Below are 72,089 nucleotides of genomic sequence, written 5' to 3'. Positions count from 1 at the left end.
CATAAATTGTCCATTACAGCTGCCCTATTTGTAGACTGCAGAGAGTAGCAAAGTACCGGACACGCTAGCATGCTTCCATTATTTGTTGCACAACATGAATACTGTTAATTGTGATGCATAGTGCATAATGCCTTACTCATTAATGAGAGGTAATTTATTTTTGCTTTTACACACAAAGTGTTTGTTTAATTTTTTTTTTTTACAATTGTCTTTTTTTTCTTTTCTTTCTTGATATAACTACTGCTGGTCCACTATCTTAGCAGGAGAAAGCAGCATGACTGTGACGCCACCAGATGGAGGCCATCTAGGGCCAAATATCACATTTGCTCTGGAAGAGGAAGAGGCAGCTGGGATCTGGAACTGCCACTGCTGACCCTCCTCTTCATCATACTCAGACTGCTTGCAACGCCACATACTTGGTGAATTAGTGCTGCTTCACTGAGAGATGGTATGCCGTCACACCCGTATTGATGATGCCCTCCAATGCCCATTTCTTATTATTTACTTTAGTGGGAGGGACATTTATTGTGGGTGGAGAGGGTGGGAATTGGGAAGGGGACTGGAAGTTGATCTTTGAACTTTAAATTCTTCTTTTGGACATTGGTTGGGGTGATTGGTTTGGGGAGAGGGGTGGGCCTTTTGTGGGTGGAAAGGGTTAAAACATTTATGCCTGAAATCTTTTTCTTTTATATTTAACTTTGCACTGCTGCCTTTTTGCTCAGACTGTTGTTTTTTTTTAATCCACTTATAAAAGTGTATACCAGTTAGTTATACGCTTGTCCTACTACCCTCTTTAACTATATTGGCCACTTCCTTTGCCTATATTGCCGACAACAACCTATACACATCTTAATCTTCAGCAGAAGCTAGATACTAACTAAACTAGTTCACTTCACATTAACAAATGAAACAATGCCTGTTTCCTCTCGCAATCTTCAAAAACCTTACTGCAGGGTTTCTCAAGGAGCCTTCCTAATGGTGGTGGTAGCAGTAGTAGGCTAACACGCTAACAGGGAAGACATCACAAAGGAGGTCCCAATACCACCGAAGTGAACTCCAACTGTAGGATTAATCAGAAGGATTATCCATTACAGACAACTAGACCGAAAGAAAACACATAGTGAGTGGATTATTTATTTATATCACAACTTTACAAAGAAAGAGACCAGGAAACCACCATGACACAAAGACTTGATATTATAATAAAAGCTAGCAAAAGTAATTTCTTCTGAGCAATGGGGAGCTAGTGTTTAACTTTTTTAAACAAATACAATTAAACATACAAAAAGGCCTGAATGATGATGTTGACAAATGATGTTATATATGTAAATTAAGGATACCTTTTATGCGTTGGTGGGTAAGTGGTCTTTTGCTCAGATAATAGAAGATCCTGTAGTGAGGAGATGGCGTTTTCACCACAATCCCCCCGACCCAAGTGTGTGATCCATTTATGGTGTAAATTCATTAATCACACCTCAATATATATCACACAGTTTGGGGGAAAAGGTCTAGGGGTTTGAGGAATGTAGGGAAATGGGTAGTTGGGGAAAGTTGTGATAAAGACAAACACTAGACAACAACAATACTCATCAGGTAGATGAGCAGAACATCTTCATTATCAAATCTAGAAAATGGCTTTGAAATCTGGCAAAAAAAGATTTACACATGGGCTGGCAGAACAAAATGGCCACTGGCCACATGGTCAACAATCAACAAAAAGCAAAAAGGGGCATGGACACAAAGAATAATGCATGTAGGCTTATGCCACAAGCAATTTGGCTGACTACACAAAATCGCCACTAGCCAAATGGTCAAACAACAAACAAGGATGCATGGACAACAAAGAACACATGCAGGACCAAGGCAAAAGCACACAGACTGGCTAGACAAACTGGTCAGCAGACACCTGGTCAAACAACAAGCAAAGAGGCATGGACAACAAAGAACACATGTATGACTAAGGAATCTGACTACACAAAATGCCACCCAGACACATGCCATGTAGAACAAAAATAAATGGTGGCATATGGCAAACACACACACACAATGACCTAACAAAGGAGGCATGATAACACTGAAGAAAACACTACCATTAATTCAGCAATAGCAAAAACTAAAATTAAGTGAGTTATACAATTTTTACAGCAACACGCATCCTCCCAAGGCATCAAATATTGACCAACCACAATACACATTTTGCAGAACAAAACATGAAATGCAAAAAAACACACATTTTCAATTTAATCCAATGCCAGCCCTGTCCTAAACGGTGTTTTAAAACAATATATACCACAGAAACAGTTGTTTCATGTACCCATGACTAGGACTGGGCCTACTGACTGGATTTCCCATGGGCAGATTTGAACATATAGTAAAATAAATGAATAGTGCCAATTTAACAAACATGTACAGAAATGTGCAACCTTTCTCCTTGAAAATATAAAAATATTTAATGCAAAAATAGCTACGCCCCTACTGAAACTCCAGGCCACCAACCACAACATGGAAATATAATTCTGCCACATGCCAGATGATGGAATTTTGCGGGAATGCAGCGTTACACGCAGAGGTCCCAAATTCCATTAAATCTGTGAGCTGAATTATATTTCCGTTCAGGCAGGTGAATTATATTTCTGTTCAGGCCAACAAAAAATCCAAAGAGCACACTTCCTTGATGGTGCTTAGAAAATCACACGTCTACACCCTAGCGAAGAGCTTGGATACTATTTATTTTTGCCTCAGAAAAAAAAAATCTGAATTGTGCCTGCTACTTGCTGGGATGCAGGCACACATATATGTGCGGCCAGACCTATGCTGTGCCAGGTTACTCGCTGGAGCATTGATACATGCAAATATGTACCCCACGATGATGTCTGGATTTGTTTCTTTCCTCATCAAAAAGCTGATTTCTGTGGCTCAGACATGCGCATGTCTGTGCCCCGTTGAGGAGTTCTGATGCGGATTTGGTTTTTCTTAGCCTCAGAAAAACATCCAAAGTGTTTCTTGCTACTTGCCAGATGACAGACGCACGCAGGTTTGCATGTCTGCAAGTAACCTGGATATTATTTGTTTTTTTTTCTTAGCCTAATAAATAAATCCAAACAGCACTAGGCTCCAAACTGGGGTGCAAACACGCACACGACTACAACTCAGTTAAGCTTAGATGTTGTTGGGACTTGTTCTTAGCCTCTGAAAAAACCTGAAGAGCTCCCTGATTCTAGATGGGTACAGACACACACACATCTGTGTCCCTGTGAGGAGTTAAGTGCTACTTTAAAAAAAATGATTAGTCAAAAGCTATATGGAGTTTTTTGAGCCTAAGAAAAAAATCTAAACAGCTCCCAGTGCGTCACTGGGGCCAAAGAACACACAATTCATCACCAACCTGTGGACCAGAGATACTGTTTGAAATTTTTCTTACTCTAACAAAAAAATGAACTGAACCCACTTCTGAGGCGGAAGCCGGAAGTTGGCGGTACTCGATGTTATTCTTTTAAAAATTTGGTGTCACTGTAATTCTGTGTGCTTTTTAAAAACTTTGACTACTGCCTGTGCTCTCACTCGGGGCAGATGCTCACTCCTACCTTCCCCGCACTGCTGATTGAATGCTGTTACAGTCTCTGCTAATCCAGCGCCTGCCATTGCCGGCTTCTACACAGGCCACGCCCCCTCAAGGCCACGCCCCCCACCACAGCTTATATAACGCTGACAACATGCGTCTCCGCTCATAACTGAATCCACTTCTGAGGCGGAAGCCGGAAGTTGGCGGTACTCGATGTTATTCTTTTAAAAATTTGGTGTCACTGTAATTCTGTGTGCTTTTTAAAAACTTTGACTACTGCCTGTGCTCTCACTCGGGGCAGATGCTCACTCCTACCTTCCCCGCACTGCTGATTGAATGCTGTTACAGTCTCTGCTAATCCAGCGCCTGCCATTGCCGGCTTCTACACAGGCCACGCCCCCTCAAGGCCACGCCCCCCACCACAGCTTATATAACGCTGACAACTTGCGTCTCCGCTCATAACTGAATCCACTTCTGAGGCGGAAGCCGGAAGTTGGCGGTACTCGATGTTATTCTTTTAAAAATTTGGTGTCACTGTAATTCTGTGTGCTTTTTAAAAACTTTGACTACTGCCTGTGCTCTCACTCGGGGCAGACGCTCACTCTTACCTTCCCCGCACAGCCGATTGAACGCTGTTGCGGTCTCTGCTAATCCAGCGCCCGCCATTGCCGGTGTCTACACAGGCCACGCCCCCTCGAGGCCACGCTCCCCGCCACAGCTTATATAACGCTGACAACTAGCGTCTCCGCTCATAACTGAACCCACTTCTGAGGCGGAAGCCGGAAGTTGGCGGTACTCGATGTTATTCTTTTAAAAATTTGGTGTCACTGTAATTCAGTGTGCTTTTTAAAAACTTTGACTACTGCCTGTGCTCTCACTCGGGGCAGACGCTCAATCTTACCTTCCCCACACAGCCGATTGAACGCTGTTGCATTCTCTGCTAATCCAGCGCCCACCATTGCCGGCGTCTACACAGGCCATGCCCCCTCGAGGCCACGCCCCCCTGGCTGACGCCAGATATGTGCATCAGGAGGAAGCGCAGCGGACGAGCGCAGCGGGAGCGCTGTTTGCACGCCGAAGGCGCGCCTAAGGCAAGCCCGTCTGCGCCCGTCCGCGACCGACCGGGGCCAGGGGCCTGTTACCCTGCCTCCCACACACAATACTCCTCCGCACAACTACTCAACCTACATGACGCTTGGCCGCTGGACGACGCTGTCACAGCTCGTATTGACAGACTAGGACTATCCTCTACATCCACTCCTCCCCCCCTTTGCCCTCACCTATACCCACCGACATCCCCTGCTCAGCGCCCCCAGCCCGTCCTCACTTGACCTCTGTATCGGCCTTCTACCTTAACACCAGGTCGGCAGTAAAACATTACCACGAACTCTTCACTTTACTGGACTCGCATAAACCTGACCTTCTGTTTCTTACAGAAACATGGTTCTGCGAGAACTCACTTCCTTCTTTACTAGCCACCCTCCCGGCTTCCTACTACGCACTTCGCGCCGACCGCCCCCCTGGCAAAGCAGGCGGTGGCGTTGCCCTTATTGCTCGCAAAGACATTGTCTTTCAATCCCTAACTTACGCCCCAATTGGATCCTCAGATTACTTGGTCGCCCGCTCACTTTCCTTCAGCACCCCACTCACTTGTGTGCTGCTGTATCGTCCTCCCTCCTCTCCCCAACTCTTTCTTCCGTCCTTCCTCGACCTGGTAGCCACCTTAGCAGTCAACAACTCAGCTATCCTCATATTAGGAGATTTCAACTTCTGGCCCTCTGATCCGGCCGAATGTTCAACATCAAAGGAATTTACTGAGTCCCTTCTCTCTCTCGACTTCTTGCCAGCTGTGCACCACCCTACCCATTGTAAAGGCCATATCCTGGACCAAATCTGGTCTCTCAACTGCCCAGTTTCGTCCTTGACTATTTCCCCTTGCACCTGGTCTGACCATTTCCTTATCTCCTTTTTACTACCCACGCACTCATCCAGTAAGCCCCCCCTCCCCAAAAACATCTGGGCTCGCTCCTGGAACCATGTAGACGTGACCTCCCTGGCCACCTCTGCTTTCTAACTCCTGCCCTGATCTTCATGGGCTCTCCTCCCTTGAGCAAGCAGTCTCCATCAACTCCTGGCTCGGCTCGGGCTGCGACCTAGTAGCCGCCCTTAGACGTGTTTCCTCAAAACGCACCAACGAAGCCAATCGCTGGTTCAATCAGGAGCTAAAAGACCTAAAACTCAATCTCCGGCGAGCAGAGCGCTCATGGAGGCAAGCCTACTGCCCAGTCCTAAGGAAACAGTATATTTCGCTTCTGACCCTGTACAAAAAATCCATCCTAGTAACCAAGAAAGCTTATTTTTCTTCAAAAATCCTAGCCGCAGAGAATCAGTCCAAGGAAATTTTTACCATCGTTCACGATCTTGCTTACTCCGATAGGGCTTCCTTGAAACCTTCCCCATCCCAGCACCTCTGTAACTCTCTCAACACTTTTTTTCTCGACAAAATCTCCATCATCAAAGCCAATATTCCTCCACCCTCCCCCTCCTTTGTAATTCCCTTATGTCCCCCCAACTCAGCTCGTCTTGACTCATTTCCACCTCTTTCAGAAAACTCTTTCCTTTCCATTCTACCAATGATCAAGTCCGGTTTTCCCCTCGATCCTTGTCCTGCACCCATCCTGAAACAGATCTACTCAGTCTGCACTTCACCCCCCCTTACCCTCCTGAACAGTTCACTATCTCAAGGCACCGTAATCCCCTCCCTCAAAACAGCTGTCATCCTACCCATCCTAAAAAACCCGGAGCCGACCCCACCTCACTTGTCAACTATCGTCCCATCTCCCTCCTTCCATTTTTGGCGAAAGTCCTAGAGCGCCACGTAACCATGACGCTCAGCTCTTTTGTGGAGGAAAACAAGATATTGGCCCCTAGACAGGCAGGGTTCCGTCCATCTCACTCAACCGAGTCCGTGGCCCTCTCGGTTTTGGACACCCTCAGAGAGGGCATGGACAACAATCACCCCCAGGCCCTGGTCCTCCTCGATCTCTCCGCCGCCTTTGACACGGTTGACCACTCCATCTTACTATCCCGTATCAGGGCGGCGGGCATCGGAGGCGTTGCCCTGGTCTGGCTGTCCTCCTTTCTGTGCGGCCGATCACAAGCGGTACACCTGGGAGACTTTGCAGCAGACTTCCAGGCGGTCAAATGCGGGGTCCCCCAGGGATCCTCGCTATCCCCGCTACTTTTCAACCTGTACATCGCCCCCCTCATCTTTGCTCTCCAACAGCTGGAGGTCTCTGTCTTTAATTACGCGGATGACCTCCAGCTGATCTTTTCCCTATCTCCTTCCCCACAGTCTACAGCCAATTTTCAATCTACTATGACTTTATCCGGGACTGGATGAACCACAACCACCTGAAGCTCAACCCCAATAAAAGGGAGTTGGTGCTGACTGGTGGTTGCTCCAGCCCCTGGACCCCCCTCTTCTGGCCTCCCTCTTTGGGCTCCCCACCGACCCCATCTCCCTCTGTAAAAACCCTCGGATTTAAACTAGACTCCCAACTCTCACTTCACTCCCAGGTCAGTTCGGTGGTGTCCTCATCTTTCCACTCCCTCCGCACCATCCGCAAAGTCTCCCGTTTTTTTTCCTATTCTGCCCTCAAACTTATAGTTCTCGCCATGGTTATTTCCCGCCTGGATTACGGCAATGCCCTTTATTGTGGGAGCCTGCGTACAGGTTACGTCGCCTTCAATTAGTACAAAATCAGGCGGCCAGGCTGGTTTTCAACCTACCCAAGTCCCACCATGTCACCCCCCTTCTCAAGACCCTGCACTGGCTCCCCATCCGCGAACGCGCCCAGTTCAAACTAGGATGCATCACTTTCAATGCTCTGGCTGGATCAGCCCCGGCCTTCATCACCTCCGAAATTCATCACTACGCTCCCCCAAGGGAGCTGCGCTCCTCCTCCCAACATCTCCTCCGTATCCCCCGTTTCAAGCGAAAAAAGTGGGGTGGATCCAAATTCTCCACCCTCGCCCCCACTTTCTGGAACTCCCTCCCGGATCACCTGAGATCCTGTCCTCAATACTCACCTTTTCGTAAAGCTTTAAAGACTTTTCTCTTCACTCAGGCTTTTCCCTCCTAAACTCCCCCCTTTTCTTTCCTCCCGGTCCTGAAGCTTCAGGGGCTCAGTTCAATCAGCGCCATGAAACCGCTCGGTGTACGCGCGCTTAGCAAATATTTTAAACTCAACTCAAACAACATCTACCTTAATAACAACACCTTTAATTTTGTATTCACATGGGAATACAGAACAAAAGAGATTAAGGGCCAGATGTAGGTAAATCTTATTTACCGACTCTAAAATACCGAATTTTACCGATTCGGTATTTTAGATTAGGTAAATAAGATGTAGGTAATTATTCTGTAATTTTTACCGAATCGGAATGATTCGGTAATTACCGAATCGGTATTTACCAATTCGTTAATTTCCATTGATTCCTATGGTCCTTGAGGCCCATAGGAACCTATGGCAATTACCGAATCGGTAAATACCGATTCGGTAAAATTACCGAATTGACAAGGGGGACAGGTTGTCACTTTGACACCCTGTTGCACTCTTGATTCTGGCTTGTGTGCCATGTGACACACAAACATGCCCTTAGGGCATGTCTGTGTGCCACATGGCACAGGTGTACATGCATAGATGTTATTTACCATGCAATAGTATTGCATGGTAAATAACGAATTTTAGGGGCCTGTGGCACTGTTTGCAGTGCCACCTACATATCGACTTACCGATTCGGGATTTTACAGAATCGGTAAATTTACCAATTCAGTAAATTTACCGATTCTGTAAGATTTAGGCCCCCTACATCTCAATCACCAAATACCGGTCGGTAACTTGGTGACCTACATCTGGCCCTAAGTTGTTTAAGATGAGCATTCATACAGATGGTCAGAAACTACAGGCTCACCTATACAGAAAACCCATGTCTTATAATTCAGTGCTTCACGCCACCAGTGTACACACTGCATCACAAATACAAGCTATTTCCCTTGGTGAAATGATCAGGACCAAGAGGAATTGCAGTAAAATAGATGCCTTGGAGGCAGAAATTTACAACATTGAAAGAAGGTTTGATAAAGGGGCTACAAGAGGGATCTATTGGATAACCTATGACAAAAATTGTCCCGTATCAAACATGAAAAACTGTTGCGTGGTTCCCAAAAATACATATGAACTGTGTGTTGGTGGATAACATAAATGGAGGGATTGGTGTCTAGAATGATTCTGGACACCCCCATATGTCAGCCTATAGAGTAGCTAGTTCATAGTGCCACCATATGCCCTCGAACCTTACCAAGGAGCAAATAGCTTCTGGCAACCATTGAACAGGACAGCCCTTGAACCTTCAGGGATCACAAAAACAGTAGAGAACTTTTCACTCCATCAATTACGCGTACTTAGTCTCAGACAGATACACAGAATAAACATTGGGGACATTTTCAATAAACATTTATGAACCAGCATCATTCTAGTATAAAACATGTTTGCTGTGACAATCAATAGACAGAAGCAAATGTAAAAGATTATAAGCACAAACAGAGTAAAGAGTAGATACATTTCTACCATGGTGCTAAGCAACAAATACATGCAGGCATAAATAAAAACAGTAATCTTAGCATACTACTATGTGTACCCTTCCTAAGTGTACCCGAATGTAGCAGCAAGTATGTGGGTGGAAAGCCAAGAATCTCCAAGGAAAGAGACAAACCCATTACCTGATGAGAGAAAATTAAGGACCCCATCTTGGTCATGAGTTGGACACCCCACAAGGGATGTCAGACCACTGTGCGTTGAAGCCTCAGCATGCAGGGACCTCATGTCAGTGTCAGCGTAAAAGCGTCTCCTCAAGTTCCCTAGTGAATGGGCAGTTCTTTTATACCAAAAAGGTAGCCTTAGGGGCTCTACCACAATCGATATGCCGTGAGTACGATTATGTAGATTAGCCTAAATCAATATTTGTAAATATTCAAAGCAGCCATGTTGCCCGAGGAAGAAGATAGCCATGACTTTTGTACAGCGTATGTTAATCCTGTTATTTACGTCATTTGTAGAGATTAGGATATGATGCTAAGAATCCTCTTGTATAATGAATGAGGCTAGCTTCAAGTAAACCAATTGAATTCAAGGGAAAAATCTACATTGTGCCTGCTACTTGCTGGGATGCAGGCACACATATATGTGCGGCCACAACTATGCTGTGCCAGGTTCCTCGCTGGAGCACTGATACATGCAAATCTGTACCCGACGATGATGTCTGGATTTGTTTCTTTCCTCATCAAAAAGCTGATTTCTGTGACTCAGACATGCACATGTCTGTGCCCTGTTGAGGAGTTCTGATGCGGATTTGGTTTTTCTTAGCCTCAGAAAAACATCCAAAGTGTTTCTTGCTACTTGCCAGATGACAGACGCACACAAGTTTGCATGTCTGAAAGTAACCCGGACATTATTTTTTTTTTTTCTTAGCCTAATAAATAAATCCAAACAGCACTAGGCTCCAAAGTGGGGTGCAAACACGCACACGACTACAACTCAGTTAAGCTTAGATGTTGTTGGGACTTTTTCTTAGCCTCTGAAAAAACCTGAAGCGCTCACAGATTCTAGATGGGCACAGACACACACACATCTGTGCCCCTGTGAGGAGTTAGGTGCTATTTTAAAAAAATGTATTAGTCAAAAGCTATATGGATTTTTTTTTAACCTAAGAAAAAAATCGAAACAGCTCCCAATGCGTCACTGGGGCAAAAGAACACATAATTCATCACCAACCTGAGGACCACAGATACTGTTTGAAATTGTTCTTACTCTGAGAAAAAAATGAACAACATCTACCTTAATAACAACACCTTCAAATTTGTTTTCACATGGGAATACAGAAGAAAAGAGATTAAGGGCCAGATGTAGGTAAATCCAATTTACCGATTCTTAAATACCGAATTTTACCGATTCGGTATTCATGAATTGGTAAATGATATGTAGATAAAAAATCGGTATTTTTTACCGAATCTGTAAAATTCGGAATCTGATTTGGTATTTCCCATTCATTCCTATGGGCCAAAGGGCCCATAGGAATGAATGGGAAATACCGAATCGGTAAATACCGATTCGGTAAATTCCAAAACGGAAAGCAAGCAAAACTGAAACTTAATAAAACAGCCAATCAGGTGCTCCCACCCTCCCCCTCCCTACCAGGAAGTGGCTACCCAGGCAGCTGCAACTAATTAGAAGGTTCTGGGGAGGCAGTCAGAGCTGAGCAGAGTCACAGAGCAGCAGGGAGGGTTTTTGAAACCTTATCAACTTAAAAATGGCAAGCAGCAGTGAAAGCCAGAAGGCAGAAAGAAAGAGGAAAATAAAGTTCAGCAGCATGGAGCTGCAGGTACTTGTAGAGGAGGTTGTGAGGGTGCACAACAAACTTTTTGACAGACACTCCCTCACTGTTCCAGAGTCTGCAAAAAGAAAAATCTGGCTGGCAATTGCAGAAAAAGTGAATGCAGTGGGAGTCACTAACAGGAATACAGAGGATCTTAAAAAAAGATTCTATGACATCAGGAGCCTCACCAAGAAAAAAATGGCAGATATCCACAAGCAGGCAGGCCTAACCGGTGGAGGCAGGAACACAGCACCCCCCTGACTGACCTGGAGGAGTTGGTGGCCTCAACCATTGAGGCAGACAGCGTCTGCGGACTGGGAGATGTGGACAGTTCAGCCAGAGCTGCAGCAAAAAAAGGTAAGACGCATGCGCTGCATAACACCCCATACCAACCTGCTTCCCTATACCCTTTTATGGACAAGCAAACCCCACTCCAGTACTGCTATCACTATACAGGAACAATGCATGATGGGAAATGTAGTCAGCAAATGTAAGACCATGTGCAACAGCTTAGACATCAGCAAGTTAGTGAACTGAATGCAGACAAAAGAAAGTGAAATGTGTAAAGCATTTATTGTAGTGATTGTGACACAGTAGCACTCAGTTGATATACGCTTATTTATACCTAGGGGCCAAATCAGGCAGTCGACCCCCTGAGACAGAAGGGACTGCACCAGCGAGGGAGGAGAGTGAGGATACAGGTCCAAGCCAAGTGCAAGCCTCGCAGGAGGAAGGTGACACGACTGGCATCTCCCATGAAGATGAGACTGTACAGACCCCAGAGTTGCTGCACTCCCCACAGCTTTCCCAATCCCCTCCCTTGGTATTTTCACCAGAAACTTCACCATCACATCTCCAGTCCACTCCTGCAAGCCCACCAGCCAGGAGGCGTGTCGTGGCCCCACTACCATTAATGGGGGCAGCAGAGGGTGAGGGTGAGCCTCAAGTCACCGTAGATGTGAGATCAGCAGCACTGCAGTCCACAAGTGAGACAGTCACTGGTCGCAGAAGACAACGCAGACCCCGCAGTGCAGGTGGACGTGGTGAGGGTACTGTGTTCTGTGGGCTGGAGTGTAGCATGGTGCGCATTCAAAGGATGCAGGGCAAATCCATCCAAGCCTGCCAACGTCAACTCCTAGCCCTGAATGTGCAAATAGGAGACATGGGGAAGGGCATGAGAGACATTGTGGACACAAATAAAGAGATTGCAAAAACAAATACGGACATAGCAGCAGGGATGCAGCAGATGAGCAACTCAATTACGCAGCTATGCACCAAAATGGAAAGTCTGTCACACACACGGCGCAGGGATGCCCGTGCCCACAATACGGCCATCAATCGCTTGGCCACTGCCACATCCCTGCTATGTAGGAGGGGCATAAATATGCAGGAAGCTCTGACACAGAATACAGCTGAGGTCACCAGGGGCATGGCCAGAATGACGAGTGCACTAGAGGCAATGATGATTACCCAAACAGCACAGAATCCTGCCCTGGACGTGGCAGAGGCTGAAGACACTAGTAGCCGGAGCAGCATGGCTAGCACTATTGTGGAGGCACGGAGGAGTACCAGGCGCCAAGCTGAGGCTGCAGGGCACGCTGAACCAGGCGAACAACACCCTAGTGGCTCTGGGAAGCTCGGGCGCAAGTGACATTACCGGTCATGGGTGAAGTAACCCGGGACATACAGTCCCCACGTGTATGATGTTTATTTTGTTGCACTGAAGTGCTTGGACGTTGTGGCAACTTTAAAATACGTTGGTCCCATACACAACCTGTCTGTGTCTCATTACCTACTCAGAAATAGTTGCATGTAATCTCCTCACGTCTGTATCTGCCATCACTTGGTGTTGACACTCCAGCAGGTTGTGTTTCAGGCACAGCAGTCTCGTCGTCATGATCCTCATAGTCTGACAACTCCACCTATGTGCCCTTCTTCACAGCAAGGTTGTGCAACTGAGCACAGGCAGCAATGACTTTGCAGCAGGTCAGAGGGGTTTACTGCGGGCACCTCCACTCTTGTGCAGGCACCTGAACCTGCTCTTCCAAATGCCAAAGGTACGCTCCACAACAGTTCTTGTGCTCTTGTGGGCCCTGTTATTTCTCCTTTGGCTGGGTGTTGAGGGGTTGAGGTAGGGGGTGAGGATGAAGGAGCATAGGGCATATGCACTGTCCCCTAAAAGGAAATGGGAATACATTACTCTCATGTATACATGTACTTCTTACTGCAATGGGTGTTAATGGGGTCGCACAATGTGTCTTACCTAGGAGGTATCCTTCGCCAAATTCCCCTGCTGTCAGCCGTGCATAGATGCCGCTGTTTTGGAATATGAAGGAGTCATGGGTACTCCCAGGAAATTTGGCCACCAGGTCAGTGATGACGCACTTGGCATTGCAGATCACCTGCACATTGATGGTGTGGGTGGGCTTACGATTCCGATATATGTATTCGGTGGCAGCAGGGGGACAAATGGGAATGTGGGTGCCAGCAATGCAGCCAATGATATTGGGGAAATGCGCCATCTGGTAAAAGTCAATTTTAATTTGGAGCAGTTTGCCATGGGTTGCAGGGAAAGATATATAATGGTCCATCCTCTGTAACATGGCGTCAAGGAATTTGTGGAAACAGCGGGACAGGCTGCTCTGGGTCACCCCACCCACCGCAGCAACCACACTCTGGTAGCTCCCTGACGCAAGCAGGTGTAGGCTGCACAGCACCTGCACGTGGGGTGGAATGGCATGTGCCCTTGGGGTAGTGTGCTCCAACAGTGGTTGGAGGTCCCTGATGAGGTCCAAGATGGTGTCTGGCTCCAACCTGTACCACTGGAGAATCTCTGCCTCTGTGAGCATGAACACGGTGATCCTCTGCCTGTAGACCTGCTCCTTTCTCTGCCATTCCCTCTCTCCTTCCTCCTGTAGCCGTAGCCGTCTCGCAATGACATAGAATGCCGCCATTGTGCAAACAGTATTGCATTTTGGGTCCTTTTTTATAGTCTGCACCTGGTTACCACCTGATTTCAATCCATGGTAAATACCGACTCCTAAATACCGAATTTCAAGCAAATTCGGTATTTAAGAGCTTACCTACATCTCAATTTTCATTTTTGCCACTTCTTATCTACCGATTCGGTATTTTACAGATTCTGTAAATTTACCGATTCGGTAAATTTACTGATTCGGTAATTATACCAATTCGGAAAGTTTACCGATTCAGTAACTTTACCGATTCGGTATATTTACCGATTCGGACGATTTTCTGTCCCCTACATCTTGAATACCAAATACCGATCGGTAATGGCCCGAAAATACCGATTTTCGGCCGTTACCGACCGGTATTTGGTTACCTACATCTGGCCCATAGTTCGTTAAGATGAACATTTAGATAGATGGTCAGAAACTACAGGCTCACCTATACAGAAAACCCATGTCTTATAATTCAGTGCTTCACACCACCAGTGCACACACTGCATCACAAATACAAGCTATTTCCCTTGGTGAAGTGATCATGACCAGAGGCATTGCAGTAAAATAGATGCCTTGGAGGCAGAAATTGACTACATTAAAGGAAGGTTTGATAAGAGGGGCTACAAGAGGGATCTATCGGATAAACTATGACAAAAATTGTCCCGTATCAAACATGAAAAACTGGTGCGTGGTTCCTAAAAATACATATGAACTGTGTGTTGGTGGACAACATAAATGGAGGGATTGGTGTCTAGAATGATTCTGGACACCCCCACAGGATTTGTCAGCATATATAGTAGCTAGTTCATACTGCCACCATAAGTCCTCGAACCTTACCAAGGAGCAAATAGTTTCTGGCAACCATTGAACATGACAACCCTTGAACCTTCAGGGATCACAGAAACAGTACAGAACTTTTCACTCCATCAATTATGCTTACTTAGTCTCAGACAGATACACAGAATAAACATTGGGGACATTTTCAATAAACATTTATGAACCAGCATCATTCTAGTATAAAACATGTTTGCTGTGACAATCAATAGACAGAAGCAAATGTAAAAGATTATAAGCACAAACAGAGTAAAGAGTAGATACATTACTACCATGGTGCTAAGCAACGAATACATGCAGGCATATATAAAAACAGTAATCTTAGCGTACTCCTATGTGTACCCTACCTAAGTGTACCCGAATTTACCAGCAAGTATGTGGGTGTAAAGCCAAGAATCTCCAAGGGAAGAGCCAACCCCATTACCTGATGGGAGAAAATTAAGGACCCCGTCTTGGTCATGGGTTGGACTCCCCACAAGGGATGTCAGACCACTGTGCGTTGAAGCCTCAGCATGCAGGGACCTCATGTCAGTGTCAGCGTAGAAGCGTCTCCTCTAGTTCCCTAGTGAATGGGCAGTTCTTTTATACCAAAAAGGTAGCCTTAGGGGCTCTACCACAATCGATATGTTGTGAGTATGATTATGTAGATGAGCCTAAATCAATAATTGTAAATATTCAAAGCAGCCATGTTACCCGAGGATGAAGATAGCCATGACTTTTGTACAGAGTATGTTAATGCTGGTATTTACATCATGTGTAGAGATTAAGATATGATGCTAAGAATCCTCTTGCATAATGAATGAGGCTAGCTTCAAGGAAACCAATTGACATTTATTCAGCACATAACTGGGTAGAATATAATTGCTAGAACCGTTATGCAGAGCGAGGTAGGACAAATGTAGGTAAAGTGTCGCTTTGCTACTTAGACCTAGGTTAGGAAACGTAACAAATCTCTTGCTCTCTTCAGGGAAGAAAAACTAAAAGAATGACACATCCAAACACCTTGCCTTTATCACAGCATATTCTGCTCTCAGCTTGGAAGTCTATAAAATCCTAAATAGGAATTGCCACCTACTAACCCAATATTTTACGCTGAAAAGGTTTATCAAGAGCAGACCTACCATGGTCCATGGTCAAGGATCACACTGATACAGACACTATGCCACAGTTACATCCCTGCAGACATACAGAAGTCTTGGTTGCCTCCCCCGCCTAAAGGTTTTCACAAATGTGAAACATGTAGTATTTTCAGTTTTGCATTGAGCAAAACCATGTCTGTTCAATGTAACACAGGGAGAACACACAGAATTGACAAGTTCCTAAACTGTAACACCAAGTAGGCCCTATATTGCATAATCTGTAAATGTATGTTGGTAGTATTTCAGGCCACTTACAGAATGTATACAGGAACACTTCAGGGCAATACGTACCAACGTGGCACATTACCCGGTAGCAACACATGTTAATGCAATACACAGAGTGGAGGGTTTAATGAATATTAGGTACCATGCCATTGACATGGATAAGCATTTGCACAGAGGAGGTGACAGAACCAGTTGTCACACAGACAACTGGAGAAGTAATGGATCATCAAGCTCAGGGCGGTGGAAATGTGTTTAAACACGGAAAAGGAATTACGTGTTTTTCTTTAAACACCATATTCTCTCTCTTAGGTTTTACATTTACTGCCATGTTTATATGCATGAATAATTGTTGACTGAAATGCCATCTTCACAAAAATGTATGTATTTAAAAGTAAGTGTGCAAATTGAGTTTACTCTTCGCAATATATTGTCTTTTTTGTTTTAGAATACCCTCTTGATGAGATGATATATCGGCCTGGAATTAAATGGGCTCCTGTTTTAGATTTGCATTAATTTATCGTGTTTTACGTACCAAAGCCAACATGTATGACATGGAAAAATATTGATTTGGATGAAATGATTCATGTCATATATTTAATGGACAACAGATGCATGTATTCTACACTTTCCTTACTTCCCCTACATGAATGCTCAGTATACCACTTTCCACATTTGGAAATCCTCGTCTTTTCACTCTTACAAATGGCAACTTCCCTTTCTTCCTCTAGATGCATGCTAAGTATAACATTTTCCACATTTGGAAACCTTTGTCTTTTTACTTTTACTAAGGGCAATCACTGGGTGATGATACTCAGAGTCCGTTTTAGGTTTTGACTAGCGATGCATGCGTACGAAGTCGGGTCTACGCCCCCTCCTCCCATTGGCTAGCTCCATAAATGGAGGCTAACCATTGGGAGTTGGCTCTGTCCGTCAATGCCGGACCAGATTCGGGGGCGTTCCCGAGAATTTATGGCTTTTGGCGACGTCACGCTACGTCAGCCAAAAGCCGAGAACGCCCCCGAATCTGGTCCGCCATTGACGGCACTCGGCGCCCCCTCCACGAGTCCTGGGACCAGGTCCGCCTCTCCTCGTTTTATTTTTATAATGTTGGCATGTGATGTGAAAATCCTTCGCTCATTATGATCTTAACAATACTCGATTTACCAGAGCGCCTGGGAGGATTGTTCACAGGAGGGACATGGCTAACTCCCGGCGCATCGCGCTTGTTTTGGTTGCTTGTTTTCGTTCCTTCCGATAAATTCGTGGTATGCCCCCCCACCCTTTATCTCTCTCACGCCTTCCTGTAGCCTATGTCCCCTCTCTGCTCTCCTTGAAGTCACTCCCCGCGGGCTGCAGTGGCACCGGCGTCCTCTGGGGGAAGCCTCTTGTGCACGTCAGCCAGAAGTGAGCTCCGCTCCGAGGCGGCCCGGGGTGTTTGGGACGCCGCAGTCCGAGTCTGAATGTAGGCTGGCGAGGGAGGAGTCTGTCCGGGAGGGAGGGACCCACGGAGGGTGCCCTGCCAGCAGGTGAGAGCCGAGGGAGGGGCACCGAGCCGCAGCCAGCGTCGTCCCAAGCAGGAGCCACAGAAACCACATGAGCTAACCGGAGGAACAAACACCCGCCCACCTGTGCCAGCAGCACCCGCCCTGTGCCCACCGGTGCCAGCAGCACCCAGGAGCAACAGCCGCGCTGTGCCCACCGGTGCCAGCCCCAGGAGCGGCAGCCCTCTCTGCCCTACCTGGACGCCCTGGGCTGCCCGATGCCCCCTCTTGCCCCTGACAGGTGAGGCTGTGCGCAGCCCCTGGAGCGGATGCCCGGCTCCAGCCATGCTCCAGGGGGGCTGACCTCTGACCCTGCCCATGGGGCGAGCCCTCGGCGCCCTCCTGACCCTGCTCTGCCTCAGTCTCGGAGGAGCCCATGCCTTGGAGTACATCACCGACGCCCCCGACTGACGGCCAACTTCGTAAGAACCCTTTGCACTTTTACGAGCGTGTGTGTCCTGGTGAGCGGGTGTCTGTCACTGCACCGAGAGTGTGTGTCCTGGTGAGTGGGTGTCTGTCACTGCACCGAGAGTGTGTGTCCTGGTGAGCGGGTGTGTGTCACTGCACTGAGAGTGTGTGCCCTGGTGAGTGGGTGTGTGTCACTGCACCGAGGGCATGTGTGTCCTGCTGAGAGGGGGTGTATGTCACTGCACCCAGAGTGTGTGTGTGTCCTGGTGAGCGGGTGTGTGTGTCACTGCACCGAGAGTGTGTCCTGGTGAGCGGGTGTGTGTCACTGCACCGACAGTGTGTGTGTGTGTTCTGGTGAGCGGGTGTGTGTCACTGCACCCAGAGTGTGTGTGTGTCCTGGTGAGCGGGTGAGTGCGTGCCTATCTTGCAGTGAATGTGTGTCTATTCTGCAGTGAGGGTGTGTATATCCTGCAGTGAGTGTGTGCCTATCCTGCAGTGAGTGTGTGCCTGTCCTGCAGTGAGTGTGTGTCTGTCCTGCAGTGAGTGTGTGTCTGTCCTGCAGTGAGTGTGTGTCTATCCTGCAGTGAGTGTGCATCTATCCTGCAGTGAGTGTGCATCTATCCTGCAGTGAGTGTGTGTCTATCCTGTAGTGAGTGTGCGTCCCTGTGGTGAGCCTGTGTCTCAGTGAGGTGTCTCACGGGGTCTGTGCACAAGACCACCTCTGCTATCTTTTAATGTCCGTGACGTTGTCCCCTTCGTATGGTGCCTGTACATTTACAGTTTCAGGATTGTTACAGTGCCTGTGGCAGTGTTACTGTGCACAATTGGTATTGTGTCAGTAACTGTCACTGTGAAGCATTGTTAGATAATTTTATATAACTACGGTTCTACAGTTGTTACTGAGTAAGTGTGTCTGGGTTAAATGTTAGAGTCAGTGACTGTGTTACTAAGATTGTTTTAGTATCTGAGGACGTTTTACCATAAACAATTGATATTGCTTCAGTGACTGTCACAGTGTAACATTGCTAGACATTGTACATAACTACGGTTGTTACTGAGTCAGTGTGTCTGGGTTAAATGTTAATCAGTGACTGTGTTACTAAGATTGTTTGACTGTCTGTGGCAGTGTTACTATGTTCAATTGATACTGTGTCAGTGACTGTGTCTACAGTAGATAGTTACAGAGACAGTGATTGTGTTACTAAGAATACTACAGTGGCTGTGTGTGTCACTGCACCGAGGGCATGCGTGTCCTGCTGAGAGCGGGTGTATGTCACTGCACCCAGAGTGTGTGTGTGTACTGGTGAGCGGGTGTGTGTCACTGCACCGAGAGTGTGTCCTGGTGAGCGGGTGTGTGTCACTGCACCGACAGTGTGTGTGTGTGTTCTGGTGAGCGGGTGTGTGTCACTGCACCCAGAGTGTGTGTGTGTCCTGGTGAGCGGGTGAGTGCGTGCCTATCCTGCAGTGAATGTGTGTCTATTCTACAGTGAGGGTGTGTATATCTTGCAGTGAGTGTGTGCCTATCCTGCAGTGAGTGTGTGCCTGTCCTGCAGTGAGTGTGTGTCTGTCCTGCAGTGAGTGTGCGTCTATCCTGCAGTGAGTGTGCATCTATCCTGCAGTGAGTGTGCATCTATCCTGCAGTAAGTGTGCATCTATCCTGCAGTGAGTGTGCGTCTATCCTGTAGTGAGTGTGCGTCCCTGTGGTGAGCCTGTGTCTCAGTGATTTGTCTCACGGGGTCTGTGCACAAGACCAACTCTGCTATCTTTTAATGTCCGTGACGTTGTCCCCTTCGTATGGTGCCTGTACATTTACAGTTTCAAGATTGTTACAGTGCCTGTGGCAGTGTTACTGTGCACAATTGGTATTGTGTCAGTAACTGTCACTGTGAAGCATTGTTAGATAATTTTATATAACTACGGTTCTACGGTTGTTACTGAGTAAGTGTGTCTGGGTTAAATGTTAGTCAGTGACTGTGTTACTAAGATTGTTTCAGTATCTTGGGAACTTTTTCCAAAAACAATTGATATTGCTTCAGTGACTGTCACAGTGTAACATTGCTAGACATTGTACATAACTACGGTTGTTACTGAGTCAGTGTGTCTGGGTTAAATGTTAATCAGTGACTGTGGTACTAAGATTGTTTTACTGTCTGTGGCAGTGTTACTATGTTCAATTGATACTGTGTCAGTGACTGTGTCTACAGTAGATAGTTACAGAGACAGTGATTGTGTTACTAAGAATGCTACAGTGGCTGTGTGTGTGGGGGGCTTTGTGTGGCTGTGTGTGTGGGGGGCTTTGTGTGGCTGTGTGTGTGGGGGGCTCTGTGTGGCTGTGTGTGTGGGGGGCTCTGTGTGGGGGGGCTCTGTGTGTGTTTGTGTGTGTCATTTGCGAGAGATAAAGCTAGTGGCATTGTAAATGACAATGCCATTTATTTATGTTAAAAAAAAACATAAATAAAAATAATGTCAAGAGCAATGCCAATAGCTCTAACTTTAACAAAGGCAAAACCATTGCATTGTAAATGCTTGTTTGATTTCCTTTGCTTGACTTGGGCATGGTCATGTGACCGACCACAAGACTTTATTTCACTTCCAGATGTTGCTCGCTAGCTTTGGACACTCACGCGGATATGAGACTTCATGTTTACGGTAAGCAGCTTGTGGTGCTTCTGCAACATGGTTGTGCAATGTTTTGTTTCTCAGGTTACCATTGTACTTCTTTCTCATTGGAACACCTTATTACGCTCACAGCGTGAACTTATCATGGTCCGGCTTCACTTTTGAACGCATTGGGGCTTTAGGATTTTGTCACTGTCTTTCGCCACTCATGGTAAGTGCTCGGTTTTCGTTCTCTATTCTGTTGCTTATTTTGGTGCAATAGGTTTTATGTGACTTCTTGGTGCCCAGTACTTTTTTATTTTTTGGTTGTTTTACATACTCTAAGCTGAATTGCTAGTCCCAGTGTTACCCTCCTTGCTCATGACAATTGGTGGTAATTATAATTTTATTCTATTAGTTTTCACAAGCATACTCCAGTATACAACCTAGCCGCATTTGTTTTTGACAATACTGGTCATGGTTATTTATGTATCAGTGAGTTTGAAACTTTACACTCTGTAATTAATGGCAGCACCAATGCTTTACTTGCATTGGCACCATGTTATTTGTCATTTATTCTTTCTCCACAGCATCAATGGGTCTCTACAGCGACGCCCCCAGACAGTTAAGCCCTATTGGCATTTTTTTCCGTGGAATATTCTTCCCTACGCATTTTCCTGCTACTATACTTTCTAAGGCACGCCATTCCTTTTAGCATGCCACTGGATTGGGTGATTTCCCTTACAAATATTTTCCCTGTTGCAATATTTTATTGCAAGCTTAACCTTTGCAGTGGTCGTACTTTTATCCACTTGCCCCTCATTAATTGTCCTTCACTCTTCATGATGTGGTATCACATTTTATTGGTCTCATAATCACTGCATCTAGACAACTTCCAACTGAAGATGTTCATGTATCTCCTGGACACAGCGCAGCATGTCCATTACAATTACTGGGACTGTTACAATATTGACCATGCTGAGCTCCTGTAAAATTCTGTACATTTTCGCAGCCTTGAGGAATTCTGTACGAAAAACGTGTCCACTGTTTATAAAATCCAACTGTCTTACATCCCAATGTCTATGGAAAAATAAATGGAAGGAACCCACATGGGACGGAAGATGTATATGAGCCATTGATAGGAGAGGCCTCCCAGGGCTGAATTTTGAACTACAGTGAGCCGAGTTACTATAAAAAGGTCCGATTTAAGACTCTCCAGGTCGCATTTAAGATCTGGGTTGATCTTAAAAGAAACACTGGGCTTGGCAGGCTGTATTATTATACACAGCTTTTTAACAACCCAACAATATCAGAGATTTTTAGGGATAATGTCATGTCAAGATGGGAGGGCGCATCTGTTAGATGGTACGGAGATATGCTCATTTAGAGAAATTCAAGACAGATATGGGATACACACCAGGGATCTTTTGAAATATCTACAAAGTAGAAGCTGCTTAAGGCAAAAAAAGGGAGGTACAAGAGGCTTCAACAAAAGTAGTGTTGTGGATATGGTTCAGTGTGAATAGGGGTGCACTATTACATTTATTTCAAACTGACTCTGTTTACCCAAGATGATCTCGAGAGGTATGGGTCTACATGGGAACAGAAGTTGGGAATTAAATACGATTTATTTTTAGATTAATTGGAACTCGGAAGGAATGTGCTCCTCTCTGCAGCCCTCCAGGCTCAACACTATAACACGCTATTTTAACTATACTATCATCATGCTAGAATTGCACATTGGAGTGGGCAGGATGGGACTACATGCCCCCGCTGCAATAGCACCAATGCCGATATAGTGCACATGTTACGTGTCTGGCTCAGTGAAATTTTAAAGTTTCTGAGGGTTTCCCTAATATAAAGACAAACCTTTTCGCACAGCTTATAATGATGGGATTAACTAATGATGAGGCTTCTGAAACTACGGCTATTTTCTTTTTATAACCATGGCAGTGGTTAGAATATGCATCACAGCAGCCAGGCTGGATCCTCTCTCAGCCGGGGTTCAGCAGTGGTTAGGGAGGCTACTAGCCACTTATAATTTAGAAAAGGGAGTTTGTGGAAAAAAGGATGTGAGAGCAAGGAGGTTGGGGAAAAATATTTGGGCCCCCATCATAAGATGGAAAGAAGGAAACTAAATTTATATAGTACTAGCAGCCCGCCCCAGCGTTGCCTGGGGCAGAAAGGGGCTGGGGGCAGTACACCCGCTCCCGCCCTGACCCCCTCCCGTCCCGACCTGACTCCCTCCCGTCCCGACTCCCTCCCGCCCCCACTCCTCCTGCCTGCCCCTCTGTGCACACCCACTCCCCTCCCGTCCCGACTTCCTCCGGTCCCGACTTCCTCCCGCTCCTACTCCCTCCCGCCCGGACTCCCTCCCGCCCTGACTCCCTCCCGCCCTGATTTCAATGTTTGTTTATATTACCTGAGCTGCCGCTCTGCTCTTCTCCGCCATGACGCGCCAAGGTGCAAGTTCTCTCTCAATGTTTACATTACCTGAGCTGCCGCTCCGCTCCTCTTTGCCATGACGCGCCCACGCTCCTCAGCTCCATGTCCACCGCGATTTCAATGTTTACATTACGCTCCTCAGCTCCATGTCCGCCGCTCCAACACGTCGTCATCACGCACGTCGTCGCGTTGCGTCACGGCCGGCGCTACTTTTAGGGGACTACTTTGTTGACAAATTTAATTTTTTTTATTTACTTTTTTTTTAAATTTATATAGCCTATGTCCATCTACACACCCTGACATTTTCATAGATGTATCGGGTGTGTAGATTGGCGCTGTGGTTCCCGAGTTTACCTTGCCAAAAGGTGCAAGTTCTCTCTTTATAATAGTAGTATAGATATCATTGTCATTTCCACAGAAGACAGATGTTCAATACATTAGGTTACCTATATGTGCATTCTATAATCAAAATGTTAATCCTGCAAACAGTTCAATTTGTCAAAACATTTTTTTTCACTTGTCTGTGTTTCTCTTCCTTGCTGCGGCTTTCTGCTGCTTTATTTTGCATATGGTTAGTTCCAAAATTTTAATTGGTCTGTTTCTCGATCCTCATGTAATTTGTATGTGTTTAATTTGCTGGTACTGAAATAAAAAATAACTAAAGAAAATAAAATAATAAAATGAAAAATAAATGGAGACATTACATTGAATCAACAAAGGACTACTCAAACTGTATTCTTATCAAGGAATTCTTTTGAATCAGAAGTGTGTGCTGTTTCTAAAGTTTGTCCCCGACTTTTCACACAGTACCGAATATTAGCACCCTGGGTGGCTGGGCGCTGTCACCACGTGAGCACCACAATTGGACTACCTATGTTTTTACTGACCATCAGCTGTTGTATATATTACAGTACCAAACTGATTCTTATTCTTTAAACAATTGTACACTATTGCCTGATGTGCAGACAATTGGCATAGCCATCCCTTTATGTATTAAATAAAAAAAATGAACAACATCTGGATCCTTGAAGGGTCACAGAAAGATATGTCTGGGCCTGGAATTCCACTATCCCAGAGAGTTCTGAACAAAAGACATCCTGCATGGTGTTCCTGGCAAGAATGCTGCCAATTTTACTTACTCTGAAGTCTATGCATAGTTAAAATCTGATGTCACCCCATCTCTGTGATGGAAAGTTCTGTAATGTATGTGGAATTGCAAAGCTGGGTTTGAGGACTTGCTTGAAGGTCCGAAGTTTTCTGTAACAGCAAAGTGAAGAATTTTGACTTGTTTACAGGTACTTTGGTATTTTCATTGTATTCTGTTAAATGGAACGTTTTTGGATTAAACCCCTCCATATCTCAGTGGATTCTCCTGTGTCATTAATTTTCAGAAATGTCTGAAGTAGGTGGGTACCCCTGTGTGCCAGCTGCTCCTGTTCCAAAATGCTGCAGACAAGCCCTGTGGAAACTCCTGCATCATAGAGTATTAATTTGTGTCTAGTTTCTGGATCCCAGCTCAAACCCAAACAAACTCCACTGTTACATTTCCCTCATCCCCTCCCCTCTCCTCATCCTCTCCCATCCCCTCGTGCACTGTCCCATGCTTGGAACATGGAACCATGTACCTGAGTTGCACAACTTTGGTTTCATGTTCCAGAGCTGCTGTACTGCAGTTATCACCACTGCTTTGCGGTGTACAGATGTACTGTGCCACACTTCTAATAAACTTGAATTTTACTCACCGCACCAGAACCTCTCGTCTTTACAAGTGGAGACGACTCAAAGAAGACTTCGCTAGCTACATACTCTCTGCGGCACAGGTGCAGCAACGTCTTCCAGACACATCTCCATGTTCCTGATGTCTCCTGCCTACCGGAACATCTCTGTTTGCTTCATGTGATATTTACAGGTACTTTTGCAAAAACCGAATATCTTTCACCCCCTCCCCTATGCTCTTTCGGTGAATTTTGCGTTCTTTGACATTTTTCTCCTACAAGCCATCAGCCCTCTCCTCTCAAGCTCCATTGTGACATCCTTGTACTTCTTCAACAACGTTTTCCCAAATACCCTTATTGCGGCACTCCTCTGTCTGTGCGTCATTCCTTAACAATGGTTGCCTGTATAGCCTTGTTGATGCTATTCTCAGCAGGCGCATCACTTACCTTGCTCTACTCCTCATGTTGGTCACGCTATGCGTTATTATGCCGGTGGCCATTTTGCCCCAGGATCAACTCTACGGCAGCGTGGTTTCGCCACGCTCAGCGGCCGTGTTCTCAAGGAAGCAACTATCGACGGCAACCTCCTCCTTTGCTCAGCAGCCGTATAATTAAGAAAGCAACAAGCGAGGACTACATTCTTTGTTTGCCGCTCCTTAAGGACCGGTTATTATCGGCTCCACCCACATTGATGAACACATCTTCTCAGAGACTCTCCTGTGTTTTACATGCACAGTGATGAGCACACCTTTGTTTTAAAAGCAGGTAGGAAATTCTGTTCACTCTCGGTGACAGGCTCAATCAGTCAATCAATTTATCAATCAATCAATCAGTCACAGCACTTGTAAAGCCCGCTATTCACCTGTAAGGGTCTCAAGTCGCTGGGGTGGGGGGGGGGGCGTGGTGCTACTGCTCGAAGAGCCAGGTCTTGAGTAGTCTCCTGAAGGTTAGTAGTTCTTCCGTCTGCCGTAGGAGGATGGGAAGGGTGTTCCAGGACTTGGCGGCGAGGTAGGAGAAAGATCTGCAGCTGGTGGTCACTCTTCGGATGCGGGCGACGGTGGCGAGGTCGGAAAAGCAGAGTTGGCGGTTCGGGGTGTGGAAGGTGAGTCGTCTATTGAGGTATGCTGGTTTGGTGTTGTGGAGTGCCTTGTGTGCATGGGTGAGAAGCTTGGCTTTTGTATAACATACCATACAGCCTGCTCATCTGCAGTGACAGGCACACCTTGAGTCTTTATATTCTGTATTACACAGCCTGTCTCTCTATGGTGATAGGCACACCTTTTCCTACCCTCATTACGTTTCAAGTAGCTTAATTACTGCTGCTGAATCTTGTTTTAAAGCTACTTTACGTATTCTCTACCACTTCTATAAGCATACTTGTCGCCATTTTTATTATATTTGTTGCTATTGCATATTTTCTTATTATTACTACTAAACCATTACAATGCGGTTTGACCCACCTTGTAAATTTCTACAAAGGAAAGGGGAACCACCCATCCCATGGACAAGATGGAAAGAGGGAGGAGCTTATTACTTATTTGAAGGCGATCGATGGTGACCACATGTCTGCTGAAAGAAAGAAGAACATTTTCCTCCATTGCTTAGGTTCTAAGGGACAGGTAGTTTACAGAACCCTTCCACCTGTCATATCTGGAGGTGATCATAATGTATATGACGAAGCCATTTTGTGCATCGAGAACAAATTAAAACCTACTACTAATGTTGCCCTCAATAGGTTTGAGTTTTACACCAGAACCCAAGAAGAGGGAGAGAGTTTTGATGAGTTCCTTACTGCCCTCCGTGCTTTATCCTTGCATTGCAACTTTGGTTTGATCACTGACGAGATGATCAGAGACCAAATCATCATTCACGTCAGAAGTAAAAAAGTACAAAGCAGCTCCGACTAATGGGCGACCTTAACTTCGATGCTGCCATCAGCACGACCAAAGCATTAGAACAGTCTGAGAAGTGGATGAAGTCCCTCAACAGGGAAGTTAAGTCTCCCACTGGAAGTGAAGTTAGTAGTGTTACTCCTAGTACCATTAAAAGCTCTTATAATCCCAACTACAAGAATAACCCCAACCCCAAAAGTTTTTATTGCTACAGATGTGGAAATCCTGGTCTCATAGCCTCTTTCCCACGTTGTCCTGCCATTGGGAAGGAATGTAGTAAGTGTGAATGTTTGGACAGTTTCTTTAAGATGTGCAAGGATATGAAGAAGAATACCCCTTCTCCTTCTAATTACTCCAAAGGAAAAGTTTCTTGTGTCTCTCACAATCCATCCTTTTGTGAAGATACCCAGGGGGATTTAGAGACTGACATTGTAGTTTCCATTCGAGATTCATTTGATGATTCCAAGGCTGACAAGAGGCTGTCTTTTATGTATCCTTGGAAGGAAGCTTGAGCTAATAGCAGACTCTGGGTCACCTTGGACCATTATCACTGAGGAATACTGCTCAGAGTCTTTTGGAGATTTACTTGACCTGAACTCCTTATGTAAACCTGATATTGTGGTACACAATTCCGATGGTTCCTATATTGAATATAGGTTTCAAGGAGGTGTTCATTGAATTCAAACAGAATACTGCTGTTATTAAGCTTTATGTGGCCTTTAAAGGGGTAAATGTGTTGGGATGGCGTGACCAGGCCAAGCTTGGTAATGTGTTAAATCCCAGGGAGAAAGAGCCTGTGTCAGTCCTTACTATACCTTCTACCAGTACTGATTTTACAAATGTATTCCCAGATGTATTCGAAGAAGAACTCGGAAAACTTATAGGTTTCAGCCACAAGATCAAAGTTAGAGAGGGATCTGTACCAGTCAAGCAGAAGCTCAGAGGGGTCTCCATCAGTGTAAGGACTGAGTTGAAATAGATGTTTGGATGACATGGTTGAAGGTGTTTATCATCGAGGAGATTGAGTCACCCAAAAGGGTTTCTCCTATTGTTTTGGCCCCAAAACCCGACAAAAGCTTTAGGCTGTGGGCTGAAATGAGAATGTTAAATGCCAATTTGGTTCTAAACTGCCACCCTCTTCCTAATATCAACGAGATGGTGTGCTTGCTGGATGGTGCCTGCATTTTTCCACCCTTGACCTTCGCTCTGCGTACCACCAAATTGAGCTCACTGGAGATTCCAAATATTTCACTGCCTTTATCACGCCCTATGGGTTATTTCAATTCAAAACAATGCCTTTCGGCCTAGCGTCGGCCGCATCGTCTTTCAAAGGGCCATGTACCTTATTTTTAAATATGTCAGTAATTTTGTGCAATGTTTCCAAGATGACATCCTCATCTTTTCCAAGAATGAAGAGGTCCACTACCGCCATGTTAAGGAGGTTTGCCTGAGATTGGGTAAGAGTGGTTTGACACTTAAGGCTGGAAAATGTAAATTCTTCTGCGAATCCATAGAGTATCTCGGGAACACTCTCTCAGGTGATGGTGTGGTGCCCAAAAAGTCTTTGGTGGATGCTATAGTCAATGCACCTTCCCCTGACAACATAGAGAAACTCCTCTCTTTTGCAGGCTTCTGTGAATATTACAGTAAATTCATACAGAATTTAGCGACCAAGATGGAGCCATCATATATTTGACCAGAAAGTCCACTGAGTTTTTCTGGTCAGACATGCAGGAAACTGCATTCAAGCACATCAAAAGCAAGATAGTAAATACACCCTCTCTTAAGTCCTTTTGCTTGAATAAAAGATGCATCATTACTGTTGATGCAAGCCTTTACTGTCTTGGTCTAGTACTTAGCCAGTGCTCTGGAAAAGAAGAGTGGTGTGTAGCGTTCGACTCTCCTGGCTACTAAGAGAAGGTATGCAGTGATCGTAAGCATGCATCTGGGCCATCGAACATTTCCGCAATTATGTGTCGGGAAACAGGTTTTTACTTAGGACTGACCTTAAACCCCTCATTGGCATATTATCTCCAGGGGAGGATGGAACTCTACAGCTTACAATACCGGACTCACGTCTAGATTACAGAAGTATGACTTTGAGGTTGTATACGTTCCTGGCAAAAGCAACATTACGGCTGATTTCCCGTCCAGACTGCCTTATTCCAACTAATGTGTTCCCCATGATGAACAAAGTGTAGCTATAGTTGCCACAGTTAAGGACTTTGACTCTGAAGGGTTTTTGAGTTTGTCTGAATCTGAGTGGGTGACGGAGATGAATACTGATGTTGTATGTCAACTTGTCAATGAGTGTTTGAAAAAGGGCTGGCCTAGAGAAAGGTCCGCCACTGTTGACATTGCCCCTTTTTGCCAAGTCGCGGACAAAATTGAAGAAGATGGCGGGTTACTCTTTAAGGGGGGGGGGAATCATCCCTCCTGCCTCCATGCAGAGCAAGATTTTTCACTTGCCCATCAGGGATATCTAGGTATGTATTCTATGAATTGCCTCCTCAGGGCCAATTTATGGTGGCCTGGCATCGACAAAATGATTGATATATCTGTTAGAGAATTTCCCGATTGCATCAATAGCGACTAGATGCTCAAGGTTTCCTCTGCTCCTCTCAAACCTGTTTCTTGGCCTGAGAGTCCTTGGCAAAAGGTGGCCTCCGATATTTCAGGCCCCTTTCATCACTTGCCTTCCAATGCACGTTTTGCACTGGTGATGATAGACTACTATTCTAAGTGGCCGGAGGTAAAGTTCGTAGTGAATGCCACCACTAAAGTCATCATTACCTTTTTCAAATAGAATTTTGCTTGTGAGGTTCTTGTAACGGACAACTGGGTACAACTCATGTCACAGGAGATGGAGGGTTTCCTCAGCATGTGTGGTATCAAGCATGTGACTACATCTCTTTAGGAACCAATAGAGGATGGAAAATTGGAGATATTCAACAAGGTCCTTAAGGATGGTATTGAGTCAGCCTGTAAGTCCAGTGAGCCATGGAGAGATGTGGTAAGAAAGAGGTTATGGATGTACGGCAACACTCCCCACTCTGTTACCAAGGTAAGCCCCTTTAGGCTTTTGAAGGGCAGGGAATCTATTTCAGATATTTGCCGGTGGTGGATCAAGAGAGTTAATAAGGCTGTTGACAGGGTTAATTTGGATTTTGTTCCTAGGTGTGTGGAATTTAAGCAGGACAAGATGAAAGCGTTGGTTGACTCTAATATGAATGTAAGGGTTCCTGACTTTGCTGTAGGAGAGTGGGTTGGGATTAAAAAACCTGGTTTCTTAGTGAAAGGGAGTTCCAAGTTCGGTCATCTCATCAAAATTGTTAAAGTTTTCAAGAACAGTGTTGTTACTCAGGATGGGAAAGTATGGAATGTAAGGAGAGTTGCTAAATACAACTCTCATGGAATTAGCACGGACAGTGAGGAAGCTTTATTGTTGCATGACTGCCCTAATTCCAATGGTAGCTCTCCTCGTCCTGCCCAATGTGTAGCATCCAGAATCAAGAGGAACAACAGACCCAGATTTTTACCTGTGAGATATTTGTCTTGATTCTTCATTCTTTGCATTGCTTTTTCTTTTGCACTTCTTCCTCTTTTGTTGTTAGTGATGAGTTGTGTTACATTTCCCTCATCCACTCCCCTCTCCTCATCCTCTCCCTTCCCCTCCTGAACTGTGCCATGCTTGGAACATGGAACAATGTACCTGTGTTGTACAACTTTGGTTCCATGTTCCAGAGCCTTTGTACGGCAGTTATCACTACTGCTTTGCTGTGCACAGATGTACTGTGCCGCACTTCTAATACACATGAATATTACTCACCACACCGGAGCCTCTTGTCTTTACATCCACCAATGTAAAATTACCCCACATTCAAAATACCTAGGGAAACAGAGGTTTGAGTTAGGATTTGGGAGGCATGTATTACTGTGTGAGTAAGAGGGAAGAAAACTTGCATGTTTAGAGGGAAACAGTAATTGAAAACTGCAGTGAACTCTGCCAGCCAATTAGTGTGAGAGCGATCCAGCACCCACCTAGCGAAATCTTATGGTCTATAGATAAAATATATGGTTATGGTACTGTAAACAGGCGTCACCAGTTTATAGTGTATTTTCCAAAGTATTTTATTTAAATAACAACGCTGGGGTTCAGTTCATTGATTGCCAATGTGATGAAAGTCTTTGGAGTTTTTATCTTGGTTCCTTTTCTTCATTCTATTCTGGTCTTTGCCCTTGGGTCTCCAGCTCCTTTAGGAGGTATGAATCTCAGTGTAAACAAAACGAGCACTGAGAATTGACTGTCTTCAAAAGAACACACTCGGTACTACAGTCACCATGATTGTCTATCTGCTGTTTGTGAGACCTTGACCTCTTTAGTTCCCGTACTGTGGTGTAGTTGACTCTGCCCAGTCCTCTTCCTTTCCAAACATTCACCACTCACCGGGCTGCCTCCAAGAACAATACCTGAGTCACTTGCCTGCAGCCATGGCTTTGGTTTAGGTTTCCTCTGTATTTTCTCCCAAACTCTGCTTTCTCAGGGCTTCCGCTGGTGTTCCTCCCACCCCCCCGTGTCTGGCATCCCACCCCTTCAAATCCATCCTCGGTCCTCTTCTTGCTGTTGTATCGGCAAATCTCTACTACATGTATGTTTCCATATAGCACAGGGGTGATATCTGTGACAAGAGAGAGGTACTTTATACAGTTGTTTAACTTGCTGTTGCTTTCCACATTCCCAAAGTGCGCTGCACCCAGTTTTAGAAAACCCATATATTTCTAGTAACCCCATGCTCAGGAGGCTCAAAGAAACAAAGATCTGAGTCAAGTTTTTGAAGGGATATGTTCCTGTTGGACGGAGAGTGCATTATTATGTTCAGTGTGATCTCCCCACCAGCTAATCAGGGTGAGGAAAACTTGACTCTCAGCATTAGAAATTTATGATGGGTAAATTTTAAAAACATATGATTGTTCTATGTTTCTATAAAACCTAGTAGTGATATTCCCTGATAAAAACCAGTACCTTAAACAGGGATTTCCCTTTCAGCGGCTTTCCAAATTTTCTAGTTCCTATACCAAGTTAATTTGTTGTGTCACATTGAACCCAAAGAAAATCCATACATGTCTGGTAGGCCCACTGTCATGAGACCATGGGAAGTAAAGTTAGGTGTCAAGTCTTAGCAAGTTGTGTTCCTGTGCAAAGAAGAATAGATGGAATTAAAATGTTTTGGTGAACTATACTACAAATTGGATGAAGGTTACATTCTGTTTAATCTGCCAGCGACCCAACCCGGGTGAGCGAGATGGTAGAAACCTTAGGATGTTTATGCTTTATAAATATTTTTTTGTGTTAAGAGTCTTTAGGAAAATGCCTCTTTAACTGTGGTCACCCAAACATTTTTGGGCAGTTTCCCAGGGATCCTGGAACTGTGTCCAGGACGCGGCAGCAGTGTGTAAAGGGGATGGAAAATGCTGGCAGTGCCAATGTGGCACCGCAGAGCATATTTTACTTGCATATGCTTTGTCCATTTCATGGAAGGGAGCCTACCATGAAAAGGGTGGTGGGGATTCAGTTACATAGCCCTCTGCCGATTCTGGGACTCAGGGGGCATGCAGGAGGTTGCACATGTTGTACTCCCCTGGATTTGCACCCTTGTTTCTACACAGTGTGGCATGCACAACATGGTGCATGCCACACCATTAAGGAATTTGCTGCTGGCACACTCCTGGCGGCGGTCAGCTTGGAATAAGATGGGTGGGTACACCATGGGCTTGGCAGTCTTCCTGGAATTAGCTGTGGTGGTGCTACAGGAGGATTGCCAAACTCATAATAAGACCCGATTGGTGTATCTGACCTGTGCTCAATTGGTGTATCTGACCTGTGCTCAATTGCAGTCAGCCTCAAATTGTGACCAGGTCTTGGTCTGCAAAGACCAGTTGTCCTGCATTAGTGCTTAAACGCATTTTGGTGCTATTTTTATTTTAAATATTTTAAAAATCGCATTTCTCTTTTTTTTGTTTTGCAGTTATTTTGTTCATTAAATTGTTCTCTGTTTTTATAATATGGTGTGGGGTATTTATTGTGTTGAGCTTTCAGCTTTCTAACTGTTTTAGTACTTCTAAATGCTGTGCACATTTTCTTATGTTAAGCCTGTCTGCTCTGTGCCATATCTACCAGGGGTTGAGGTCAGTTTTAAATGACCCAAACTTTACTGGACCTAGCAAGATAGTGATATTATCACTTGTGGTGGACACCCTTCTACCTCATAATAATCCACTTTCTCATGTATTTCATGGGAGATATATGTGACCTAAACAAGTATTTCACTTGCAGCTCCTTTCCAAACTTCGAAAACCCACTGATTTATCACAAGTAGGGACACTGAATACCAGACAAGGTTTGGCATCTTCTTCTTCTGCAGGATCACTTCAGTTCTCATGCAGAAGGTCTTCTTTATCCTAGTCTTCTTTGGTCCAATGAATGTGAGGTTCAAGTCTCAAGGAGCCACCTAAATACTGAATTTAGGAGTGTTACAACGGGAGACAGGTAATAGCCAATCGGCTATCTACATTTAGTGTCTACACACTTTAGTGACCACTTTCTTTGGGAAGGGGCACTACCCTAGCCCTGATTGGAGGCTGCCTCACCATCTCAAGATAGTGGGATTTCAGGAGAGGGATTCACCTCATCTGTCTCACCCTAGGGGTGGTGCAGGCTAAGGGGGGACCCTGCTCCTCATCTAACTCATTTTCCACCTTTACTCTAATCAAAGGTGGAGCAGGAATGGGGGCTTGGCCTCACCCACTATTTGGGGATCCAGGGTTGGATTTAAATGGTGGCATTGCCTTTGAAGTTTCCCCCTCAGGAAGGCCATCCTGTCCTGGATGTGATTTGAAACCTCCCCGCCCAGAGAAGGTACAGTTTCTGTTCTCTGCGTGCAATGGCTCTCACCCCATGAGGTCAGAAACATGTCTGGTGGTGGTAGACTGGTGAAAACAGGCCAGAGACCCTACTTGTGTTTGGTTAAGTTTCAGGGTCTCCTGTGTGAATGTATTAATAAATCCAACACTGGAAGCAGTGAGTGTTTATTAAGACAAGAGGTTTGGCACCAAACATCTTAGAAATCAGTGAAGCCATCATGGAGCTAGGAAACATGTGTTTACAAGTATCCAGCCTATGTACTGTTTATGGCTTCTGTGTTCCCTTACAACATCACAGAATGGTTGGCACATTGTAGGGGCATATCTGTTCATGCCGATATGCCCGTTACGTAGGATAAAGTGCACCCTGCCTTTAGGCTAAGTCCTGCAGTTGGGATGACTTCCCTATATCTTATGCAGTGCATGGGAGGCATGACACCCAAGGATGTGTGCCATGCTGACTCTTTGGAATTCCCTGCACCAAGACATGCTGCCTGCAATGGCAGAGTGCATAGCTTGGCAAGAGGCCCTGGGGAGGCATAACCAGTGCGGCAGCCCCAGAGGACCCTCTTCAGGACACATGCCTTATGTACCATGGGTAGCACTTTCTATGAACTTAGGGTAGCTGAAGTTGTGCTGGGACTGGGAACTCCGATCTGGGACACTCCTAAACTTCTCCTGCTGGAACATTGGACCTGGCCCGACCTCGACCTAAAATGAGATGGCGTTCTTCATGAAAGAATTGCCTGATTTTGAATTTGAATTTTTAATTTTTTTTTCCATTAATTCCTATGGTGCATAATTGTGCATAAATGTGACATATTTTCCGAACTCTTTAAAAATCATATCTCAAAAGATACTTACCATAGAACTGTATACTTGGTCTCCAAAAACACATAAAAATTGTCTTTATTTTTACAAATTGGTCTCAGATTTATTCTGAGACCAATTTGTGTGTCTCATGTATTGCCTCTGTGTGTGACAAGTCAAGTCAAGTCAAAAACCACTTTATTCGATTTAGTTAAAAATCATAAAAGCATACTACATCCAGGTACATATTTTAAAATTTCATATGATACAATACAATTTAAAACACATTTAAAAAATAAATGTCATATGGAGCAATTCAATTTAAGCAATAAAAGTCATAAAAAAGACTCATCATGTGCAAAAAAGCCAGAAATACATAATTCATCCCAGTCCCCGCAGTTGGGTTTGTACTTTCCTCCTCCTAATTCGAACAGCAGCGACAAGGTAATTTGCCACACTGAACATTACCAAGGGAGATTCAAGCATTTGTAGGAACAGTAGAGCAGGTTTTGCTTGAGAAAACGCTTTCTCCTTCAACAAGGGGAACAAATACTTTTGCCTTGGAACATGATAAAAAGGGCAGAATAACGTAAGGTGCATATTGTCTTGTATGGAAAAGTTGTTACATTCACATAGTGGTGCATCCTCAGGCTTGAACCATCCTTGTCTGTCAGAGAGTACCAAGTAGATCTGGTTAAATCTAAACTTAACCAGAAGCCATCTGTGGAATGGAATGTTGACTAGAGCAAGATACGGTTGGATGGCAATACAGGTGAGTGTCATATAATGTGCTCTGACCGTGGGTTTTGTTAACTGGAGTTGTTCTCTCTCCAAGGACTTAAGTTTATAAAAATTTTCCTTGACCCAGGCTAGGTCTGCTTTTTTTAAATCAAGCGGGGAGGAGAAAATCTCCGGGCGTCCAAGATCTACTGAGCACTTATTAATGTATGCCAGCCAAGCGATATCTTTATGCTTGTCCAATTTTAAGCAGTCCAACAGAATTTTGTGGTTGAGACCTAAGTTGTTATTGGTCCAAACTCTTATCCACAGGAGTATAGGTGCCATGGAGAGGATATCAGTAATATATCCTACTCCAAGCTCCTGATGGACGGAAAAGGTGGCTGTTGATAAGGGGAGTCCTAGTATAGAACATAAAAACTTATTAACCTCCGTTTGAATGGTTTCAGTTTTTACATAACCCCATAATCCTGCTCCGTATCTCGCTATAGCCAATGATTTTGCCTTATACAAGGCTAAGAGTGCACCACTTGGTTTCCCCCCCCAGTCTCCTTGAGAAGCTTAAAATAGCGTTAACAGAGCTCCTCACTGCTTTGGTCTTTGCTACTACCTGTGGGATCCAGCTGCCCTTGGTGTCAAAAATTACTCCGAGGTAAGTGAAAACTTTTACATTGCTAATCACTTCCCCTTTACAGTAAAAGGATTTAGTATTATTTTTTGCTGCCCCAAAGACCATAACATGGGATTTCGCGTTATTAACCACAAGGTCAAGAGAGGACATGAAGTCACTAAATGCATTGAGAAGTCTCTGGAGGCCCAGGTGTGTCCTAGCTATTAAGGCGGCATCATCCGCGTACAGGAGCACTGGGATGTGAGTGTCTCCTGCACGCGGAGTGTCCACAGATGACGCCAAGAGAATTTTTTCCAGAGAGTTGATATATAAAGTAAACAGCATAGGGGCAAGGATGCAGCCTTGTCGCACACCCCTACCTGATTTAAACCACGCTGTGCGATGCCCCTCTTGATCCATTCTAATGGAAGCCTTGAGGTCCTTATGAAGTTCAGCCAAGAAGTGGACCAAAGGGGGGTCCAATCCCATCTGTAACAACATGCCCCACAACTTGGCTCTATTCACTAAATCAAACGCTGTGGACAGATCCATGTAAGCAACAAAAATAGTCCCTTTTTTAGCCTTTGTATATTTAGCAATTATCATATTCAAGTTCAGGCATTGGTCCTCTGTCCCTCTGCCTGACCGGAAGCCATACTGTGCATTGGACAAAATATTATTCTCTTTAGTCCATTTGTTAATTTTCACCAGTAATACTTTTCCCAGGATCTTCATAGAGGAATCCAACAGGGATATGGGGCGATAACATTTAGGGTCGTTTCTTACTCCTTTTTTAAAAATTGGTACAATGATTGAACATGTCCAAGTATTAGGAAAACCCCCCTTAAGTACATTATTATAAACATTCGTTAGTACAGTTGCCCACAGCTCTGGGTTTGATTTATATAGGTCCAAAGGGACCCCATCGGGTCCTGGTGCTTTGTTCTTAGCGGACCCAATTATAGCGGCCTTGACTTCATTTTCAGTAAAATCAACCACGGGTTGCAAATTAGAATGACATGGTATACAAAAAGTTTCATAAAATAAATTGCTCCCATAGATAACTGAAAAATGATTAAGCCAGTCTGACTCAGGTATATTAGCCTCGAGGTCTGTATTGCATGTCTCAGCAAATATGGGGTTATTAATAATGGACCAAAATTTAGAGCTGTGTTTTAGGGTCGTGGAGTCCATTAAAGCATCCCAGGCTTCTTCTTTAACCGTTTTTTTGCGTGTTTTTACCGCCTCTGCATATTTTTTCCTCAGTTGAGCTATCACTAGCCTATTTCTCGGAGAATGCTTTAGTGCTGCTATCAGTGCAGAGTGGGCCTTTGAGCAGGAATGGTCGAACCAGCCGGAGGCTGGAGCGGGTCCCCTTTTGGGGCTAATTGTTAGTTCTTTCTCTACCTTCGAGCAAATAGCCTCAAAGCCGGCAATATTCTCTTTGTCCCCACTAGCGGGATCCCTACAAATCTGAAATTCCGCCACCATTTCATGTTCAATGAGATTCAAGAAATCTTCTGGGCAAACTTTGCACCATTTTAATCGCCGCCCTTTGTCTTTACTCTTAATGTGTTTCACAGAAGTAGCCAACAAGGCCCCCTTCAACAATCCAAGTGATCCATCCAACGTTAAACACACCGGATTGTGATCACTAAAGCCACTTTCAATGGCGTTATAAAAATGGACATAATGGAGGAGCCCTGGGGACATGAAAATGTAATCAATGATGGATTCACTACCCCTAGCATTGTAAGTCACCACCCGTTCCTTTAGATCAGCAAAACTTGGTTCATACAGATCATTAGCTGATAACAAATGTTCCATAGTGGAGCCCTTCAGACTATGCTCAAAATGGGGAGGGGACGTGAGGTCAGGCCCATCGAAATCTTTAATCTGGCATTGTAATTCACATAAGTGGACATTAAAATCACCCATTAAAATAATTTGAACAAAAGTGGTTTGTTTTGACATATAATCCGTAACAAATACATTTAAACAGTCTAAAACAGAATTTTGGGGGCCATCCTGCAGAGAATTATAACAATTTATGAGGAGTATTTTATTATTATCTACTTGACATATTTCTACCAATTGAAAATGGTATGAGGAACTAGAAATTTCTCTCACACTCCCAGCTATATTGAGGGATACCAAGAACATCAGGCCACCAATATCCCTTCCCGCCACTGAACACTGTGCTTTTACAAAGAAAGAGGAGTAACCATCCAGCCAAAATGAGTTGTCCCTTGCCCATGTTTCCTGCATGGCTACTATATCATATTCTTTCAACTTGCCTAGCCAGATTGGGTCGTTTTGTTTGGCGCGTAAGCCTGCAATATTCCAGGTCAAAAACTTAATATTTCTATTACCTCCCTCTGTTATCACCTCCCCCACATTAGAAACCGCATTACAAGGGGTAAAATTGTTAGTAGTATTACAGGGGGTAGGGATGTCAATGGGATCATCATGTGCACTGGCTGAGTGGTTAGTTAGTGTGGGATCTAGTCAGTCCATGACAACCTGGTTGTCAAGAACCGCAAATCTGTTTGAAAGAGGTAGGTTATCTGTATGTGTATTCATTACAGATATGGCTCCACCACTACCCCTGGCCCTCTTAGTCACCCATTCATTTCCTTGCAGAGGGAAATTTTGTTTACCCTGGTGCCCAAAGTTATTATTCGGCTGGGGCCTACCATACCTGTCCCCAGTTAACCTGGGTGCAGGAGGGTAGAAAAAACCCAGCGGCATGGCACGCACGCCCCTACCTAAAGGATCTAAAGGGGAAGCGTCCCAGAAGAGTCGGCTTGTGACATCTCGCGATTTAAAATTAACTATGACACAGTCACCTGCCACGCATTTCTTGGTTTTACCAACCCAGTTAACCCTTCTACACATCAATATATTGGCTGCGATATTGCTTTCACCCGTGCAATTTGCATTGCACCACTTTTCTGTGTGCTTACGCAATGTTTCATGATCTTCTACCTCACCCGCATCTAATTTGGGTACATTAACCAGGACAGCCACAAAAGGTGTAGCATCAGGAGGTAGGTGCACTGGGGGCACCCTAGCCCTCTGGTCTCCCAGGGAACATGTTGGCCTTTCCGGTAAAGTTTTTTCCAAATTAACACAGTTTGGCATGGCTTGCGGCAAGGGTGTATATCTACCATTTACAACTTTTCCTTTGACTGACGCAGAGATTTCTGCTGGTATGTTAATTACAGGATTAATTGGCGGGTCAATTTCTATTGGTACAGAAACCGGGGCCTGATTATTCAGAAAATTGTTAATGCGTTCACATTTAATCAATAAGTTATTAACACATTCCCTCAAAGTCTCTGTAATGTCTGTTGCAATTTAGATTAAGGCTGATTCTAGCCTCTCGGTAAAAAGTTTTTCCAAAAGTTCCGTGAGGCCCTCCTTGGTAACATAGGAGGCCTGCTGTCCCCCAGTTTGAATATTGACCGTAGTTTCTTCCACACCCACAACCTCAATACTAGCAGGTTTTACAGTGATAGGAAGTTCTGGGGAAGGCAGGACAGTAGGGGTCTGTGGCAAGTTTGCCCGACAAGATTCGATTATGACCCTCGGCTCCAGTGGTACACAGATGATGGGCGAGGGGGTTGTAGTGCTAATGCTTTCAGATGTGGTTTCCAACCCCAATGCACGTTCAGAAACAGCTATCTGGGTGGTTTGTTCGTCCACTTTAGAAGTCAAATATGTAATAATGCTGGTCGTGTATTTTGGGACCTTAGCCTTAGCTTCACCCGGCAATGAGGTAACTAATTTTCGCTTACCCATGGTGTTAGGGAAATGGCCCGTCCCGTCCCTGGTCGTCCTCGGACGGCCTTAGACGGCCCGCCCTCTGCCCGGGCTCCGCCCGCGCGCGTCCCGTGACGCGGAGGGACGGGCGCTCTCAAGTACGCCTCCGGCGGAAGTCCCTGGTGGCAGGCGGCTCCGGGGATGCTGGGAAATGTAGTTTTAATCCTCTCCCGGCCCCTCTCGGCGGCCGCGAGTGGTCAGCGGCGGCGGGGGCGGCAGGGAAGGCAAGGGAGGCTGTAGTCCCGGCTGGAGTCCTGGCAGCACAGCGGTAAGCCCCGTAGGCAACAGCAGAGGTCCCCCAAATGCTGAGCACTACCCACTTATATGCCTAACTGCTTGCCCACACTACCACAAAAAAAGAACAAGAAGTATATAATTTAACGTCTGCACACCTTTTTGGGAATTACTGGACTCTCTATACAGTGTACTTCATTTTAGTGCACTATATAGAGAGCCAGATTCCTACATTTCATGTTTCAGTGGTGGGAAAGAAGACTATGGGGCAGATTTATGAAGGACTTGCGCCGCCGGTGCGTCACTTTTTCCCATGTTAAAAATGACGCACCGGCGGCGCAAGGCCTTCATAAATCTGCCCCTATGTATTTTCTGGAACTACTTTGACAATATTTGACACATGAGTAAATCCAACAATTGTCCTTAGTTAATATATTTTTTGATTGGTCTATAGTTTCCAAATTTCTAAAATTAACTGATAGGACCTTGGCGGCGTCCCTGGGACAAACTGATTAGAGTTTTAAAAGTCTTTGCTTCAGTTAGGACAATGTATTCTGCAATAGTTATATTTATTTTAACTACAAAAAAAGTCCCATCTTAAGTAGAAATAATGTCAGATACAGAGAGCCATGCTTAGGAGTGCAACCTGCCCCTTATGAGGACATGTCCTAGGCCCACGTAAGGGTTCTCTGTAAAGCATATTGTAACAAATCTGGTTCTCATGCAACCATGGAAATGCTCAGAAGGCTTTTGGCTGTTTTTGGGAATGATAATCCAGAAACAGCGACTCTATTCCATGAGGATGAGAATGCTACTACAGATCCAACTGAGGAGGGGATTGAGTCCCGTCCCCCACAGAAGAAGATGAGGCTCCCTCAGAGAAGGACCACAGTCTACAAAGGTTAGCCAGGAGCCTGAACTTAGAAGCTCAGCCCACAGAAATAGAAAGATAAAGGAATGACATGGGCCTAGGACTTATCTCTGTTGACAGCATACAAATAAATAGGGAGGGTGAAAGTTGTTCTGACTCTAAACTCCCAAAAGGAATTGTCCCTAAATATTTAGATGGTGATGACATCACCAAAAGTTTCTCTGCATTTCAGAGGGCCTGTATGGATAGAAAAGTATCCAGAAAAAAATTGGCTCCTCTCTTGTGTGAACTATTCTTTGGGAGGTGCAGGGATAGACTCCTGATACTGCCCGAATGCTGAGTCTTATGACCTCATGAAGAGTAACCTGATTGAGGGCTTTGAACTCGTCACAGAAGAGTTGAGAATAAGATTAAGGGAGACTAAAAAAACAGAGTCAGTCCTGAGTGTGATTTGTTGACTTTTGAAAGCACTAGGTGGTTGATTAACAAGTAACAGTGTGAATGACTTTGAAGGGTGTTAGAAATGGGATTTCTTGTTGGCTAGGGCGTGCACCAAAGCCAGGCAGAAACCACCACTCTAGTCAGGGCAAGGGAGTTACATGCTAAAGATAACCTCTGCTCACCCCCTTAGTAGCTTGGCACGAGCAGTCAGGCTTATCCCAGAGGCAATGTGTAAAGCGTTTGCATGACCCACACACACACATAGCAGCAACACACTAGGCACACTAAAAAAGAAACTCCACAAATGGTTATATGAAAATAGCCTTTGTATTATCCAAAAACATTAGAATTATAATCACGCATATACACTGTGTCAACTGGGACTACGCAATATTTACAGGGGATTATATACACATGACAGGGCCAATCGGGCCACTGTCAGAACCTCTAGAAAGCACAAGTGGCAATTGTAAAACACAACCAGGAAATACTGGTGAAAATACCTGTACTTGGCAATATATCACATTAGGCATAAAACACATTATGCAGTAGGCATCACATTGGGCATAAACACATTATGCAGTAGGCATCACATTGGCCATAAAACACATTATGCAGTAGGCATCACATTGGGGATAAACATATTACGCAATAAGCCTCGCCAGCATAAACACATTATGCACAAATCACATTTTAGAAGTGCACCAAAGTAACACTCCCTAGGTGCATACATCACCTTCTTTTAGGGCCTTGTGTCCTCCAGGTACCCACAGGTACCGAACCTGACCCTAGGCTAACTGGCCTTCCACTGAGGCTCAAATTCCCTCTGTCCAAAATGTCAGGGTGGAGACGTAGGGCCTCTCAAGTAGCCCTCTGGCTGCAAATGTAGCGAAAGCTATGAGCACAATGCATTGTGGGCTGGGGTGCACCTCATCCCCTTCCACTCCACTCAAAAGAAATGTCCCACAGGTTGTAGCTGCCCACTATCTCTCGCACCACTATGCCCTCAGGCCCTACTCAGGGAACCCGAGTTGCACCCAACCTTGCCCAGAAAAGTAATACTCCCACTTGGCAACTGTCCACGCTCGCAGTGCCCCTGTGAAAAGCACCAGCACTTACTGTGCCCCCTATGCCCCTCTCACTGGGACTCCTCGCAGGCAAAACAGAGGGGTACCACCATAGGCACCAACAATAGGTATGCTTCAGCCCCACTCACCGGGGCTTCTCTGTGGTCCTTAGTTGCTGCAGGGCAGGCACCGACAATGTGCCTCGACCGGTCCTGTCTCCTCTCTACGGTCCTCTCCACTGGCAAGCCGGATACCGGCCCACCTGGTGAGGCTTCCGGGCAGCAGGACAACACGCGGGGCTCCCACCAGGACAGGGGGGGCCCTGCTCTCATACAGACATGGATGGTCAGGTTGCCGCGTTGCTTTTCCTCTCCCCAGACTGGCCAGCCGGCCGTCAGCTTTCTGGTCTTGGCCTCACCCAGAGTCAGGCAGCAGACGCCTGGCTTCCGGGTCATGTTGTGGCGGTGGCGGCGGCTCTCTCCCTTGAGAGGCATTAATGTAGGATGGGCTCCCCGCTCAACAACAAATGCCGCAGAAGATGGCCACATGTGGGTGGGCTCCCGCTACAGGAGCACAAACGCGGGGTGGACTACCGCTCATTAGTATTTGCAAACCCGGGGTGGGCTCCAGCTTCCCACACAACTCGTGGTAGGCTCCTGCTCTTCTTGCAGCAACTCAGGGGAATCCCTACGTCGGAGATTCACTTCTAACAATGTGAAGCTCAGCGCTGCAAAGCCCGCACATTCCTCCTCTCCTGGCAGAGGCTAGAGCCCCCCTCCCTGGGGTACCAAAAATAAAGATATAGTGCTCCAGAGGTGCTAGCGTCCTTAAAGGGGCACAGCAGGGCCCAGGCAGGCCAGCACGCAGGGCCCTCCAGCAGGGAGGTAGTCCCTCCCTTCTGGGGCCCAGCAGCATCCCAAACTGGTTCTGGGTGATTTAGGAGCACATTGCTGACAAGGCTCCTCTTCCTCTTTGTTAGGTGGGGGCTCGTCATCAGACACACCACGGGGGGCGGAAGCAAAATTCACCTACGCAGGCACAGACCTATTCAGGTTCAGGGGACTACTCCCCCACCTACTCCAAATGCAAATCCCTTATTCAGCCTAGAGCTGACTCAACCTGCCCTCCCTGGAGCCACACACACCTCACCAGCCCATGTTACTCCAGAGCTAGATATGCAATCCAATCCAGGCAGACACATAGCACACAGAAATGCCAACTTCTAAAAGTTGCATTTCTAAAATAGTTATAATAAATCTGCGCACACCATTCGAAATATACTGAACTTGGCCACGCTGCTCTCCTCATATCAGGAATTACCACTGAACCACTTATCAGGGAATCCCCAATGCATTCCTATGAGAGGGCAGCCTCACAGCAGTGAGAAACCAAAATGGCTGTTTGTCTCTACCAGGACATGTTACACACTTAAGGTACATGTCCTACCTTTTACTAACAATGGAACCTGCCCATAAGGCTAGCTAGGGCCTACCTTAGGGGTGACTGACATGGAGTAAAATGGGGGTAACGGACATGGCACACACTTTAGGTGTCACGTCACAGAGGCAGTAACACTGCGCGCACAGGCCCTGCAATAGCAGAGCCCTGAGATAGGTTTGAAAGGCTACTTTGGTGGGTGGCGCAATCAGTGCTGCAAGCCCACCAGTAGCATTTAATTTACCGGCCAGGGTATCTGAGATACCACTTAACAAGGGACTGACAGCTAAATTAAATATGCCAATGAGGTGTAGACTAATCTTACCATGTTTATGACAGAGAACACCCGCCCTTTAAACTGTAAAGCAGTGCTAAGGTGCCCAGAGTCCTAAAACCACCAATACAATGTCAGAAAAAAAGCTAGGAGAAAGGCAAAAGTCCAAAAAGGGCTTTATGATTTAATTGTGAAAGAGCATATTTTGAGAAATTGTTACAATGAGACGTTACATCATTGAGTCAAAACAAGGGTGATCAAACTACCACTGGTGTGGGTGACCAAAAGAAAGAAGATAAATGACGCACCGAGGGAAAGATGGTGACCAAAATGTTAAAGACAAAAATTAGTCTTCTGCAGGCCCCCAATCCTCTGCTCAGGAAGGTGGGCCCAGAAACCCATCACAGTCTAAGGTTGGTACCATGGTAAAACTGTGATCCCAAGAAGGCACAGAACTGGAGACACTAATTGTGAAACATAGCAGTAACTGCACTTGTGATTTTCCAGGTGGGACCCCAGGTGAGCCCTGACCCTGTCAAGGTGTTCACTGAGGCAACTCTATTCTCATATGGAGTGGTGAGTGTAGCTACCCTTACTGTCTGGACCAGTAATCTGAAGAGATACAGACAAGAGTCAAATATTAATTGAATTGGGGTTGAAGCCGCAAGGGACACTGGTGCCAGCATCACCATGGTGGTTGAGTCACTGGTGCCCCCTGAACAATAACTGCTAGGAAGACCTTTCCAGATTTCAATGATGAAAGTCAGCCTAAGGAACATCGAATAGCCTTGGCGATTTTAGATTGGGGATGGGATAATGGCCTCAAAAAGGTAGCGGTGTCTTCTGCTAACCCTGTACAGTGAATGCTTGGACTTAATTTGGAGCACTCAGCATGGGCTGAGGTAGAATGGAAAACCCACTCAGCAAAGCTTGGAATATCTGAATGGGTGTGTGTAAAAACAATGGCACAAGGGAATACCTAAGGTGAAAATGAAGTGTTGGAGGCTGAAATGATAGACCAACCTTCCAAGAGAAAAAGCCGGAAGATTGGAGAGCCAGCTTCAAAACAGACAGCAGACCAAGTCCACTCTCCCCAGGGAAAATACTTGTCAACCCCAAGGGGAACTGAGCCTTAGGAGCTTGGTCCGTACACAGCACAGCTCCATGGACAAGGAGAACCCTCTAGGGAAGATCTGTGCCTGGGGCAGAGAACATGTCCCACTCTTGAAAGCCTGAAGCAGCAAGCTGCTGTTCAGGAAAAGGGGAGTGTTAGTGGTCACCACAGGACCTATTGAGAGGAGGGGCTCTGATACTTTGAGGCCAAATACACCAAATCTGGTGACTTTCTGGAGAGTGGTAGAGCTTCAGCAGTTTAGAGAATTTCCCCTAACATTGGACCATGATATTCCCCAACCTGGGCATCTTGGTTAGACAAAAAGCTTAAGTATGTCAGTCAACCACTTGTATGGGCCAGGAATGTCCCAGAAGGTAAATTAGTTTTGTAACTCCTGTGTCACCTATCAGGCCGGTGGAAAGACAGAAAGCCACCTGAAGGCTCCCTTAATTCCACTTCCAGTGGTTGGGGTACCCTTTCAAAGGTTAGGGATTGACATTGTTGGTCCCCTGGACTCTCCAACAGCATTAGGGAACACATTTATTTTGGTGGTAGCAGATCATGCCACCAGATACTCTGAGGCAATTCACCTAAGGACCACAACTGCACCTGCAGTGGTCAAGGCCCTCCTTGGTATTTTTACTAGGGTTGGCTTTCCTAAGGAGGTAGTATCAGACAGAGGTGCAAACTTCATGTCTGCATACTTGAAACATACGTGGGGAGAGAGTGGGTGGCCTATAGGTTCACTACACCATACCTGACACAGAAACATGGGCTTGTTGAAAGATTTCACAAGACACTAAAAGGCATGATTGGTGAACTCCCTGGAAAACCTGGAATGAGGTGGGATGTCTTATTATCTTGCCTGCTTTCTGCTTACAGAGAGGTATCACAAAAGGGAGTAAGGTTTCCCCTTTGAGCTTTTGTTTAGACCCCTGTAAGAGGACACCTCTGTTTTGTCAAGGAAGGATAGGAGAAACATCTCTAGGAACCAAAACAAGACATTGTGGGTTATGTACTTTGCCTTCTTTCCAGGGTGTTTGAATACATGAAAAAATTAAATAAAAAATCTTTAGGCCAGCCAAGAGCTCCAAAAACTCTGATATGATCAAAAGGCTGCCATGGTGGAGCTACAACCAGTGCAAACGTTGACGGTTTTGGATCCTGTGGCACCTAGGGCCCTCCAGGACAAATGCAGTGGACTCTACCCAATACATGAAAAGGGGAGGCCACTTACCTAGTGGACCTTGGCATATGTAGAAACCCCAAGAAGGTAATACATAAAAAATCGCCTAAAACCCTATAATGACAAGGGTGATGTAAATATGCTTATGCTTACAGATGCGGAACTGAAGGCATACAGTGAGCAACTACATGATCTCCATTCTCACAACCCTAAAGATGGGTTAGTTGATGAAATGGTCTTTTAAGACACCTCACTGCTCAACAGAAGACTGATTTCAGGAAAGTTCTGGCCCAGTTTGCTGAGCTCTTTTCCTGGACGCCGGGTCAGACTAACTGGTGTGCACACAATGTGGACACTGGTGGCAGACTACATGTCAAAACAAAATATACAGGCAATCTGATCATATCAAGGATAACATCAAAGCTGAGGTAAGCACAATGCCAGAGTTGGGTGTCATTGAACCCTCAGTGAGCCCCTGGGCCAGCCCAGTTGTGTTAATCCCCAAGCCTCATTCCCAGGGTGGGAAGTGAGAATTGAAGTTTTGTGTTGACTGCAGGGGCCTTAATGCAGTTACCAAGACAGATACCCACTCAATTCCAAGAGTTGATGGGCTCATTGACAGGTTAGGAGCAGCCACATATCGGAGTAACTTTGATCTCACATCAGCTTATTTGCAGATAGGTCTGACACCTAGGGCAAAAGCTAAATCAGTATTTTCCACTACAGATGGGCACTTCCAGTTTACTGGAATGCCCTATGATTTGATGAATGCCCCTGTCACCTTTCCGAGGTTTTTGAACAAAGTCCTTGCTGGATTGGAAGCTTATAGTACAGCCTATCTTGATGATATTGCTGTCTTGAGCTCCATTTGGCTGGATCACCTGATCCACCTCCAAAAGGGTCTGGAGACTCTGAAGAGAGCATGCCTCACTATCAAGGCACGCAAATGCCAGATAGGGCAGGGCAATGTTGTAGACTTTGGCTACCTTGTGGGTGGAGGCCAAGTTTAGCCCCTACAGCCTAAAATCCATACCATTCTGGATTGGGAAAATCCAACCACCCAGGCACAAGTCAGTCCATATCTTGGCTTAACTGGGTACTACATGAGGTTTGTGCAGGGATATGGGTCCATTGTGGACCCCTCACAAAACTGACCTCTAAGAAAATATGCCTAGAAAGATACAATGGACAGTGACCTGTTCAAAGTCTTTTGACACCTTGAAAGAAGCAATGTACTCAGCACCCAGTCTGTAAGCTCCAGATGACTTCTAGCAGTTCATAGTGCAGACAGATGTCTCTGAACATGGATAGGAGTGGTCCTATCCCAGACCAATGATGATGACCATGACCAACCTGTTGCTTTCATAAGGAGGAGGCTTCTACCCTGAGAGCAGCGTTGAAGTGCCATAGAGAAGGAAGCCTTTGCCGTGGTTTGGTTGGTCCCTGAAGAAGCTGAGACCATACCTGTTTGGTTCTCACTTCCTTGTCCAAACTGGCCACATAACTTGCAGATGGCCCATTCAGATGTAAGGAGAACAGCCTAAATTGTTAAGGTCGTCCATATCCCTACAGGGAATGGACTTTACAGTGGAACACAGACATGGGAATGACCATTCCAATGCAGATGGCCTTTCCAGGTTCTTCCACTTAGACAATGAAGAATCTCTAGAAAAATGTTTGTTTCATTCTCTTTCATTTGGGCGTTGTGTGGGAAAGAGGCTCATTTTGCATTGTTGACCCCCACTTTTTGTCTGATGTAATTTTGAACTGTAAGTACACTGGGTCCCTGCTAACCAGGTTCCCAGTGCCAGATCTCTTTCCCAAAACACTGTACCATGATTGGCACATCTTCAGCTACCCCTATAAGTCCCTAGTAAGTGGTACCCCGCTCTGGGGCTGCAGAATCCATTGTGACACCCGTGGCCCACTCACCATGGGCATACACTATACCATTGCAAGCTGTGTGTATTGGTGCAGGAAAATCCAAAGAGTCGACATGGCACACAGCCCTGTGTGCTATGACAATCCTACAGTGAATAAGATAAAGGTAAGTCACCCCTATTGCAGGCATTTAGCCCTTAAGCAGGGTACACTATATCCGACGTGTGGGCATAGCGGCATTAACAAATATGCCCCTACAATGAGCCATCCATTCTGTGAAGGTGTAAGGGAACACGGACGCCATAAAGAGTACATGGGCTTGGACCTTGTAAACACATGTCTCCTAGTTTCATGATGGTTTCACTGATTTCTAAGATGTTTGGTGCCAAACATCTTGTCTTAATAAACTCTGTAGTGAGCTAGTCTGCCTCGCGCGCCCTGTGTGCGACGCGCGAGGCATAGGTCTCGTGCTGCCTGTTGGCACGTAAGGAGTGGTGACAGTTGGTGGCTCGGGGACACGGCCATTTTGTATGCACCTGGCCAGGGTTATGACGTGCTGGCGGGAGCTGGAATAAAGATTATTCTTAAACAATTGAAGTGTGCCTTCGAGTTATTACAAACTCTCACTGCTGCCAGTGTTGGATTAAATAATACATGCACACAGGAGACCATTTTAGATGGTCCCCTGAAACCTAACCAAACACCAGTGGGGTCCCTGGCCGGTTTTCACCAGACTGCCACCATCAGACATATTTCTTAGCACTCTCAGCACTCTAAGAGGACAGGAACTGCACATGCTGTAGGCTGAGGTGTTTCACACCTCCTTCAGGACAGGATGGCCTTCCTGGGTGGGAAGCTTCAAAGGCAATGCTGCCTTTGAATTCCAACCCAGGAACCTCCAGATAGTGGGGGAGGCCAAGCCACCTTTCATGCTCCATTTTTGATGGGAGGAAAGGCAGGACAATTGGTTAAATGAAGAGGAGGTTCTACCCTCAGCCTGCACCCCCCATAGGGTGGAGAAGGTGAGGTGAACCCCTCTCCTGAAATTACAACATCTTGAGATAGTGGGAAAACCTCCAAACAAGGCTAGGGTAGTGCCTCTTCCCACTAGAAGTGGGTACTAAAAGGTGTAGACAGCCTGAAGGTAGATATCCCATTGGCTTTTACCTGTTTTCCATTGTGATGCCCTTAAGTTCAGTATTTAGGTGCTTCACTGAGACCTGAACCTCAGATTCATTGGACCAAAGAAGACCAGGACAAAGACCCACTGTATGAGAACTGAAGCCCCCCTGCAGAAACAAAAGCCACCAAACCCTGCCAGCTGCCAGAAAGTCTCAACAATCGCTGCTGCTGTGTTATCTTGAAACTTGCAAGAACTCCAAGAACACTGAAGTACCTCCAGCCTTCTAGAAATTGCCAAGGAGCTCCCTTGGAGTGAAGGTTTCACTCCCCTGCACGCAGCAGGCACCAATCCCATGAAATCTGTTTGTTGACTTGCTGCTCCTCGACCTTGATGCATTACCAAAGCAAGAAGAGGTACAACAGTTCAGGATGGCCAGATCTGCTTCTCGACCAAGTTTGTGGACACCATAACTGACCAGAACCCCAGCGTACCAATACCGGACCCCAAAAGTAAAAACCCAGAAGAAGAGCCCGTACCAAACTCCCAAAGCACCAGAAGCAACCACCCACTGAAGGGTGTTGAGACACCCAAGACCCACTTCCTGAGTGGCCCAGCTGTCCCGAGATCGCCTCTCCAAGTAGCCTGCTTCTGACTTGAGGACCCTGAAGACGCACAATGCCCGACTGACCTGTTTGCTCTGCACCTGGCCTTACCAGCCCTTGCACCAACTAACCAGCTCTGCTCCTATGGTCCCAATGCCCTTGCTACCTCCTCCCTCCAAGGAGAGCCACTGGATTGATATGTAAGTCAATCTGAGCCCCCCCTTCGTCTTTGTGCACCAGATTCCAAGACACTCAGCACTCTGATCCTACCGAATCCAGGACTCTCTTGAACTTCTCCTACTGGAACTTTGGACCAGGCCCCAACATTGGCCTCAAACAGAAAGATGAAATTCATGAAAGCTGTGTCCAATTTTATATACAATTTTCTTTTTTCTTTCCATTGAAACTGCAAAAGTACTTACCTTAGAAATGTGTTCTTGGTCTCTAAAAATACATAGAAATAGTCTTTATTTATATAAATTGGTCTCATATTTTTTTTCTTGAGCCTCTGTCTCATTTATTGCCTCTGTGTGTGACAACAAATGCTACCCTCTGATAAGCTTACCTTCTCGCCCACACTACCACAAAAAGAGCATTAGAATGATCTACTTTTGCCTCTGCATACCTATTGGGGAATCACTTGACTCTCCGCACGGTGTACTTCATTTGTGTGCACTATATAGAGAGCCAGTTTCCTTTTGTCTCTGAGTGGGTGCATGAGTGACTGAATGGGTTTGTGAATGACTGAATAAGTTGCTGAGTGGATCTGTTAGTGAGTGACTGAGTATCCGAGTGGTTGATAAGTTGGTGGATGAGTAACTGGGTGGGTCTCTGAGTGGGTGAATTAGTATCTGAGTGGTTCGGTGAGTGGGTGTGTGAGTGGATCTGTGAGTGAGTGGGTAAGTCTCTGATTGGACAATTGAAAAAACAAAGCTAAGGCAAGACGATGGAGACTTAGTGATAACAAGGCAAAAGGCAATATGTAACAGAGGTTCTGTAAACACACATACACAAGTACTGTCAGATTTATGTTTAATTTATTATGTAGAAAAATATATTTTTAACTTTTGTTATCTTTTGTTAAAAAATGCATAACATTACCATGGGATGACAATTGTTCATGAAGGATAAATTATAGGTAGTTTGCAAATATTCATAAAATTATTGCTGATACTTTCAAAAGATGTAATCAGTACACAAGTCTCTAATTGGATAAACGAGTAGTTGCATGAGTCTCTGAGTGGGTCTTTGAGTAGGTGTGTCAGTCTCCTAGTGGCTACATGAGTGGGTGCATGAGTCTCTGAGTGGGTCAGTGAGTGGGTGTGTGAGTGCTGGAGTGTGTTTGTAAGTGGGTGAGTGAGTGTCTTAGTGGGTCTGTGAGTAGGTGCATGAGTGTCTGAGTGTGTCTCCCAGTGGGTGATTGAGTGTCTCAGTGGGTCTGTGATTGACTACATAAGTCTCTGAGTGGGTCTATGAGCTGGTGCAAGAGTGTCTGAGTGAGTCTGTGAGTGGGTGTATGAGTCTTTGAGTGGGTCTGTGAGTGGGTACCCATCTCTGAGTAGGTCTATGACATCTGCATGAGTGTCTGAGTAGGACTGTGAGTGAGTACATGAGTCTCTAAATGGATGTATGAGTGGGTGCATGATTCTCTGAATGGCTCTGTGAGTGTCTGCATGGGTCTCTCAGTAGGTGAATGAGTGTCAGAGTGTTTCTGTGAGTGACTCTTTAAGTCTCAGCGTGGTTCTGTGAGTGGGTATGTGAGTTTCTGAGTGGGTCAGTAAGTGTGTGTGGGAGTCTCTGAGTGGGTCTGTGAGTGGGTGTGTGTCTGACGGGTTCTTTGATTGGTTGTATGAGTCTATGAGTGGGTCTCTGAGTGGGTCCATCAGTGTCTGATTGGAATTGTGAGTGAGTTTCTGAGTATGTGTGCTAGTCTCTGAATGGATATATAAATGGGTGCATGTGTCTCTAAGTGGGTCCATGAGTGGGTGCATGAGTGTCTGAGTGGGTCAGTAAGTGTGTGTGGAAGTCTCTGAGTGGGTCTGGGAGTGGGCTCGTGAGTGTCTGACTGGGTCTACGACTGGTTGCATGAGTCTCCAAGTAGGTCTCTGAGTGGGTTTATCAGTGTATGATTGGGATTGTGAGTGAGTGTGTGAGTTTCGGAGTATGTGTGTTAGCCTCTAAATGGATATATGAATGGGTGCATGAGTCTCTAAGTGGGTCCACGAGTGGGTTCATGAGTGTTTGGGTGGGTCTATGAGGTGGTGCATGAGTCTTTGAGTGGGTCTGTGAGTGGGTGCATGAGGCTCTGAGTGGGTCTGTGAGTGGAGATGTGGATGTCTCACTGGATCTATCAGTATGTGCATGGGTCTGTGAGTGGGTCTGTGAGTGACTACACAAGTCTCTGATTGGACTTGTGAGTAGATGCATGAGTCTCTCAGTGGTCTATGAGTGAGTGCATGAGTCTCTTAGTGGGTCTCTGTGTAGGTCTGGGAGTAGGTGTCTGCGTGTCTGAGGAGTTCTGTGAGTGGGTGCATGAGTGTTTGAATTGGTATGTGAGTGGGTGCATGCATTTCTGAGTAGGTCTGTGTGAGTCTCTGAATGATATATGAGTGAGTGCATGAGTCTCTGAGTGGATCTGTGAATTAGTGTCTGAGTTAGTCTGTGAGTGGGTGTGCGAGTACCTGAGTTAGACTGTGAGTGTAAGCATGAGTATCCAAGTAGGTCTATTCGTTGGTGCATGAGTGTTTGAGTAGGTCCATGCATATGCGTGTGAGTGTCTGTGTGTCTGTGAGTGGACGCATGAGTGTCTGAGTAGGTCTTTGAGTGCATGCAGATGTTTCTGTATGGGTCTGTGAGGAGGTGCATGAGTGTCTGAGTAGGTGTCTGAGTCTCTGAATGGATATGGGAGTGGGTGCATGAATCACTGGATCTGTGAGTGTACACAAGAGTGGGTGCATGAGTCTCTGAATAGGTCTGTGAGTGGTGGTGTGTATGATTTGGAGCTTCTAGTTGGCACAGGTAGGTACTTGTGACAAATAGGGACCCTCGCCTCTAGTCAGGATAAGGAGATTACTCTCCTAAAATAACCCCTGCTCACCCCCTTGGTAGCTTGGCATGAGCAGACAGACTTTATCTCAGAGGCCTTGTGTGTTAAGCATTTGTGACCACATACAGTAACCCATTGACAACACTACAAATGGACACCAAACAGGTTTTATATAAAAAAAATAAGTAGACTTCATAGCACAAGACCAAAAACGACAAAAATACACAATACCATCACTTTAAGATGGTAGATTAAGCTTAGTTCAGTTCAGTTCTCAGATGCGACACTTTGCGTCAATGTACCTTATATTGCGTTGCGCTTCCACGACAAGTAATGTCGCAGCGAGGGAAATGCAGCAAAGTTCAGGTCCAAAGAAATGAAGACGTGAAGATCTTCCAGATGCCGCACCCTTCTCGGGGATGCGGGAAGTTCTCGGTTCGATGCGTGGACTGCACCGGTGACACCCTGATTATGCGATGGCAGCAGCTTCAGCGGTGACACTCTTCTCCCACGAATTGTGAAGCTTCCGCTCGATGTGACAACTACAGCGGCAACTTCCACGATGTGACGGCAGCAGCTCCAACAGCGGTCCGCTTCTCGGGGATGTGAGGTGCTCTTCTTCGATGCGTGCAGTGCGACAATTCCAGCGGCAACACCCTACTTCGGAGTTGCGATGGCAGGCACAGCAATGGTGACACGCTCCGACCTCGTTGCGAGATTCTTCTCTTGATGCGGTGCAATGCAACAGCTCCAGCGGCGCCACCCTCCTTTGGAGTTGCAACGGCAGCAGCAGCGACAGTGACACGCTTCCTCTTCGTTGCGGCCCGCTTCTCTCCAATGCGGTGCACTGCGACAGTTCCAGCGACGACACCCTCCTTCGCAGTTGTGACGGCAGGCACAGCGACGGTAACACGCTTCTTCTCGTTAAGTCGCGCTTCCGGCACCTTGCGACATGCAGTTCCTCAGAAGGCCCAAAACAGCAGCAGGCACTTCTAAAAGAACTCTGGGGAGCTGGGGGTTGAAGTCTGTTGTCCCTGAGACTTCAGCAGGAGGCAAGCTCTTTTCCAAGCCCTTGGAGATCCTTTACATGTTGAAAGCAAAGTACACAAAGTTCTTTTCTCCTTCCTTTGGCAGTAAGGCAAACTCTTGAGGCCGATCCCCCAAGCAACACTTCAGCTTGGGAATAGTCTCTCCTCAGTTTCTTCAGGTTCCCCTCCTCAGTAAAGGTTTCTTCTTGTAATCCAAAAGTGATCTAATTTCTTGGGATCAGGGTTCCAATATTTATACCCCAAAATCCTTTGTTCTCTGAGGGGAGAGGGGTATTTACCCAGTCCAAACCAGTTCTAAAGCGCTCTGTTTACCAGATACTCCTTTCCTTTCACAGTGCAGGGCAGGCTCATCAGACGCCCCACAGGAGGTGGAGCCAGCATTGTGGAAGCCAAGTACAGTCCTGTAGCACTTTGTTTACAGGACTCATTCACTTCTTTCAGTGTGCAGCGCAGAGACATCAGCTACTCCCCAGGAGGTGGAGCCAACAATGTGGAAGGCAAGCACATCCCTATTCTAGGTTCAGGTGCAACTCCTCCCTCCCATCTAGATGCTGATCTCTCTATTCACCACTGGGCTGACTCGTCCTGTCTCTTGGAATCCCCCAGCCCTGTCATTCACAAAACCAGACAAAGGAATACACAACCTAGCAGAGGCAGGCTTTGGATAGTTAGACAAGCAAATGCATACTTTCTAAAAGTGGTATTTGCAAATACAGAATGTTAAAACCAACTTAATTAAAAGATGTTCTTCATCATACTAAACTCGATTTTCTACAATGTTCTCTGAGACAGTTAGGATTATAAACATATAATAATCTAACAGCCCATTCTGATCTCTGGAGAACAGGTGGCTTTGCAACAGTGAAAAACGAAAATGGCTGTTTTCACTACTAGGACATGCCACACACACCAGGGCTTGTCCTACCTTACACTTACAATGCACCCTGATCTTGCGCCTACCATAGGGATGACTGATATGAAGAAAAGGGAAGGTTTAGGGACTGGCAAGTGGGTGCACTTGCCTAGTCAGCATGACAGTACCAGACTGCATGCAGGCTCTGCAATGGAAGACCTTAGACACATTTTACAAGGCTGCTTCTGTGGGTGACACAACCAGTGCTGCAGGGCCACCAGCAGCATTCGGATTTACACACCCTGGGCATACTCAGTGCACTAGGGTAGGATCTGACAAGTAAACTAAATAGCCAAACATGGAACTACTGGATAATACATCAATTTACAATAGGGAGCACTTGCGCTGTGGCACTGGATAGCAGTGGCACAGTGCCCAAAGCATCTAACACCAGCAAAATCAGATGAGGCAACAGCAAAAATGGAAGGGAGACCCACACCAATGGTGCCAGGTCTAACAGGGTGTAAGTGTCTGAGTAGGTCTGCAAGTGGATGCATTAGTGTCTGAATAGGTTAGTAAGTGGGTGCATGAGTGTCTGACTGGGTTTAACAGTGGGTGCATGAGTGTCTGAGTGAATCTGTCAGTGACTGGGTAAGTCTCAGAGACAATCTGTGAGTGGGTGTGTAAGTGTCCAAGTGGGTCAGTGATGGGTGCGTGAGTGTCTGAGTGGGTCTCTGAATAAGTGCAGGAGGGCCTGAGTGGATCTGTGAGCAGGTACATGAGTGTCTGAGTTGGTCTTTGAGTGGGTGTTTGAATATCTGAACAGATATATGAGTGGGTGCCTGAGTCTCTGAGTGGGTGTGTGAGTGCATGTGTATGTGTGTGTGAGTCTCTGGATAATATGTATGTTTGTCTGTGGGTGGGTGTATTAGAGTTTGGGCTGGTGCATGAGTGGATGCATAAGTGTCTGAGTGGGTCTCTTCAGTAGGTGCATGAGTTGGTAGGTCTGTGAGTGACTGTGTAAGTCTCTAAGTGGGTCTGTGTGTGGGTGTATGACTGTTTGAGTGAGTCTGTGAGTGGATGGATGAGTAGGTCTGACTGCATGCATGGGATGCTGATAAAGGTCTTCAGATGGCTCCTAACCAACACTAAAAAATCACTCATCCCCTAGTGACCAGTATGTTGGAGTACAACAATACCGTAATCGTTCAGAGGAATTTTGATCTATCATCCACCAGGTACTCGAGCGGGCTTTCTAAAAAATCTACACAATCCTATGGAATCAATGGCAGGAACTGCCGATTACACTATATTGGGAGATTTCAACTTCCATCTTGAATCCGTACAGGATAAGGAATCCTCCTCCCTTATAACAGACCTTCTGTCAGCAGGCTTACAACAATTGGTCATTACACCTACTCATACGGCAGGTCACATCCTGGATGGACTATTTACGAGTAACACTAATATCTCAATATCCTCGGTCGTACCTCTCACTTGGTTTGACCACTCTGCAATATTCTGTACTCTACAAATCACAAAAGCTAAGGCAAGACATACTATACCGCGCACCCCCAAACAAGTCCGAGCATGGAAAAATACTTATATTAGTCTACTGCATAAAAGGCTGTCCTCTACCCAACAGGAAGTTACAGCAGATCCTGATACAGCGGCCAATGACTATTCTTCCAGGTTAGATAAGGCCTTTAGCATAACAGTACCGGTTAAGAATGTCTTTACTAACCGGAATGTTCCGTCAGCCCCCTGGTTCTCAGAAAAACAACGGTGCAGAAATTTAGAGAGGAAATGGCGCAAAAATGATGACAACAATGCAAAAGATCTATTCAAGGACTCACTTACTAAATACAAACACCTTATCCTAGCCGAAAAAAGCAAATACTATCAAACACAAATAGATCTGGCTCAAAAGTCCACCAAGCAGCTATTTCAGGTGGTAACCAAATTATCCAATCCACCCACAAGCACAGTCACAGAGGCGTCACCTGATCTTTGCGACTCACTTGCAGATTTCTTTGAAGACAAAGTGCTGCAGGTTTATTAAAATTTTGCTACGCAAGTTAAGACAGATCCCGTGGCTAGAGATAGCTTGCCTGATAACCTGGTTGCGGGTTTTTCAGAATTTAGCCAAATCTCATCCGAACAAGTAAAAGAGCTTATACTCTCCACAAAGTCAGGTTCCCCTTTGGACCCCTGCCCGCCCCCAATGGTAAAACTTATATCGGAACACATAGCCCCTATATTTACTAACATCTTTAACTCAATGTTCAATACTGGATTATATCCTTTGATTTTGAAAAAGACATCATTAAACCTCTTCTAAAAAAAAACACCTTCGATCACACAGAACCCAAAAACCATAGGCCTATAGCATGCCTCCCTTTCCCCTCAAAGATTGTTGAAAAGATAATGAATATTCAATTATCTCAATATATTGATCATAATAATCTCTTGGACTCAACTCAATTTGGGTTCAGGAAGGACCATGGGACGGAGACAGCCTTGATCAAGGCGGCGGATGAAATTATGAAGATCCTAGATCAAGGTGGAGCGGCGATTCTTGTCCTTTTGGATTTGTCCGTAGCTTTTGACAAGGTCGATCATTCCATTCTCATCGACCGTGTCTCAGCCATGGGCATAGGACATAAAGCTAAAATGCTACTCACCTCTTTCCTCGCCAACCGCACTCAATCGGTGAAATTGGGAGAATTCTATTCACCAATGTTTTCCCTCCCATGCGGAGTCCCACAAGGATCCTCCATTAGTCCGACCTTATTCAATATTTATGTATCGTACTTGGCCAGGACCATTAAAAAACTAGGGATGAGAATTACATCATATGCCGACGACACCCAACTGGTGCTGGCAGTGCACAACGATGGAATGCAAGTGGCAGCCAGCTTTCAGGAGGGAATGATAACCATCAGTTCCTGGATGGCACGAAATTGTCTAAAGCTAAACTCCGACAAAACAGAGGTAATGACGTTTGGTAGTTTATCACCTTGCTGGTCCCCCACGTGGTGGCCAACTGATTTGGGATCACTGCCGCAACCGGTTAAAAAAGTCAGAAACCTCTGGGTGTTGTTCGACGACAAGCTTTCATTCATTCATCATGCCAATGCATTTGTATCCGCATCCTTTAACATTCTTAGAATGGTAAAGAAGCTGCTTCCCTTCCTTCCCCTAGTGCGGGAAAAACTCTCATGTGCACGCTGGTCTTGGCAAAGATCAAATATTGTAATGGCCTCAATCGGAATGCTCAGGAGAGAGTCCTAAACAAATTACAAATAGTGCAAAACGTAGCAGCAAGACTGCTCTCTGGTACGCCAACATTTAAATCCATATCCCCAGTTATCCGCCAACTACATTGGCTACCAATTAGAAGCCAAACAAAATTTAAGGCTCTATGTATAACATACAAAGCTATTAACAACTCTGGACCAGAGTTTCTGAAAAAGGCTCTTTGTCTATACACTCCCGCTAAAACTCTTCGTTCATCCTCAGCACGCTGCCTGACCATCCCACGCACAAAGTAATCATCATGGGGAGACAGAGCATTCATAGTCGCTACCACCAGACTGTGGAATACCCTTCCTCTCCACATTAAGGCCAGCCCATCCCTCATGACATTCAGGAAGTCAGTAAAAACCTGGCTGTTCAATCAGTGAGTACGCTCTACAATCTTATGCTCCTCTGTCTTACAGCACCGAGACACCTCTGGGTAGTTGTGCGTTATAAAAGTTTCATAAATAAATAAATAAATAAATACCATCCAAACTGGGATTACCAAGTAACTCACCAGAAGACTACAAACAAGCCAAACTTGGAAGCCCCAATCTCCCACACAGAATTCACATCAAACCACACCTCGGCGGGCTCCACTGGCTCACAATACATAAACATGCTCATTTAAAAATCCTCACAAACTCATTCCATGCACTACACAACTTTGGCCTCACCTACCTGAATAGTTGTATCTCCTTCAACCAACCAATCAAACACCTCTGTTCCGCAGGATTCCTCCTTGCACACATCCCACGCATATACAGAAGCATATGAGTGTACTCTTAAATCACTCCTAAAGCGTGAAATTACCTTCCACCCCACATAAGAGTCTCCTCCTCTCTTCTTGGATTCTGCAAAAAGTTGAAGATCTGGCTTTTCAATTAACCAACCTACCATAGACAAGACTTGGTACACACACCCTTCCAGCACCAGGATTCCCCCTGTGCTTTACAATTACATATAACCTAACACATTTTTTTTAGAAACATTCAAACACTATACTAATTTACTTAACATATTATTTGAAAAAGTTATCTATTAAAACAATTACCAAGGTAAACGATATTTACCAATCAAAAACACTAAAACAATTTATAATAAATACACTTCCCACCATACTGTCCTGCAGTTGCATCTACCCATAAAAATGTTAAATAGTGCAAATACATTTATATAAACCAATGCATAAAAGAGCATCTTTAAAAATCATGTCAGTAAAAAGGAAAATAAAAATATTCTAATCTGGTTAATAATTTACATAATGACTGACATGGATTTCCAATAAAAATAACTATTACAAAAAATAATAAATACATTAAAAAATACACACTTGATAATATGATTAACCAATTGAAAAACTAACACAATTTTAATATTATATTTGAGATTTTTTTTAATCTAAGTAACCAATTACATTTTGGAAATTGTAAAAATATTAACAAATAAGATGTAAATATATATTTTAATAATTTTGCATTCGATATCCATACACCTTTAACAATCTTCCAATAATTAAAAAAACACATTAATATATTAGAAAAACAATAAAAACAACTGCTTACAAAAATTGTAAACAACTTGAATTGCGCACTTATCCACATCCAAATAATATTTCTTGTAGCTATGAGAAGGCGGCAAATTCAAGCCAACGTGTCAAGTCATTTTAGCAGCAACACTACTAAGATGCCAAAATGATTTTTGAGAGTAAACAAGTATGTGGAATTTAAGTGGGTGGCGTTCAGTATTCTGTCCCTTAATGTCTTCTGAGCATACAATCACAAATACGTTCTGGCACAGAAAACAGATACATGGAAACCCAGGAGTAAGTAAAAGAGACTTTGTAAAAATAAACTAAAAGGCTAAAAAAACAAAGAAAGTTGCCAGAAGCCTCACAAGTGCAAGCACCCATAAAGAAGAAAAAATAAAAAAACAGAAAATAATAAGTGAAGTCCAGCATCAGCACATTTGTGTGCCAAAAACAGGTGGAAGAGGGTGATCTCAGAAACCTGTATGGACACATTTATAGCTAGCACACATTGCAAAACCTGTAATATATTTGACCAATTCAGCATGAAGAGCATGGTGAATCAAGGGGCTCATCACAAGATTTGATCTACCCTCATTAGACTCTATGAAGGAAACCCAATAGTAAGAAAATAAAGACCTAGCACCATCCAATTACATGCAACGATTATGGATAAAGCACACTATAATAAAGTAGCTGAGGCAGAGTAAGGTCCATTCACAGTCTACTCAGGTACAAGAAAATCGGAGCATGTGTGAATGAACTTCAGAATCCAATACTGACATGCTTCAAGTGCTACATATGCACTGCTGATGAGCGAATGAGCAGGTCAGCTGAAAAGATGCTAAAAAGTAGCCGTTCTGTCCCAGGCTTACAGGTAGTATCCTGGAGTTTAATGAAAGAGCTGTTATGCAGTGAAAGAGTCAGAAAATAAGGAGCAGAAATTACAATAAATACAGAGACTCCATTAAAGCAGTGCAGAAACAGAATGGGCTAGCTGGCTCATCTCTGCAGCCGCGACACCCAACTGATGCTCTATAAAGAGCTACACTGGAACCAAAGAGCGATAAATAGGTGTGGAAGGTAAAAGCAGAGTGAAATATTTCACAGAGAGCTCTAATTCAAATCTCAGATAGGCTCCATTGCAGGGTCCTGGTTGGGGCTATTGACATCTCTGAAAAAGATCCTGAAATTTCTCCCATGAAAGGTTCGGAAAACTATGGTTCATGCACTTGTTACGTCAAGGATAGATTATGAAAATGTATCGAGGGGTGTATGCAGGTCTCATCGATAAATGTCAGATGATAGAGAATGCAGCCACAAGTTGGATTCTAAAGGCCATATTTATGAAGAGCTTGCGTAGCTCTTGAGCAATGCAACGGGTGCAAAATCGACGCAACCCTCAAGATATGATTTATCATGCCACGCAAGGCCCCCTTGCATGGCTCTGAGTGACTTGATAAATCCGCAGTAATGCAACACAGCACAAATCCCTGTGCTGCGTTACTCTACCTCAAGGAGGCATTGCATGGGTTATGTGTTGGTGTTCCCACACAACACCCATGGATTTTGATGCATGCCCAACTTTACCATTATTGGCAGACCTGGAAAGATGCCAGAATGCTATGCCTTTCCAGGGGAGGCGAAAAAAGGAGAAACACCCTTTTTCTCCTAGTTTGTTTCCTCTTTCTGCATGTGCTGCATTTTGACTTTGGACTTTGGAGCATTCTCCTGCCAACTTTGAGTGACTCCGCCTTCCGAAGGATTATTAAAAAAATCTGGAAAACTTTTCTTAAACCCTTGCCAGAAGCTGTGTTCTTGTCTATTGGTAATCGCCGGGAAGATTCGACTGTAACAACTGCTGCGCTCTACAAATGGCTATCATCATCATCATCATCAATGACCCTAAAAAGAAGGAAGAGACGTTGTGCACTGCCTGAACATGAGGAATCAATAGAGGAAACTAGTAAAATAGACTTGGGTAGGAGAGTTCTATGTGGACACAGATGCTAATGCAGATGATGTCACCAATAAGGTAATCAGGTCAGCTAGAAGAGACGGGGATGGCAAGCCTTCCAGCAGCTGGAGCCCTCACATGCACCTAGTGCCCTAATTAGGATCAGGACTGACACAGGAGGAGTGCAGCAGGGGCTCTTTATTCTGGTCCCCATGCATTTTCCGACCCGCTCTTCTAATACTACACATTGTTAATAATAGGATGCCTGATTAGTTCATGCCCAATTCAGCTAACACACCATTAGGTTGGACCAAACTGTTGTCACTTTCCCAAGAGTACAGTTCTTCCTAAGCATCAGAAGTTTCTTGGTTCGGTAACCTAAAGGAAGAATCCTAAAAATCATGGGCGCAGTCGCTAGCAAAGGTTCTGATATGCCTGAATAGGTGTTACAAAAACAAAAGCAGGGCATGCTGCCAGGCATTATTCATGTACTATAAATCAAATTAGACTAAAGTATGTATTGAATTCCACCTACAGAACACCTAAATGCCAGTTACAGGTAGGACAGCAGTAAGAGGCACAAAGTATTAGGAAATCCCTGCCAGTAGTCCAGGCAACTACCTGATTTTTTTATCAAGCTACAATGCAAGGAAAGTAATAAAACAGGGGGAAGTGAAAACATACCTAAAGACTGTAAAATCAGGGTATTATGTCACGCTCTGATAAGTCAGCAATATTATGAAAAAGAGAAAAGGTCCTCGAAAAAGCTATCAGCCAGCAACTTACCAAATACCTGGAACACAACAATCTCCTGGACTCCTCCCAATGCGGTTTTCGAGTCAACCACAGCACCGAGATGGTCCTGATCGCAGCCACTGATGACATCAGGGCCATTTTGGACTGCAGTGAATCTGCAGTCCTCAACCTCTTGGACCTATCAGCCTCCTTTGACACCATCTCCCATCACATCCTGATAAACAGACTGCACCTTATCGAGAGAATCTGACTCCACCCTCTATCTCTGAGCCCAAGAATATCATCTGCACATACCTCACCGCAAGAACTCAGAGAATCTGACTCGACCCTCCATCTCTGAGTCCAAGAAGATCATCTGCAGTGTCCCCCATGGATTGTCTTCAAGGGTCTACCAGTTACTATCAGAAGGACACTCAGTCAGGCACTCATCACCAGCAGACTGGACTACGGGAACACACTAATGTAGAATCACCACATGCCTCCTCAAGAGACTAAAGACAATAGAAAACTCAGCAGCAAGACTCATCTCAGACTCCTCAGAAGGACGCACATCACACCCCACCTCAGGAAGCTACAATGGTTCCCGATCCAGAAGAGATGCCACTTCAAGATGCAAAAAACACAGTTGATGGACAGAATGCAGAACAATGTCTTACATTCACCCCAGTACAAAGATATGGGCCTAAATCCATCGTTTTTTTGCACTCCACACCACCCTAGGTCAGACAATGGCTATATGCAAATCAGCCTTGACCCTGTGCCTCATGGGAACAGTGCAGCCCGAACTACCAAGCCATGTCTTTCCTAGACCGGAATCAAGCATCCAAGGACCGGTTTCTGGCTATCAGCCTTCTTCAGCCTGGATAGCTTGACTCCAGTGATGTGGAGAGCCTGGGACTCACGTCTGAGCATACCCAGCCCACTCGGGGTGAAAATTGCAAAAAACACAGTTGATGGACAGAATGCAGAACAATGTCTTACATTCACCCCAGTACAAAGATCTGGGCCTAAATCCATCGTTTTTTTGCACTCCACACCACCCTAGGTCAGACAATGGCTATATGCAAATCAGCCTTGACCCTGTGCCTCATGGGAACAGTCCAGCCCAAACTTCAAGATGCAGACCCATGCATAGAAAGCCCTACACAATGAAGGACCTAGATACACCAACAAACGTCTAACCTTCCACCAACCTATAAGACACCTATGATCCACTTCTCTCTTCCTAGCAGATACCCCCAGGTCTGCCGAACCAACAGCAGAGGATGTTCCTTCTCGCACCTGGTGGCCAAGTCATGGAACAACCTCCCCCTGCACCTCAGTACTGCCCCTTCAATCCAGCAATTCAGGAAAGCACTCATGACCTGGATGTTCAAATGAACAAACCACCACAAAGCAGCCAGCCTCTCCAGCACCCTGAGACCCTCATGGTTGATCTGCCATGCTATATAAATATCTGATTGATAATTATAATGTATACATTGCAGGGATCGGTCTTTGACCTCATGAGTCACAGTTTGAATATTTGCAAGCATAGTCAGACTTACATCCTCCCTTGTCAACAAAATGGGTATCATTGGATTTAGTAGCATCTGCTCTTCTGGGCCTGGATAGCTATGGACAAGTTTACAGCTACACGTGCTATGTTAAGTTATGTTGTGGTATCTTATGGCATCTTATGGTACGTTTTGCTATGCCATGCTGTGCTATGCTGTGTTATGTTAGGCTATGTTCTTTTATGTTACGTTGGGTTTTGTTATGTTAAGTTATATGTTGTGTTTTGTTATGTTATGTAATGCTACGCCATGTTATTTTATGCTGTGTTGTGTACTTCTGTGTTGTGCTGTGTTATGTTATGTTAGGTTGTGTTGGTATGTTGACTTATGTTATGTTATATGTTGTTATGTTATGTTGTTATGTTAGTCAACACAAAAGTGCAAATAATCTTACAAAGGTAAAAATGAAGTACCATGAAACAAACCAGCGAAGGTGAAGAGAGGTTCAGCTGCAGCACACTTGCCTGTAAGCCTAACTTGAAGTGGAGGTTACTTGGATTCGGCCACGGATGCACTTATCGCTGGCACATTACCCGACAGAGGTGTGCCACCAATTTGGTAATGATAAAGAAACTTTTCAGAGTAACTGGTCCATCACAGAAGTCAATGCATCCCGTTGATACTGTAGGAAAAATTGACAAGGATAACAAAAACAAAAAAACAGAGGAAATGGTATGAAAATGAGCCAAAATACTCAATTATTGAGGGCAGGGCTGCAGACTTCACTACAAAACAAGGATCCTAGTAGAGGGAAACATAAAATAATGCAAACCCGCAAAGACAGTTTCAGGGGAGTGTCAGGTCCACCAGCAGCACAACCGGGCACCAGGTGTCAGGCCGCCATAAATGCTGATGCTGGTGATGTCACAGACTGGGTGGCTAGATCAGCAGGGAGTTTTTGTGAGGACACTCTGGTTTATTCCTGGAATCCAGACACCTTTCTGGCTAGCTATGAAAAAGTTTCCAAGAAAGCAAAGAGAAAACTCTCGCATCACTAGAAGCGTCTCAACCCTAGACTCTGACGGATGCATCCCAAAATACAAGAAAATGAAGTATACAACAATAAAAAAAGCGAATGGGACGTTAGCTCCGTTCTCAGGCTATACAAAACTTTAACACGTGAGATGCACTCCAAGTCTCGAATCAGTTCTAAAAATAAAACCACTCAACATTTCATTGAAAGCAAACGCAAATACCCTTGCTTAATGTTTCAAATTAAGCTCAAGTACGATTGATTAAATAATATTACTACATTGCTGGACGTATCCAATATTAATATGTATTTATGTAAATAGTGCAATATTTGTATATGTAATGCATTGTGAAGTGTTCAAACTTCTGTTTATTGCTCTGTTTCTAAGATTCTCAGAGGACCTGCCCCTCAGGAGGGGCTTCACTGAAAACAGTTCTTCTGGATTCTGCCAAGCAACAGAATACTTAAGAGGCAGAGCCTCAAGCCTGTGGCACTTGTAATGTGACAGATGGGATGTATGCCACCCTTTCCCACCGAACTCTAAATAGGGCCCCAGAGCACAGACGGCCTTACCGATGGGAGAAGGATACATTCTAGTGCATTTTGTTCACTGTTAACCAGAATTAGATACTGCAACAGGCTTTCTGTCGATTAGATTCAACAGAGAGACATCCCTTACTTAGAGTAGCTCATTAAATACAGGACACACCAAGCTGTGTCTGAGGACAGACCAAAGAATACCCTTGCAGGCATCATCTAGCTCCAACTATATTGGTGCTGTGAAAGGACAACTCGGTGCAGAATGACCTTGGTCTCGCATATCCCAACGTTCCTACTACGGTGGCCAGGTATAGGAGCAAATTCCACCTGTGTCACTGTTGGTGTTTATAAGGTCTCCTTGACAAATAAGCAAGGGGCATATTATCAAGGGGGTTTATCTCCGCTTTTTTGGCTTTAAAAGCCAAGAAAGCGGAGATAAAATTATCTCCCTATTACCTAGCTGTCGCTAACACCAGTTAGCGACAGCTAGTAGGAGATAGCGACCATCTTGGGCCCTCTTTGCATGTCAGTGATATTGATCACTAATGACATGCAAAGTGGGCGTGCCAAGATGTTAGCGACTGGAAACAGTCGCTAACATCGCTATCTCCTATTACCAACTTTTGGAGATATTCGCGCTAAGCGCGAATATCTCCAAAAGCTAACACCTGCCCTGAGCAGTTCTTAGCCATGTTATCCAATGGGAGGTGGATAACATGGCTAAGAGCATTAGCTCGGTAATGCATGAATATCGCTGACTTTTCAGCGATATTCATGCATTGCGGCGATTTTTATCGCATTTGCGGTAAACCTTGGTAATACCAAGGTTTATTTGCGGTAAAAATCGCTGCAGCTCAGCGGTAAATTTTTGTCTCTAACCAAGCAATAGCGATAATTATCGCTATTGCTTGGTAATATGCCCCCAACTTCGTGAACCGTAGGATTATGCTTACGAATTATTACCCCCCCCCCCTCCTTTCTGTCTCAAAAAACATCAAAGGCTATGCACCAACATTTATGAAAATGATACATTTCAAATCATCCAGCCCTAAATCGGAATTAGGGTTAAGGGCAGCTCAATAAATATCTTTATCGACATGGAACATAGGGGCATATTACCAAGCAATAGCGATAATTATCGCTATTGCTTGGTTAGAGACAAAAATTTACAGCTGAGCTGCGGCGATTTTTACCGCAAAAAAACCTTGGTATTACCAAGGTTTATCGCAAATGCGATAAAAATCGCCGCAAGGCATGAATATCGCCGAAAAGTCAGCGATATTCATGCATTACCGAGCTAATGCTTTTAGCCATGTTATCCACCTCCTATTGGATAACATGGCTAAGAACTGCTCAGGGCAGGTGTTAGCTTTTGGAGATATTCGCGCTTAGCGCGAATATCTCGAAAAGTTGGTAATAGGAGATAGCGATGTTAGCGACTGTTTTCAGTCGCTAACATCTTGGCACGCCCACTTTGCATATCATTAGTGATAAATATCACTGACATGCAAAGTGGGGCCCAAGATGGTCGCTATCTCCTACTAGCTGTCGCTAACTGGTGTTAGCGACAGCTAGGTAATAGGGAGATAATTTTATCTCCGCTTTCTTGGCTTTTAAAGCCAAAAAAGCGGAGATAAACCCCCTTGATAATATGCCCCATAGTTTTTTCGATGTGAAAGAAACACTTCACTGACACCACCTTGAAATGTGAGTATTTTTTTATTGCATTATATGGAAGCAATTTTATAGCATTCTGGGACAAATTTACAAGCCACTATCGCCACCATAGCGTCACTTTTTTTGACATTGTTGTGACGCACTTTGTCATATCTAGAAGGCAGCTCGCTGCTTTGTAAATAATGCCCCCTTTCATGGTAAACTTAGTGGGATAGGGATGGGGAATGGGTGTTGTGGTGGGCATTCCACCGCAACACCGATTGATTTTTATGCTGCGCCATATTTACAAGGGTGGCGCATATAGGAGGCAGCACCAACATTAAGACCAGGTTCTTAACAGGGTTTAATGAGGAGAAATGCATTATTTCTCCTTGTTTTTGCTGAAATTACAATTCGCCACTTAAGATTGGTCCCTTCCTGCACATAAACATAAATAATCATTCCCCACAATGCAGGCACCCTTGCACTATTGTGCAAGGGTTCCGGTGTTGGCACTAGGCAGCTAAATCTAGCATCAGCACAAGATTTATGAAACCACCAGGGGCTGCTGCCCCTGCGAAGCAGCTGTGGGGCAGGGAGGGAGTAAGGGGGGTTACAAAAAAATCTTCTCCTACCGGCCGGCATGATGAGTTTACTGATCCGATTCAGAGTACCCTTTCAGAGTTGCTATATGTTGTAAATGTTCCCTTCCTGAAAGGTAATCCATTTTTGTTGCCTTTTCCTAAGCCCAATCTATGTAGGCTATAGAGCTTTGTGAACTTTACGCCGGCTAACCAGAGCTAAAGTGCATGTGCCCCTCTGTACCAACATGATTGGTCTATTTCACTTACCATATTTTCATATCCATAGGTACTCATGGCCTGTAAGTTAAATATCTCCAGTGAGCTGCAGCACTCATTGTGCCACCCTCTGCAGTGAAAATGCAACCTTGACTGTAGAAGGTCTAGAGGTAGTCTGTCTGTGAAGGTTTAAACTACGAATTTGCCCTGTAAAACTAACCCCTTGTGAGATGCCTAAAACCCTCCTTTTAAATATTTATGTTACCCCCTACGAAGGCCATACTTTCCATTGAGGTTCATGGTATTTAAAAGAAGAGCATGTAAAGGTTTAATGTTATGCAGGTCCTTACAGTGTAAAGGCCCTAAAAGCAAGATAGCATTGGAATACATGATTATGTTTAAGAAAAGTTATCTCAGCTTAAGGAACAACTACAAATTAACTTTTTTGGACTTTTTGAAATATCTATTACAAACTCACTTTACTGGTGAATTTGTAATAAATATTTTGGAAAGATAACTTTTAAAAAGTAACCTTTGTCCTAACTAAAGTCCCTGGAATCTGACTGCATGTTGCTCTTCCCCTTCCCCTAGTGAGCAATTAGACTTTCTGTTAATATTAATAAAATCAATGCCTATGGTTATAATGATACACTAGCATATACAAGCGAAATCACAACACTACGTACAAACTCTCACTTCCTGAACTCTCCATCAACCCCAACTTAGAAATACGTGGTCAGGCAGGCTCTAGGACCTTGGCCTGAGGTTACAGATTGACAGAACACAGGTGGTGTGGTCCGTAGGCCGGCAGACAAACATGCAAACCGGAAACTCAGGTCAATCCCTAGGATAAGCGCAGCAACACCAAATGGTCCAGGGACAGTGATCCTAATAAAGCACCCATGACCAGAGGGGTGCGGGCATTCTGAAAACATCATAAAGACAGATGCCATATGAAGTTAGGAACACATAGCCAATAAGAACACATCACACACAGTACACTAAGTGATCATGCGCCCATCATGCCATACATCTGGACTTGTTACCCACTGGCCCCCATTGTGTCCAGGCAAGGTCAAGGCCCACCTACATTTGTTATCAGGGGCCTTATTTATGACTCCACAGACCCGGCCTGCATTCTTTTACCGAAAAAGGATAGTCTGAAGTACTTTATGACACGGAAAAACTGATTTATTATTGTACTTTGAGACAGTCCTCAGATCCGCTTCTATACCTGTGCTTCCAGCTGAAGTGTTTAATGAATCCAACTGTTCCTGTTTTGCCAAAAGCCTCATGCCTCTTGTCTTTTGTTTTTTCAAGGTAAATTAATATTCAAGCTACATTTCAATGGGTTTGAATAAGGTGCGATCTTGCTCCCAGGACAGAGACAACGGGTCTTGGGTTGTTTTGCCCTTAGCAGGATAGGCTGGTGAGATAGGTCCAAGGGCATGATTAAACCAGCCTACCTTGTCACAAGCAGCTGTAGCTAACACCCAGGCCTGTACCCTTCTTTTTTCCCTCCAAATCGGCTTCAATCACAGTGGGCCCTTGTTGAAATCATGGTTTCAGATCATGTTCACCAGGTCTGCTTGGGTTTTCATATGACATTTGGGGCTCACTTCACAGGAGGGAAACAGAATTTCAAAACAATCTGTATGTATAAAAAGTCTGGTTGCTGAAAGCTCAGCCTTTTCATGCCAGAAGCCTGTCTCTGGCTTTGTTGGGGTTACAGGTACTGCCTAAAACCGTAATACAGTGTTAAATGAGAGAGGACAGAAGGATTATCATAGTACACTTCCCACCCACCCCAGACCTGAGTGCCCATGTTTTGTGTGGTCAATAACTTACGCTATCTTAAAATTGGAAGGGTAACCCCAGAAACCTTTACTCCATTGGGTAGAGGGTCCCCAGGTGTCATTGTGACCCACTAGCTCATTCCAGGCACCCATTTCAAAACATTCCTGGACCTGAGCAAGTTCTCGAGAGGATGAACATGCTGTTTGTAACCTGAGAAGAGCCCTTGAGAAATTGACCTTCTCTCTCTACCTCTCTCTTTTACAGAGGAAAAGAAGTGGACACCAAGGGCCATAAGACAGCCCTCTTGTTAAAGCTACAGAAACACAACAAGCTGCAAGAGGCCTGTTCCTGAAACTGCCCTGCAAAACAGCTGCTATTGAACTTATAATCGATCAGGCTCTGGCCTCTTCCTGACACCATGTGAGTATCTAGTAGCCTCCCCTGAGATTCTAGGGGGCATTAGAAGTGTATTCCAATGGTAAATTTGGAATTAAAGGACTAATGTCAGAAGGCTTATTTTTGACCAGGACAAGCCTGATTAGTGTATCCAACCTGCACTCCCATCGCAGTCAGCATAAGTTTGTGCTTAGGTCTTGTTCTATTTTCGACCATTGACTATCAATGGCATTTGATGCTTTCTGGTACTATTCTCCCTAGAAATGATAAATAATCCTATCTCTGGTTCCCCTTATTGGACTCTTGACATTTTGCTGTCCTTTTGTTTATTACATTTTACTGTATTTTTCAAATTTGCTGTAGGATTTGTAATGTTTTTTATTTTGACTTTATTACTGTTTTAGTAGTGCATAGATAATTTACAAAGTACGTTTAAGTTAAGCCGGTATGCTTTGTGCAATAGCCATTGGGAGATTGAGATCTGCTTAATTGAGTGATTTTAGGGGTTCACACTAATGAGGACTGTGAGCATTACTTGGATTCACTGTTTATAATTATTGCTAATTATTGGATGTGTTAAATACCTTCAAATTCGTAATTCCGACCCGGGCATAAACAGGAGGTCATGTATAGGTCCAAATATTGCGAAGAACTCGTAATCAGGCTCTGCATCAAGTTTGGTGCAACCCTGCGCCCCTGCCCTCTGACAACATCTTATATTATCGAAAGGAAGAGTCTTTGAATAATCTGCTTTATTCGAAAGTGAAAAATGTCTCAACACAATATTTCGTCATTGACATGAATTAACTATGAACACAAACATATACACTTATATTTATTAAAACTCATATTTATTAAGGGGCTTGTAGGAGACCTCAACTGCTTTAATGTTTGTTAATTTGAGTGGAAATGAGGCCTAAATCTTTCCCTTGATTCTGTACAAATGTATAGTTTCAACCTAATCTTAGTATTACTTTATAAAAGTTACTTCCTTATTATATAACCCTACCATAAAGGAGAATTATATTTCACAACTTCATTATCTATTATTTTAGTAATTCTGCTCTACTGATTTAATTGCTGTACTTATTATAGATGGTCTTTTTTAATACCACACTCGATTAATTAGATTTCTTTATTTCAATTAATGGAATGAGATCTTTTGATGGGGCCATTTGAGCTTTTCTTTCTATATCCAAAAGACTGTTGTTTATGGAGATCATTAGACATAAAACGGGACTGATTTATGCCCCCTTTCTAAAACATACGTCTCAGAAACTGCTTGCACTGACACTCATAAATAAATCGGTTCTACCTGCATTGAAAATCCTTTAAGATCTAGCATGTTCTTTCCGGTGGCATTCACTAATACAATACTGGCTTCTTATTTTTATTTAGATTCTATTTCGTCGAAGAATGTAATGGTCAATTGAGTAGGTAAAATCATGTGCGAATGGTACGTTAAATTCTTCAAAGAGATTCCTGTGCATTTTTTTATTGACAGTTTTGCATGGCAAGAATAGTCTCTGTGGGTGCTGGCGCAGGTTGTTCGCAACAGAAAGCAAGGGATACATTATGACAACAGAATCTCATGGAATGTGTACCTATTCTAGGTTATAAGGTTGCTCGCAGCATACATCTTATAATGCTATTTCACACTTTAGTGTGTGTAGTGCGGATGAGTAGATGATATATGCCAAAAAATAAAAGCCAGCCTATTAACGTACTTTTGAAACGTGTTCCTGGCATCAGTGTACCAAGAGTTATGCATGTGCCTTCTATCAAGAGCAATATTGCTGGAACAATGGATCTTTCAGTTCTTTTTTTTTTAAGTTGTTATAGGAAGGCAGGTGTTTGGTGGGACATCAGCGAATGACTCCCAGACTTTATCTTATTCAAGGAGGTGATTTCACCACAGGTTGTCTTCCCTCCACAGCTGGCGCTGACCAGAGGGCAGGACCACGGTTCATCTTTGGAGGTGGTGCCTAG

Source organism: Lissotriton vulgaris, chromosome 4_1, assembly GCF_964263255.1.
Source record: "Lissotriton vulgaris chromosome 4_1, aLisVul1.2, whole genome shotgun sequence".
Lineage (NCBI taxonomy): Eukaryota > Metazoa > Chordata > Amphibia > Caudata > Salamandridae > Lissotriton > Lissotriton vulgaris.
This window is presented reverse-complemented; position numbering follows the sequence as displayed.